The sequence below is a fragment of the Loxodonta africana genome, chromosome 7 (genome assembly GCF_030014295.1).
Source record: "Loxodonta africana isolate mLoxAfr1 chromosome 7, mLoxAfr1.hap2, whole genome shotgun sequence".
Classification (NCBI taxonomy): Eukaryota; Metazoa; Chordata; class Mammalia; order Proboscidea; family Elephantidae; genus Loxodonta; species Loxodonta africana.
In genome coordinates this window covers 84,671,960-84,744,048 of record NC_087348.1, presented here as the reverse complement: position 1 = coordinate 84,744,048, position 72,089 = coordinate 84,671,960, and the positions used below count along the sequence as shown (strand labels likewise).

General features: G+C 37.5%; 2 protein-coding genes and 4 pseudogenes across 2 annotated transcripts; 3 read left to right on the top strand and 3 right to left on the bottom strand.

The window, feature by feature from the left end:
* Window positions 1-3,871: 3,871 nt before the first annotated feature.
* On the top strand, window positions 3,872-4,852 carry LOC135232006 (olfactory receptor 52D1-like). The gene has a single exon (XM_064289263.1). It carries the CDS (start codon window positions 3,872-3,874, stop codon window positions 4,850-4,852), a length of 981 nt encoding a protein of 326 aa, XP_064145333.1.
* A 13,706-nt stretch (window positions 4,853-18,558) lies between these two features.
* On the bottom strand, window positions 18,559-19,481 carry LOC135232178 (olfactory receptor 52E1-like; annotated as a pseudogene).
* An 8,108-nt stretch (window positions 19,482-27,589) lies between these two features.
* LOC100676558 (olfactory receptor 52A1-like) lies at window positions 27,590-28,594 on the bottom strand (annotated as a pseudogene).
* A 13,174-nt stretch (window positions 28,595-41,768) lies between these two features.
* Window positions 41,769-42,644, top strand: LOC100676840 (olfactory receptor 52D1-like; annotated as a pseudogene).
* An 11,975-nt stretch (window positions 42,645-54,619) lies between these two features.
* Window positions 54,620-56,386, top strand: LOC100677119 (olfactory receptor 52K2-like). Its single transcript, XM_023540573.2, has one exon. The coding sequence runs from the start codon at window positions 54,693-54,695 to the stop codon at window positions 55,641-55,643; it is 951 nt and encodes a 316-aa protein (XP_023396341.2). The 5' UTR covers window positions 54,620-54,692; the 3' UTR covers window positions 55,644-56,386.
* A 4,000-nt stretch (window positions 56,387-60,386) lies between these two features.
* LOC100677403 (olfactory receptor 52A1-like) lies at window positions 60,387-61,547 on the bottom strand (annotated as a pseudogene).
* Window positions 61,548-72,089: the final 10,542 nt, after the last annotated feature.

Genomic DNA, 72,089 nt, shown 5'->3' with positions numbered 1-72,089 from the left:
GGAACCGTTTTACTTCTTTGTTACCAATGTGGATGACCTTTATTTCTTTTTCTTGCTTTATTGCTGTGGTTAGGACTTCCAATCTTCCATCTTCTTGTCATACTTCCTGTGTTGTTCAATTGTTTGCCCATGGAATCCTTCAATATTGCAACTCAAAGATTGAATTTTTTCTTCAGTTCTTTCATCTTGAGAATTTTTGAGAATGTTCTTCCCTTTTGACTTTTTCACTCCAGGTCACTGCACTTTTCATTCTAATAGTTTTCTTTTTCTTCTTGAGGCATACTTTGCAATTTTTCATTCACCTGTTTTATGTCATAATTTCTTCCATTCACTTTAGCTACTCTGCCTTTAAGAGCAACTTTCAGAGTCTCTTCTAGTCATATATTTTGATATTTTCTTTCTTTTTAATGACCTTTGTTTTCTTCATCTAATTATATCCTTCATGTCACTCCACACTCATCCAGTCCTCATTCATTAGTGTTAAATGCAGCAAATCTGTTTTTGTGATGGTCTCTAAATTCATGTAGGATATTCTCAAGGGCATGCTTTGATTCCCATGGACTTCTTTTAATTTTCTTCAGCTCAAAATTGAGCAACTGATCGTTCTGTAGTCAGTCCCTGGGCTTGTCCTGCTGACAATATTGATGTATATATAGGAACAAAAGAAATTAAGACTATAGCTTATAATCATATTGTTACAGTTCTTGATTGCTAAGCTCAGAGCACACAGAGTCTATAGCCAGCAGAGAGTCCTTAACAGTGCACTGAGGTGTTTGTGTCTAGCCACAAAGGTATCAGGCTCCACTTATCTCTTGCCATCTTCCTGAATTCACCTCCTTCTGATAATTCCACACAATCTACTTATTCTCACAAATTTTGATGTAATCCTATCACACCATATCTGTAATCTGGCCTGGCCCAAAAGTATTATGACTCAAATCTGAAAAATTAGAATTCTAGTCTCTATACTCCTTTTATACTCCTTATAAGTGAGAATGGTGAGACTTCATCTCTCATGCTTTGGTCATGTTATCAGGTGGGACTGGTCCCAGGACAAAGACATCATGCATGGTAAAATAGACGGTCAGTGGAAAATAGGTAGACCCTCAATGTGTCAATGGATTATAACAATGATTCTGAGAATGGCACAGGGCTGGTGTTTCATCGTGTTGTATATAGGGTTGCTATGAGTTGGAACTAACTCAACAGCACCTATCAACAGCCGTAATATCTAACTCTACATTTTGTTAAGATTGCACTGTTTCTTACTTAGTACTCCAAACCCAAAGAAGAGACCTAGTGGTCTATTTCTAAAAAAATTGGCTAGTGAAAACCTTATGAATAGCAGTGGAGCATTGTATGATATGATGCCAGAAGATGAGCCCCTTGGAAGGCACTCAAAATACAACTGGGGAAGAGCTCCCTCCTCAAAGTAGAGTTGACCTTAATGGTGTAAATGGAGTGAAGCTTTCGGGACCTGCATTTGCTGGTGTTGCATGACTCAAAATGAAAAGAAATAGCTGTAAACATACATGAATAATCAGAATGTGGAAAATGCAAAGTATGAACCTAGGAAAATTGGAATTCATCAAAAATGAAATAGAACACATAAACATCAATATCATAGACATTAGTGAGCTGAAATGGAGTGGTGTTGGTCATTTGATTCAGACACTAGTATGGTCTACTATGGCAGGAATGACAAGTTGAAAAGGAATGGAGACATGTTCAGTGTCAAAAAGAACACTTCAAGATCTATCCTGAAGTACAACACTGTCAGAGATAGGATGATATCCTTACACCTACAAGGATGACCAGTAATATAACTATTATTCAAATTTACACAACAAACTCTAAGGCCAAAAATGAATAAATTGAAGATTTTTATCAACTTCTGCATTCTGAAATTGATCAAACATGAAATCAAGATGCAATGATAATTACTGGTGACTGGAATGTAAAAGCCGGAAACAAAGAAGAAGGACTGTAGTTGAAAATATGGCCTTGGTGATAGAACTGATGCTGGAGATCACATGATAGAATTTTGCAAGACCAATGACTTCTTCATTGCAAATACCTTTTTTCAACAACATAAATGGTGTGTATACACAGGGAGCTGGCTGGTTAGGATACATGAGAATCAAATCAACTACAGCTCTGGAAAAAGATGATGGAAAATCTCAATATCATCAGTCAGAAAAAGGCCAGGGGCCGATGGTGGAAAATATCATCAACTGCACTTATGCCAGCTGAAGTGGAGGTGGAAGAAAATTAGAATAAGTCCACAAGAGCCAAAGTACAGCCATGAGTATATATATCCCCCTTGAATTTAGAAACCGTCTCAAGAATAGATTTGATGCATCGAACACTAATGACTGAAGACCAGTTGAGCTGTGGAATGATATCATGGATATCATACATGAAGAAAGCCAGAGGTCATTAAAAAGGCAGGAAAGAAAGAAATGACCAAAATTGATGTCAGAAGAAACTCTGCAAGTTGCTTTTGAATGTCCAGTAGCAAAAACAAAAGGAAGAAATGGTGAAGTGAAAGAGCTGAACAGGAGATTGCAAAGGGTGGCTTGAGAAGACAAAGTATTATAATGAAATGTGCAAAGACTTGGGAGTTAGAAAACCAAAAGGGAAGAACATGCTTGACATTTTTCAAGCTGAAAGAATGAAAAAAAAAATTTAAGCCTCGAGTTGCAATTGTGAAGGATTCTATGAGAAAATATTAAACAACACAGGAAGCATCAAAAGAAGATGGAAGGAATGCACAGAATCACTGTACAAAAAGAATTGATTGAAGTTCAACCATTTCAGGAGGTAGCATATTATCAAGAATACATTGTACTGAAGGCTCTTTTTAATGTGTTAAAAAGCCAAGATGTCACATTAAAGACTAAGGTGCACCTGACCCAAGCCATGGTGTTTTCAATCATTTCTATACATGTGAAAGCTGGGGAATGAACACGAAAGACAGAAGTATTGTTTCCTTTGAATTACCATGTTGGGGAGAAATATTGAGTATGCCACAGGAATTCCAGAAAATGAACAAATCCGTCTTGGAAGCAGTACAGCCAGAATAGTCCTTAGAAGCAAGAATAGAGAGACTTCTTCTCCCATACTTTGGACATGTTATCAGAAGGGGCCAGTCCCAGGAGAAGGACATCATGCTTGCTAAAATAGAGGGTCAGAGAAAAAGAGGAAGACCTTCAACAAGAAAGATTGACACAGTGGCTACAATAATGGGCTCAAACATAGCAACAATTATAAGGATGGTGCAGAACTGGGCAGTGTTTTGTTCTGTTGTACATAGAGTTGATATGAGTCAGAATCAACTCGATGGCATCTAGCAATAACGCCAAACCCATCACTGTTACATAATCTTAAACTTACAACTGACATCATTCCTTTTGAGAAGAATTTGAGATTTTCAGCTGTTTAATTTTAAGTGTTGGTACTTAGCTATTTCACCTATTTAATTTCTATAGATCAATACATTGCAAATTACAAATATAGATGAATGAAATAATATCTATGGAAATAGATGAATAAAATTTACTAAACCTACTCTGTCCACAGATTAGGAAATTCACAGAACTCGGTAGATCTATTTAAAGAGAACAAAATATTCCTTGTAGTTCTCACTGAAGATGCCCTCAGCATACTGATTTAGCTGGTGCCCTATTGGAGACAGTAAAGCTGAAATAATAGCTGGCACCCTGTCAGATAATGACATAATTTTCATCTAAATTTTTGCAAGCATTGTCATTATTTACTTGTCTGTAATTCCCTGCATTTTGGATTATTTAACTGATAAGAGATTTCAAAATTTAGAAATGATTATTTTGCTTATTTTACAGGAAATTAAATGAAGAGAAAGCTAACACTGGCACCTGATATGCCAGCATATAATAAGACTGATGCCCATCCATCAACTTTCCTTCTCATTGGCATTCCTGGTTTGGAGGCTTCCCACATCTGGATCTCCATTCCCTTCTGTATAATCTACCTTTTGGCCCTACTGGGAAACTTCTCCATTTTGTTCGTCATTAAGACAGACCACACTCTTTATGAGCCAATGTACCTCCTCCTTTGCATGCTGGCTGTGGCTCACCTTATTGTGTGCACTACAGCCATTCCAAAACTTCTCAGTGTCTTCTGGTTCGATGATGGAGAGATTCGTTTTGAAGCCTGTCTCACTCAAGTGTTCCTGATTCACTCTTGCTCCACCATGGAATCTGGGTTCTTTCTGGCCATGGCTTTTGACCGCTATGTAGCCATCTGTCACCCATTAAGACATTCAATGATTCTGACACACACAGTGATACGGAAGATAGGTCTAGCCATTGTACTCCGGGGCACAGTGCTTCTCAGTCCTCACCCTTTCCTGCTGCGGTGGCTTCCTTATTGCAAAACCAATATCATTTCTCACACCTACTGTGAGTTCATGGCCCTCATCAAAATTGCCTGTGCTGAGACAAAAATCCACAGAGCCTACAGCTTAATTGTTGCCTTCCTTACTGGAGGGGTGGACTTCATATTGATCATTTGTTCTTATATACTCATACTCCACACAGTCTTTCACCTCCCATCCAAGGATGCCCGACTCAAGACCTTGGGCACCTGTGGCTCCCATGTCCTTGTCATCATGGTGTCCTATACTCCAGCTTTCTTTTCCTTTCTCACCCACAGGTTTGGGCACCATGTGGCTCCCCATGTGCACATATTTGTAGCCAACATCTATCTTCTGATCCCACCCATGGTGAATCCCATTATCTATGGGGTAAGGACCAAGAAGATACGGGACAGGTTCCTTAAAGTTTTCAGTTTTTCAAAACCTCTGAACTAAATCTTCTTTGTTGGTGAGTAATATCTAAAGAAAAACTTTTTTTCTTATCCTTCTTAGAGTGTGTGGTTTTCCACCAAGCCCCTCCTTTAATATCCGGATTTTTTCTATGGGAAGTAACTTATGCAAGGACATATTATATATGTAAATAGATATAACTATACATTATCTGGAAACCCTGGTGGCATAGTGGTTAAGTGCTACAGCTGCTAACCAAAAGGTCAGCAGTTCGAGTGAAACTAGTCACATAAAAAAAAAAAAAATTTTTTTTTTTTTACAAAAGGACAAATATTGTATAAGACCGTTATTATAAGATCTTGAGAAATAGTTTAAACTGAGAAGAAAACATTCTTTTGTGGTTAAGAGAGGGGGGAGGGTTATTTACTGATTAGATAGTACATAAGAACTACTTTAGGTGAAGGGAAGGGCAACACTCAGTACAGGGAAGGTCAGCACAACTAGACTGGGCCAAAAAAGCAAAGAAGTTTCCTGAATAAACTGAATGCTTCGAGCGTCAGCGGAGCAAGGGTAAGGGTTTAGGGACTATGGCTTCAGGGGAAATCTAAGTCAGTTCGCAAAATAAATTCTATTAAGAAAATATTCTGCATCCCACTTTGAAGTGTGGCTTCTGGGGTCTTAAATGCTAACAAGCGGCCATCTAAGATGCATCAATTGGTCTCAACATACCTGAATCAAAGGAGAATAAAGAACACCAAGGTCACAAGGTAATTATGAGCCCAAGAGACAGAAAGGGCCACATGAACTAGAGACTTACATCATCCTGAGACCAGAAGAACTAGATGGTGCCTGGCCACAACCGATGACTGCCCTGACAGGAAGCACAACAAAGAACCCCTGAGGGAGCAGGAGATCAGTGGGATGCAGACCCCAAATTCTCTTAAAAAGACCATACTTAATGGTCTGACTGAGACTAGAGGAATCCTGGCGGTCATGGTCTCCAAACCTTCTGTTGGCCCAGGACAGGAACCATTCCAGAAGACAACTCATCAGACATGGATTGGACTGGACAATGGGTTGGAGAGAGATGTTGATGAAGAGTGAGCTACTTGTATCAGGTGGACACTTGAGACCATGTTAGCATCTCCTGGCTAGAGAGGAGATGGGAGGGTAGAGAGGGTTAGAAACTGGCAAAATGGTCACTAAAGGAGTGACTGGAATGAGGGAGTGGGCTGACTCATTAGGGGGAGAGTAAGTGGGAGTATGTAGTAAGGTGTATATAAGTTTATATGTGAGAGACTGACTTGATTTGTAAACTTTCACTTAAAGCTCAATAAAAATTATTTAAAAAAAAAGGAACTGATAATCAAATGTAGAACAAGCTCTGATTTTTTAAAAATGTACTACTGTATATGTGAATATGCAGATATGGTTGTATAAACATAGGAAAAAAGAGTAAAGAATAAGTAGGATAGTATTTTAAATAACCTCTGAATGAATATGGTTCCAAAACAGTGACTTGGATTATGGATATGCTTTATTTTGGCGGGGGGGGGGGGGTGGGGGGAGGGTTACTTCCTTCTGTGTGTGTGTGTTTTCCTTTACTGTCAATTAAAAAAAAAAGGGTATGTGTGAGTACTGAGGGGACTTCAGGCCAGTTTCAAACTTCTGTGCAACACACAATGCCAGAACACAAGAGAAAATGTACAGAGTCCTCAATAAAATGTTTTCTCGAAAAAAAAAAAAAAAAAAAAGGTCAGCAGTTCAAATCTGCCTGGTGCTCCTTGGAAACTCTATGGGGCAGTTCCATTCTGCCCTATAGGGTCTCTATGAGTTGGAATCGACTTGACAGCAGTGGGTTTTTATAGATTATCTATGTGAAGCAGAAATATTCCCCAATGCATGGTGAAATTAGTCTTTTAGACTGCTCAGAAACAATCATTTGAATGTAATTACTGTGACTATCATGCAGTGTATTTAAAAATTCCAATTTACCTAAATACCAGAATCTATCATTACTGAAAACATTAGCCCGAACATAGCCTACCTGGACATCAGGGTTGTAGAAGAGCAGGAAGCTTGAAGAAATTGTGTCTGCACCTTTCTTTTCCTGGACCATATTAATGACACTCAGAAATTCTTCTTAATTTCCTTTTTATTCATCTATTACTACCCTCTCTTTTTTTGAGGAAATTCTACTTTATCACCCACCCATTCTGTTATGTAATGTGGGGACTAGTTAACAGGTGTCATATTTATTTTTCATGTTTCAAGGAAAATGTCTTAGTTTTTTTAGCTTGACAATACAATTTCGTTATCCCTTTCTAGAGTCCTTAGCTTTAAGAACATTCAGATTCTGTGCTCTCTCCTTAATTGAGTGTTTAGTCTGCTCTTCTGTAGCATTTTCTATGACATTTAGATAATTGAATTGTTCTGACTGTATATTTCTATTATTATTGCATTTTTTTCAATATCTAAAATAAGAAATGTACACAGTATTATTAATACAGACATGTCAAAAGGACACACAAACATAATTTTATCTATTTCTTATTATCCTTCTGGATAAATGTTCTGAGAGTTGTTGCTCAATTAAATTCCATCAGCCTCTTCAAATAAGGTATACAATGGGATGACAATCACTACTCTGAGGCAATGTGATTATCAAGAATTATACATCGAGTACATGAATTGCAGAAAAAGAAGGAGAGGTGAGTGGGAATCATCTTAGGTTAAAAAAAGGAAAAATTAAAAAGCCAACATCATGTATAATCACAGGCCTTTGGTTGACAATTTAAGATTTATCAGCAGATTCAGAAATTTCCTTCTTTTGGACTCAGTTATTCTTTCTTAAATAAATATCTTTCTTTCCCAAGTATGTATTTCAGCAATTTCTTTAGTGAGAGTCTCCTAGTGCTAAAATCTCTGCAATTTGTTCATTTAAAAGTTTTGTTTATTTCACCTTCATTATTTATAAATCATTTTCTTGCTACACAATTCAGTTGTCAGGTCAATAGGTTTTCTTAGTATATAGTCTTCTGGAATCTATTATTGGTTTAAAGAAGTCTATTGTTGATCAAATATCATTAATTTGTAGGTAACACCTTTTCTCTGATTGTCTTTAAAATCTGCTATTTTTCTTTCATGTTGTGCAGTTTCACATGGGTAAATTTTAAAGGTGTTATGTTAAGTGTTAAAAGTTAGACAGGAAAGACTATGCTTTAATGTATCCTTGGTGTTTCTTATATGCAGCTAAAATTGAGCACCATTGGTAAAATATTTTAGCCAATTACCTTACTTATTAAGGTACATAAGTGAAATGAATCAACACTTATTGATAATCTATCAGGTTCCAAGCTGTTTACTGATGTACATAACTTAATCTTCACAATACATGCTGACATTATTTATCACAGATGCTCAGATGACAAAATAGAATTAATAAACATACTCGATGAGCTAGTGAGTAGAGGAGCTAGGATTTGAGTCTACTTCTAAAACCATACTCTTTTTATAATTCCCAGTGCTTGCATACAGACCTTTTGTTGTGTGGTATTGAGTGGATTCCCATTCATAACAATTCTATAGGACAGAGTACAACTGTCACAATGGGTTTCCTAGTTTATAATGTTTATGGGAACAGATAGCAAGGTCTCTTCTTACACAGAGCTGCTGGTATGTTCAAACTGCTGATCTTTCAATTAGCAGCCGAGGGCTTAACCATTGTGCATCCAGGGATCCTTGACATAGGCCTAAATCTCACTTAATAGGGATATAAGAAACACAGCATCTCACAGGCTAAGTGCCAAAGTAGTTGAGAGTGCTTATTTCATCCTCCAGAAGTGGAACACAGACAGCACAGAGAGTGACCATATCTGAGGCACAAAGAGAAGACATAAAGATGCTATTGAGGTACACACTGAGAAAAACCTTTTGACTAAACAATCTTCGCTCTAAACACAAGTTAAGACTAGAGGAATATGAAGCTTGTGATGCAATCACTAACGGTATTCATAGCAACAATAAGAAATAGGTGACCTGAATAGTCCTTTACCTATTAAAGAAATTTAATCTGTAGTTAGCAACTTTCTATCCAGAAGAAAAAAGAACAAAACCGAACACAAACAAGTAAACAAAAAAATAAAACAAAGCTTCAGGTTCAGATAACTGTACTGGTGAATTCTACCAAATGTTTAAGGAATAATACCTACCCAAATTATCCAAAATTTAGAGGCAGAGTGAACACTTCCCAACTCATTGAAGATACAACGGGGGTAATATAAAATAGGAGACATTTCATAAGTGGTATAAATGGATTTTTTGGTGGTTTTTATAAATGGATAGAAAAAGAATGAGTACAATCTCACCATAGGGGCTCAAGAGAGGACATTTGTGCCCATAATTACTGAATTTTGGGGGGGGGAGGGGAAGGAAATTGCAATTTCAGGATGTGATTTTAATTAGTGTAAACTTCCTCTTCAAATTTATGGCATCATATTTTCTATTTCAATAACAATAAGTATTTTTTAAGTTTATACTACACCATCTAAATGCCATGGGAAGGTTTAAAAAGAGTATTCTGAAGCCAAGGGTTTCTTAAAGTTCACGTGAATATTTGTTAACTAAGAGCTCTTGTCAGAGGCTGAGCCAAGATAGTGGAATAGACAGATGCTTCCGGCGAGCCCTCTTTACAGCAAAGACCAAAAAAAAAAGTGAAACAAGTCTATTTATGACAAGCTAGGAGCCCTGAGCATCAAAGGTAAGCTTAGAAAATGAACTGATGGGCAAAGAGAGGAAGAGACAGTTCAGAAGCAGAGAAGAGTTACTGGACCTGAATCCTGGGGAGCCCTCAGGTACCATTCCCGGGAGCGGTGGTGGTGGGCTGGTATTAGAGTTCAGCCACAGTTTCCTCAGGGTGAAGCACACAGCCGCACAGTCTGCTCACACCCCCTGACCAGAGAAAAACAGCACTCTTGGCAAAAGCTAAGTACTGCTTCCAAGCTGGCTTCAGGGACTGATTTCCTTGGGCTTGAGATAGGCCCTGTTGAGTGCCTAGAGCCATCCTCCTGGCCTTGGAGAAGGAATAAATTTGAAACTGGGGGAAAAGAAAATTTGCCAGCTATACTCACCGGGGGAGCTCAGGACAGAAGCGGCCCTTGTTGGCGGACTGCAACCATTTCAGCTGTGCAGCAGAGAGGTGGGTGTTGGACATTTGACATTGCTTTGCCTATTAAACAGGGTCCTCACCTACCCGCATTAGCCACCTAAGGACTGGTAGCTCCATTCAGATCGCCCACCCACCTGAGACAGGAGTCCAAAGATAACCGGTACCTCCCAGTCCTTACAACCAAAAACATTGCGTGCCCATGGTCTGTCTGTGGAACCAACCCACCTGTACGCTTTAGGGAACAGGGACACACTTTCCTCAGAGACACTTGGGGAACGATTCTCAGTCTCCTGCCTTGTTGAGAGTGTGATGCCCTGCTGCAACCAGATACAGGTACCTATACCAATCACCTCTGCCCGTCTAAGACTGTAGAGCAGAGCCTCTACCACACACTTGATGATCAGCTACCTGGACACCTGAGCTTAATTCATACAAGAAAAGTGAATGGACTCCTAGACTGATATATCTGATAACAGCTCTAGCCATCTGGGGACAGGACGTCAGAGCTCCAAAGGTGAAAATAATCAAACTAGCTCACTCAAACAACCCATGTGGGCATATCAAAACAAAACAATGCAAGTAGCTATGACACAGTAAGCAAACATAAAATAAGCTAATGCAATATCTTATAGATGGCTCAGAAACAACAGTCAATATCAAGTCACACAAAGAAACAGGCCATGATCGCCTCAATAAGCTCTCAAAACAAAGAATCAAGGGATCTTCTAGATGAAAGTGCATTCCTGGAATTACCAGAGGCAGAATACAGAAGATTAATATACAGAACCCTTCAAGACATCAGGAAGGAAATGAGGCAATACGCAGAACAAGCCAAGGAACACACAGATAAACCAATTGAAGAAATTAAAAAGATTATTCAGAAACATGATGAAAAATTTAAAAAGCTGGAAAAATCCATAGACAGCGATCAGAAATTCAGAACATTAACAATAAAATTACAGAAGTAGACATCTCAATAGAAAGTCAGAGGAAAAGAATTGAGCAAGTGGAAGGCAGAATTTCAGAACTTGAAGATAAAGCACTTGGCACTAATATATTTGAAGGAAACTCAGATAAAGGACTTAAAAAAAATGAAGAAACCTCAAGAATCATGTGGGACTGTATCAAGAGAAATAACCTACGAATGACTGCAGTACCAGAACAGGAGGGAAAATAGAAAATACAGACAGAATTGTTGAAGATTTGTTGGAAGAAAACTTCCCTGATATAATGAAAGATGAAAAGATATCTATCCAAGATGCTCATCAAACTCCATATAAGGTAGATGTTAAAAAAAAGTCACCAAGACATATTACAATCAAACTTGCCAAAACCAAAGATTAAGAGAGAATTAAACAAAAAGTTACCTACAAAGGAGAGCCAATAAGAATAAGCTCAGAGTACTCGGTAAAAACCATGCAGGCAAGAAGGCAGTGTGATGACTTAGATAAAAAATTGAAGGAAAAAAAAATTGCCTGCCAAGAATCATATATCCAGCCAAACTGTTTCTCAAACATGTAGGTGAAATTAGGACATTTCCAGATAAACAGAAGTTTAGGGAATTTGTAAAAACCAAATCAAAACTACAAGAAATACTAAAGGGAGTTCTTCGGTTAGAAGATCAATAATATCAGGTATCAACCCCAAGACTAGAACACTGGGCAGAGCAATCAGAAGTCAACCTAGACTGGTATATCAAAAAAATAAATCAAGATAAAAAAACACTTAAAACAGGGTAACGGAGTGTTATTATGTAAAAAAAAAACATATTATGTTATTATGTAAAAGAAGACAAAATTAAAACAATAAAGAGGGACTAAGAAATGTAGTCATAGACCTTTCATATGGAGAGGAAGATAAGGCGATACAAAGAAATAAAAGTTAGTTTAAATATAGAAAAATAGGGGTAAATAATAAGGTAACCACAAAGGAGACAAACTATCCTACATATCAAAATAAAATACAAGAAAAAAATAGAGACTCAGCAGAAACAAAATCAACAACAATGAATATGAGGAAAAGACAATATGTAAAGATAATCTACTCAGCACATAAAATTAGGTGGGAAAAAGAAAATGTCAACAACACACACACACACATGCACACACACAAACATCAAAGTGATAGCACTAAATTCATACCTATGTATAATTACGCTGAATATAAATGGACTAAATGCACCAATAAAGACACAGAGAATAGCAGAATGGATTAAAAAACATGGTCCCTCTATATGCTGCCTAAAAGAGACAGACTTTACACTTAGAGATACAAAAAAACTAAAACTCAAAGGATGGAAAAAAAATATACCAAGCAAACAACAATCAAAAAGAAAGAGCAGGAGTGGCAATATTAATTTCTGACAAAATAGACTTTAAATTTAAATCCATCATAAAGGATAAGGAAGTTCACTATGTAATGATTAAAGGGACAATACACCAAGAAGATATAACCATATTAAATATTTATGCACCCAATGACAGGGCTGCAAGATACATAAAACAAACTATCAGCATTGAAAAGTGAGATAGCTCCACGGTAATAGTAGGAGACTTCAACACACCGCTTTAGGTAAAGAACAGGACATTCAGAAAGAAGCTCAATAAAGACACGAAAGATCTAAACGCCACAATAAACCAACTCGACCTCTTAGACATATACAGAACACTCCACTCAACAGCAATCACGTATGTTTTCTTTTCTAGTGCACATGGAACATTCTCTAGAATAGAGCACATATTGGGTCATCAAGCAAGCCTTAGCAGAATCCAAAACAGTGAAATATTACAAAGCATCTTCTCTGACCATGAGGGCATAAAAGTGAAAATCGGTAACTGAAACGGCAGAGAAAAGAAATCAAACACATGGAAGCTGAACAATACCCTGCTCAAAAAATACTGGATTATAGAAGACATTAAAGATGGAATAAAGAAATTCATAGAATCCGATGAGAATGAAAACACCTCCTATCAGAACCTTTGGAATACAGTGAAAGCAGTGCTCAGAAGTCAATTTATATCAATAAATGCACACATCTGAAAAGAAGAAAGGGCCAAAATCAAAGAATTATCCCCACAACTTGAACAAATAGAAAGAGAGCAACAAAAGAAACCCTCAGGCCCCAGAAGAAAACAAATAATAAAAATTAGAGCAGGACTAAATGATACAGAAAATGGAAAACCAGTTGAAAGAATAGACAAGGACAAAAAGCTGCTTCTTTGAAAAAATCAACAAAATTGATAAACCATTAGCCAAACTGACAGAAGAAAAACCGGAGAGGAAGCAAATGACCCAAATAAGAAATAAGATGGGTGATATTAAAACAGACCCAAGTGAAATTAAAAAAGTCATATCAGATTACTATGAAAAAATGTATTCTAACAAATTTGAAAACCTAGAAGAAATGGATGAATTCCTAGAAACACAATATGTACCTAAACTAACACAAACAGAGGTAGAACAACTAAATAGACCCATAACAAAAGAAGAGATTGAAAAGGTAATCTAAAAATTACCACCTCCCCCCCGCAAAAAAAAAAAAAAAAAAAAAAAAGCCCTGTCCTGGACAGCTTCACTGCAAAGTTCTTCCAGACTTTCAGAGATGAGTTAACACCACTGCTACTAAAGGTATTTCAGAGCATAGAAATGGACAGAATACTCCCAAACTCATTCTATGAAGCCACCATATCCCTGATACCAAAACCAGGTAAAGACAACACACACACACACACACAAAATTACAGACCTATACCCATCAGTTCTGCTCTGTCCTATAGCGTCGCTATGAGTCGGAATCCACTCGAGGGCAGTGGGTTAGGTTTTAATTTTTGGATTCCTTATGAGGACCCCTGGTGGCGTAGTGGTTAAGTGCTACCGCTGCTAACCAAGAGGTCGGCAGTTCGAATCTGCCAGGTGCTCCTTGGAAACTCTATCGGGGCAGTTCTACTCTGTCCTATAGGGTCGCTATGAGTTTTTTAATCCGTTATGAACTTAGAAGCAAAAATCCTCAACAAAATTCTAGCCAACAGAATTCAACAACAGATCAAAAAAATACTTTCCCATGACCAAGTGGGATTCATACCAGGTATGCAGGGATGGTTCAACATTAGAAAAATAGTTAATGTAATCCATCATATAAATAAAACAGAAGACAAGAATCACATGATTTTATCAATTGATGCAGAAAAGGCATTTCACAAAGTTCAACACCCATTCATGATAGAAACTCTCAGCAAAATAAGGAATAGAAGGAAAATTCCTCAACATAATAAAGGACATTTATACAAAGTCAAAAGCCAACATCATCCTAAATGGAGAGAGCCTGAAAGCATTCCCCTTGAAATCGGGAACCAGACAAGGATGCCCTTTATCACTGCTCTTATTCAACACTGTGCTGGAGGTCCTAGCCAGAGCAATTAGGCTAGATAAAGAAATATAAAGGACACTCAGACTGGCAAGGAAGAAGTAAAATTATCTCTATTTGCAGATGACATAATCTTATACACAGAAAACCCTAAGGAATCCTCAAGAAAACTATTGAAACTAATAGTTCAGCAGATTATCGGAATACAAGATAAAAAAATAAACACATAAAAATCAGTTGGATTCCTCTAACCAACAAAAAGAACATCGAAGAGGAAACCACCAAGTCAATACTATTTACAGTAACCTCCAAGAAGATAAAATACTTAGGAATAAATCTTGCCAGAGATGTCAAAGACTTATACAAAGAAACCTACAAAACACTTCTGCAAGAAACCAAAAAAGACCTACATAAGGGGAAAAACATACCTTGCTCATGGATTGGAAGATATAACATTATAAAAATGTCTATCCTACCAAAAGCGATCTATAGATGTAATGCATTTCCAATCCAAATTCCAATGACATTCTTTAATGAGATGGAGAAAAAAATCACCAACTTCATATGGGAGGGCAAGAGGCCCTGGAAAAGTAAAGCATTACTGAAAAAGAACAAGAAAGTGGGAGGCCTCACTCTACCTGATTTTAGAATCTATTATACCGCCACAGTAGTCGAAACAGCCTGGTACTGGTACAACAACAGATACATAGACCAATGGAACAGAATTGAGAATCCAGACATAAATCCATCCACATATGATAATTGAAAATGTTCCCAAAATAGTTGAATGGGGAAAAGAGAGTCTTTTTAACAAATCCTGCTGACATAACTGGATATCCATCTGCAAAAAAAAGAAACAAGACCCATACCTCACTCCATGCACAAAAATGAGCTCAAAATGAATCAAAGACCTAAATATAAAATCTAAAATGATAAAGATAATGGAAGAAAAGATAAGGACAATGTTAGGAGCCCTAAAACATGGCATAAACAGTATACAAAACATTATTAAGAATGCAGAAGAAAAATTAGATAACTGGGAGCTCCTAAAAATCAAATACCTATGCTCATCCAAAGACTTCACCAAAAGAGTAAAAAGATTACCTACAGACTGGGAAAAGTTTTTAGCTATGACATTTCCAGTCAGCACCTGATCTCTAAAATCTACATGATACTGCAAAAACTCAACTACAAAAAGACAAATAACCCAATTAAAAAAATGGGCAAAAGATATGAACAGACACTTCACTAAAGAAGACATTCAGGTAGCTAACAGATATATGAGGAAATGCTCACGATCATTAGCCATTAGAGAAATGCAAATCAAAACTACAATGAGATTTCATCTCACTCCAACAGGGCTGGCATTAATCCAAAAAACACAAAACGATAAATGTTGGAGAGGCTGTAGAGTGATTGGAACACTTATACACTGCTTGTGGGAATGTAAAATGGTACAACCACTTTGGAAATGGATTTGATGCTTCCTTAAAAAGCTAGAAATAGAACTATCATATGATTCGGCAATCCCAATCCTTGGAATATATCCTAGAGAAATAAGAACCTTTACACAAACAGATATATGCACACCCATGTTCATTGCAGCACCGTTTACAATAGCAAAAAGATGGAAGCAACCAAGGTGCCCGTCAACGGATGAATGGATAATTTATGGTATATTCACACAATGGAATATTACACATTGATAAAGAACAGTGATGAATATGTGAAACATTTCATAACATGGAGGAATCTGGAAGGCATTATACTAGGTGAAATTCTTCAGTTGCAAGAGGACAAATATTGTATAAGACCTCTATTATAAGAACTCGAGAAATAGTTTAAACAGAGAAGAAAATGTTCTTCGATGGTTACAAGAACGGGGAAGGGGGGAGGGTTTAGAGGGTATTCACTAATTAGATAGTAGATAAGAACTACTTTAGCTGACGGGAAAGACAACACACAATACAGGTGAGGTCAGCACAAATGGGCTAAACCAAAGGAAAGAAGTTTTCTAAATAAACTGAATGCTTCGAAAGCCAACGTAACAGGCACGGGGCTTTGGAGACCATGGTTTCAGGGGACATCTAAGTCAGTTGGCATAATATAATCTATTAAGAAAACATTCTGCATCCCACCTTGATGAGTGGCATCTGGGGTCTTACATGCAAGCAAGTGGCCATCTAAGATACTTCAATTAGTCTCTACCCACATGGATCAAAGGAGAATGAAGAACACCGAGGACACAAGGTAATAATGAGTCCAAGAGACAGAAAGGGTCACACAAGTCAGAGACTGCATCAGCTTGAGTCCAGAAAAACTAGATGGTGCCTGGCTACAACCTATGACTGCCCTGACAGGGAACACAACAGAGAACCCCTGAGGGAGCAAGAGAGCAGTGGGATGCAGGCCCCAAATTCTCATAAAAAGATCAGACTTAATGGTCTGACTGAGACTAGAATGACCCCTGTAGTCTTGGCCCCCAGACCTTCTGCTGGCCCAGGGTAGGAACCATTCCCCAAGCCAACTCTTCAGACAGGGATTGGACTAGAGAATGGGTTGGAGAGGGTTGCTGGTGAGGAGTGAGCTCCTTGGGTCCAGTGGACACTTGAGACTATGTTGGCATCTCCTGCCTGGAGGAGAGATGAGATGGTAGAGGGGCTTAGAAGCTGGTGAAATGGACGAAAAGAGAGAGTGGAGGGAGGTAGTGGGCTGTCTCATTAGGGGGAGAGCAATTGGGAGTATGTAGCAAGGTGTGTGGGAAGTTGGTAGCAAGGTGTATATAATAAGGTTTTGTGTAAGAGGCTTACTTGATTTGTAAACTTTCATTTAAAGCACAACAAAAATTTAAATAAAAAGCTCTTGTTATTGTTACCATCAAGACAACTCTAACTCATGGTAACCTTATGTATGACACAATGAAACATTGCCCAATCCTGCGCCATCTTCATGATCATTGGTATGTTTGAGTCCATTGTTGTGACTATTAAAATTTCCTAGAAGTCGGATAATAAATACATAGCTAAAATTTTAGTTTCTTTTTTCCTCCCCAGTATTTCACATTTTTTTTTTTTTTTTATTTAGTCCTTTCTATACTTAATGTCAGAAACCCTGGTGGCATAGTGGCTAAGTACTATGGCTGCTAACCAAAGGGTTAGCAGTTCGAATCCGCCAGGCACTCCTTGGAAACTCTATGGGGCAGTTCTACTCTGTCCTCATAGGGTCGCTATAAGTCGGAATTGACTCAACAGCAGTGGGTTTTATACTTAATGTCAATAATGTCACATAGAGCTTGAAAACAGTGAGTGATGTCACCTGGAACTAGAGGCCCATTGACCTCCTCTCCACCACATCCCACATACAACAACATCAAAAACAAGCAAAAACACTTGGGTAATGCTGGAATTGGGACACTATTGGTAATTCCAACATTTCGTAACAGTGAATTCCCTCCACGGGGTTCGAAAAAATAAAAAAAAAAAAAAAGGCAGACAAAACCTTGAGAAAAGAATGGTTAATTTGCAACCGAACACACCTTTAAAGTAACAAAGACTATACGTTTACTAAGATTACAAAGTTCATATGATTCTGTTCAGAGGAAAAATCTTACCTTTTTCACATAATTATATTCACAGCAGCACACCATATCTTTAGACATTAACATGGCAAAGTCAAGAATAAAGTTTCATGCTAGGAGTATGAAAAATGGTTCAGTCACTATTATATTCAGGTCCAGCACTAGTCAGGGTGACCAACTTTTTTTTGTTGTTGTTAAACTGAGCATATGGAGTGCTTTGTAGTCTTTTTGTTTGTTTCACTTGGTTATGGTTTAAACTGACTGTGACTGTGGAATGTAATGTGCTTCGTCATAATGAAGGCACAAAAAGTGTTGAATTTTTCCACACAAGGGACTTGTATTATTTCCAAAGTAAGAAAAAAAAAATTTTTTTTCTTACTTTTATTTCCAAACAATGAGAAAATACGAAACTCTTTTATTCATATATTTAGTATGCACTTGGCTTTCCATTTATGGTTTTGAGAAAGAGGCTTCAGAGATCAAAGGTTTGTCATTGACAGGCCTTCTCCAAACAGTCTGTGATGTCTTCCAAATATTTTCCTCCCCTTTTGAACATAGAGACTCAGTGCCACTCTTTTATTAAATTTGATTCTTTATGAATACAAGAATTATTATTTTTTTTTCTTAGAAAATGTTTTCAGCACTCACTGTCTAATCTGTTTAGCTCTGACATCATCAATTACAGGATTGAGAGCAAGTGGAATGACCACAAAGAAATTAGCAAGATGGATATGAATGTAAAGTGGTATATTCTGGCCAAAGCTCTCTGTCATCAATGAAAAAAATGCAGGTGTGTAGAAAGCCAATATGACACATGCGTGAGAGCCACAGGTGCTGATTGCTTTGAGCCAGACATCACAGAGTCAAAAGATAGTACTAAGGACCAGGACAATGGCCATGATATCAAACACCTGAATAGAAATGGCACATAAGCCATACATGATGTAACCTTGATGCTGTCACAATACAGGTGGGACATGCCCATATATTCACAGTAGGTATGGGGGATGATATGGTATCCACAGAAGGGCAGTCTGGGGATGAGGAAAACAAAGGAAATTGCAGTGGCTAAGGGTCTCAAGGAAACCCTGGTGGCATAACAGTTAAGTGCTATGGCTGTTAAACAAAGGGTCGCCAGTTTGAATCCACCAGGCACTCCCTGGAAACTCTATGGGGCAGTTCTACTCTGTCCTATAGGGTCGTTACGGGTCAGAATCGACTCAATTGCACTGGGTTTAGTCTTTTTGGTTTAAGGGTTTCAAGAGGATGATCAATGGTATAATTGATACCACTTTGTTAGCGCCAATGTGTAGTGAAGAGTGTTACAGACAGCCACATATTGATCACAGGCAATGGACACGAGCATAGCTGACTCCATGCCAGTGCGTAGGTGTAGGAAGAACATCTGGATGAGGCAGCCCTCAAGGGAGATTACTCTTAGTTTGATCCAGAATATGCCAAGCATCTTGGGGATGGTGGATATAGATAGTCCCAGATCGATAGATGACAGAATGGTCAAGAAGTAGAACATGGGCTGGTAGAGGCTACTCTTAGTCTGAATCACAAAAAGTATGCAGAATCATTTACACATAAAATATCAGATTCATATACATTTTCTTGGCTTGAATACCTCTCTCTCTCTTTTTTTTTTATTACAGGTATTGGATATTAGAGGCAGATATCAAAATCAATATCTGCAAGACAAACTCCTGTTTATTGCTCTATAGTTTCTGGAAAATCCCCACAATGCAGATACATATCCCAGAATGCTGGTGTGTGTCTTCCTGGTCATGATGCAGTAGACAACTGAGTTGAGTGCAGGAGGCACCAACAAGTAGACGTAGCCCATGATAACATGAATTATAGGTGGCGTATACTTTCCAAAGCAGTGAATGGTGGACACCCTCAACAGAGGAACGTAGACCAGCAGTACAGCACAGATGTGGGAAACACAGGTACTGAGGGCCTTGACTTTACTTCTTCCTCCTGGGAGGCAATACTCGGCACTGTTGTCAGGATTTTCACATAGGAGAGCAGAATGAGCACAAAGTCAACCCCAAATGTGGTGATAATTACAATGAGACCTAAGTGGCTGTTAGTATGGTGTTCAGAGCAGGACTGCTTAATAATATCTAGGTGTCAAAACCAACAAACCCTGTGCCGTCGAGTCAATTCCGACTCATAGTGACCCTATAGGGAAACCCTGATGGTGTAGTGATTAAGTGCTATGGCTGCTAACCAAAGGGTTGGCAGTTCGAATCTGCCAGGCACTCCTTGGAAACTCTACAGGGTGTTGAGGGTGTCCACTATTCACTGCTTTGGAAAGTATACTCCACCTATAATTCATGTTATCATGGGCTATGTTTACTTGTTGGTGCCTCTACTCTGTCCCTACAGGGTCTCTATATTTAGGTTTAGCTGGTAGAAATGGGAAAATACATTGTACTCACATAATTTTAGTTGCTTTATGAGGACACAGGCTGGGATATGGACAAAAACTGCCCATAACACAAACACCAGAGAAATGTTTACAACATTAGCACTGTTCAGGATGGTAGTGTACCTGAGGACATTGAAAATGGCTACATAGCAGTCATAGACAGTGGGATATCTAAGTCCATCATGGAAAAAATGTGGACGAAGTACATCTGGCCAAGGCATGCATCAAAGTATATTTCGAGATCATTGAACAAGAAAATTTTAAGCATCGTAGGTAAGGTGGTGACACAGAGGCCCAAGTCACTGATGGCCAGTATGGAAAGAAAGAAGTACATGGGTTCATGCAGTGATTGTTCCACCCAGACCACTTTCAATATGATGCTGTTGCCCATAATGACAACTGTGTATAAGGCACAGAAGAGGATGGAGATCTGAGGCTGATAAACCTCCAAGCCAGAGAGAACAGAAAGCAGCAAAGGTAGGAAATTAGTGCTGTTGAAAAGCCTCATAATTAATATGCTCGAGTACTAAATCTTCGTCCTTAAAATGACAAAGAATAGTAGTTACATTATCATCACAATTATCATCAAAAACATTAGTATTCATTTTTTTCTCTATTTGTTCTGTCTACCTTATTTATCCTGATTACTTGATCAACTTATACCTATTGAATCTATAACCAGATAATGACTTATGGAGACAAACATTGGCTCTACAAACTTTGAGTATAAATACAAGCTGTCATTTTCAATTTTGGATATTTGGTACGTCTTAATAAACTTTTCATCTGGCATAATAGACATATATTGTACTATGGGTTTAAGATATTGGCAATCAATCGCTATTTGACATAATCTCCACATTTCCACTGAGTCATACATAATGAAAAAAAACTAATATAAAAGTCAATTAGCACAATCACATAAAAGAATATCTGTGAAGTTCATTAATAAATCATACTACAGCCATACTTTCAAATACGTATGTTTTTCTGATTAAAAATTTAAAACATTTTTTATAGAAGATGGAAGATAAATGAATGTAGAGAAATATTTTTAAAAGAAAAAAATAGATAACGAAACCACAATAATATTTTGTTGAACATATTTTACTTGTGTGTGTGTGTGTGTGTGTGTATTCTTATCCCTCTGACAACATGGGCACATTTGATGCTACCAAATATGTTTTAAATATTCTGTTATTTAGCATATGATTATACTATTACTAAATAATTCAAGGAATCCAATATTTTTATTTATGAACAAAAATATGTAAGGAAAGATATCTTTAGAAATATCTCTCTGAGAAAATAAAATACTTTTACTGAGAAAGATATATTTAAATTAATGGAGGAAACTCACAATTTTGGAATTTATCATTGAGAAATCATTTCTTTTTAAATAAAATTTTTATTTTGCTTGAGGATTACCTGTATGGACTGAAGCCTCTCTCTTTTTATTTTTTAAAATATTTTCTGGACTATAAATTATGTTGATGAGCTATTTAAAATTTATTTTTATTTATTAACTTTTATGTTTTTTTTGTTTGTTTTCTGGAGGTGTTGTGGGTGTCACACCTACCTGACAAATCTTCACCTTGTGTGAATCTAAATATTATCCAATTTCTTCAGGTGTACCTACATACCTGTGTACTATGGCAGGAAAATCATATGAACTGGCAGATTTGCCAAACTCAACTTTCAAAGCCAACATAATTTTTTTTTTATTGAGTATAGTGTTCTATTTAGTGAAATCACTAATATAAAATTCTTAACTATTCTCAAAATCTTAACCTTCTTCCTCTTCTTCACTCTTACTGATAACCTTTTTGCAAACTTCAAAGATATAACAGAGAAAAGTGAAGCAACTCCAACTTTGCTTCATCAGTTCTACTAAAAATTTACCTTAGTTTTTCCTTCCTCGAGGTGAATATATAGCTAAATGCACAACCAGAATGAAAATTAAAAATTAATAGCATGGCAAGGTAAATATGAAATTCTTCTATAATTATAAAAAATAGAATATAACTACATTATTCTGAAAATAAAGCATAATGTCAGGAAAAAAGCCCTGCCAATATTGTCATATTATATTCCTTAATTTGTAAAAACAATAGAATAGTGAACTAAAAATTAACAGGGTGACCAATAGAACAGATTAGTTATTCCCAAATTCGACTATATTTGGAAATTGTAAGGTAATACAAATACAGTTGGAAATTTTAGAGCAATTGTATGTATAACAAAAGGGAGATCAAAGCAAATGGTATAGCAGAAAACTTAACTAATATTTGAAAAAATGAATTTTTTTAGATTCTCAGTTTACACAGTTGGTCAGATAAATTTTAAATTAAGAACTAAATTAAACATAAATCTAAAAAGCAGTTTAATTTTTTTTAATATAACAGTAATGAGAAGCCATAAGAAATCATGCAGATGTAGCTATCAAAAAATAGACTCCTCTGAAAGAAATTTTAAGAAAGTGCTTCCAGACTAAGAAATTTGTCATGTCTTAATCAGCTTTAGCCAAGTTATACATTTAATACAATAAGGATAGAAAGGGAACCCCCAGCTCCTGCCGCAGAAGGAACTAAATGAACAGTCTATCAGGACACTTGAGAAATTTGCTTTATCACTGATAAAAAAAGAAGATAAACTTTTCCATTTTTGGCAATAATAATTATAAATATAACTTGAAGAAGTATATGTCAACAATAGAAATTAACATATAATCTGACATTAAGTTGTTTTGAATTCTGTAGTCCCAGCCAGTTTAAGAGGGTTCTTTTGAGAAAATTGAATATACCTCAAGCAGTATATATTTCATGTCTTTCTGAGGGGGACAAAAAAGACTGGAAGATCACTTCCAAAACATCTTTTTAAACAAGGTTGTAATGGAGCCTTGGTGACAGAATGGTTAAGAGCTTGGCTGTTAACCAGAAGGTCAGCAGCTGGAATACATCAGTCATTCCTTGGAAACCCTATGGGGCAGTCCTACTCTGTCCTGTAGGGTCGCTATGACTTGGAGTTGACTCAATGGCAACGGATTTGTTGTTTTTGGCTTTTAGTGACAAAGTGTATATGTGGTGAGTATATCTGTGTGAGTGGTGTGCATGCAGATGCAGGTGCACATGTACGTGTGTGTGTCTACATGTGAGAGTTTATGAATAATGCAGTCAACAAAATTTCTAAAACACACCTACCAGAGTCTCTTATAACCTGGGAGTCACAAAGGAATCTTGACAAATGAGTCATGTTTTGTATGATTGAGATTCCCCAATCTTAGGCTTCAAATAACTATTTAGACTATATTTTTCCAGTGGGAAAATTTACACTTGTTCATTTGAAATGAGAGCTGCTCTTTTTCTAATTAACAAAATTTATAAGCAATTAAATAGATGTATATATTAACATCATTGATCTCTAAAACAGAGTGCTTATATAAGATACTTAACATAACTTTTCTGTTAAAATACAAGCATATAAGAAAACAATATACAATTCACAAAACACTAACAGACAAAATATTAATTGCATCACAATTATTTCCTTATAAATATAATGCCACACAATTCATCTTCAAACCAATACACTTTGAGAGTGAAAAGAGAAATTGGTAAAAAGCAATAAAGATTCAGACAACCTGAAGTTGTAGGGTTGCTCTATCTACAGGGAAAAAGAAGGGAGCAGGACATAGAGATACAAGGAAATACAAAAATAAATAATATACAAGAAGGACCTCACACAGATCAATGCTAGTATGCCAAAAAATGAGTTGTATGAATAAACCAACCTTTTAACCTGAGGTTGAAACAGTACTATTCTATGTATGCAATGATTCCTATAACTGGAGTCAAAATGTGTTGAAAAACATCTTCGCCATGTTTGGAGCATGAAATGGGCCTGCCGATAAATCCAGATGTATCTGGGCTGTTGTGAATGGTAATGCCAGTTGTCAGCTAATGGTTACAGGTCAAGCAAAGTCATGATACCTAACTGAAGAGGAGGATTTTATACCTGTAAGTCCATAGACCCACAGACCAACAGGCTTTGGCTTCTATCCATTCTGGTAATTATGTAAGTGTCCCCTCCATGAGATAGGGCAAATCAGATGTACAATTAGTTGCCAATGAAAAGGGCTAAACAGGGCTGTAGAAAATAAAGCTGAGCATTTAGTCCAGTAGCCACACCATGTTTGTAATGATTCAGGGTGCTAGAGCTGCTGGGTCAACTCTTACCCCACTAAAGCTCCAACGTAGGGAGAATCACCTAGGAAGTGAGTGCCCACTTGAAGGCTTGGAGTTCCTTTAGGACAGCTAAACTTCAAGGTCAGATGCAACAGTGACAGTAGAAGTTTGACTTGGGTGATATTTTATGGGCAACACGGGTGAAGCAGGTGGCAGCAACAGAAACAATATGGTAACATCTGTGCCCCTGCACATTAAAGCTTCTTTTGATGAGACTGTTGGACTAGTGTACTCTATACCAGAATCTAACAAACTCTGTCTGCTATTACCTAGTAAGAGACATTGGAGAATTTTGCAGACTTAAAATCTCCCTAAAATGTGGGACCCTGATTTGGTGTTTTTAAAGCTCAAGTCAGAAAAAAATATTAATAAATGTTGGTTATTCTGTGACTAGAAATATGATTATGCTTTAAAACTTGATGAAACCTCAACTTTAATAATGATGTAGGTACATTTGTCATTTTGATGTTATAAAAATGATATACTAATGTTTGATGCATTAATTATTTTGTGAATGCTATTTATTTATTGTAAGCTTATTTGTGATACCATGTATAAGTAATTAGTGTCACTGAACTGTACTTGTAAAAAAATGTTGAAATTAAAATATTTTCCTATATATATGTGTATATATATATTTACCACAATTAAAAAAAAGAGAAAATCTACAACAAACCACACAAATGCACACAACCAAAGATATGGCAGATCTAGACAAATTAAATGACCAAAGCAAAAATCTCACTGGTTATGTTATAGAAAGGATATCAATGACCTGTATGAAAGTGCCCTCTAAAACTGAGGTACTTGGCATAATTAAATGGCTGACACAAATCTGAATCGGACTCCATTTTGTCCTAGACCCCTGCTTCTGCTTTTTAGAATATGTGACCCATGACCACACTTTGACTAAAATAACTTGTTCTGCAACATTCTGAGGTGGCCCACCCAGAATGTTATAAGAAACAGAAGGAATCAGCTCCAGAATGCAGGAAACTGTGGCTAAGTTTGAGTACTCCAGCCAATAAAAATCCTTGGTAAATGAGCCTTAGGACAGCATGTTGAATGTCAACCAATCAAATGTATCTCCCTACTTTTTGCAACTCTGTACAAAATTCCTCAAAACTGTGTATAAAAGATGTGCTTCCTGATTTGCAAATCTTTGAATTTGAATAAAACTCTTATTTTAAAGAAACTCTCCTCCATTTTTAACACCTGTTAGATAATATAAATGCTTGTGATCATAGACATAGTTTTATTTAGGCTCTTTTTTAAGCTTAAAGTGTTAATCAAAGGTCACTCAGTGGAAGGAATAAAAATAAAGGATGATTAAAAAAAAAATCATTTGCTTCCAGAGACAAACTTGACCTTAGTGGAACTTTCTTGCCCTATTCCTCTGGACACTTAACTCTTTCAAGACACAATTATTTTCTCCTTTGATTTTTCTGTTTATACTACATGTTTTCACTAATAGAAGGCATGCTGATTAAAAGACCAAGTCAGAATTTTTGCTCTGAGTTATGGATTTTCAGACCCATTATGTGGGATCACGTATTTGCCAGCGGACCGTGGATGTAGTAAATACTGGAGATATGAGTTGAGGATAAAATCATTCTTTTTTAATTTTCTTAAATTTTATTTTTTGAGAATCAGCAAAACATGAGGGAAAACATGAAGGCACCTGGCAATGGCTACAAATACATTTTATTCTAGTCTCCTTCTTAGCTTTCATATTATTTTTCATGCAATTTTTCAAAACTTGGTAAATGCATTCTCCCTTAGCCAAAACAGTATTTACAGCCCATAGAAATAAACTTGAGGAATTTTTTTATCACAGGAAAATTACCACTACAATGCATTCTTCATTACTGCAAAAGCTGTACTAAACATGTCAAATAAATAAAACTGAAGGAATTTGAATCTAAGGAAAATAGGTTTTCTCTCTCCTGATTAAAAGCAGACTAATACACAGACAAATTTTGTAGCAAGAAAGGGCAGTAGATACTTTAATGAATCGTTAACTTTTGGAATCTTTACATAATGATGTTTACTGTATCAGCAAATATAATACAGGTTAAGTTAATGCTACTTGGTATTTGCTAATGAAGGAAACCCTTCAAACTTGTAAATTATTCTTGTGTGAACTGTCATACCAAATTGTATTTAACAGAGATGACTGGGACTAAAAAATGTGATTTTCTTTTTTAATATCAGTCATTCGTGGTTTCTTTTTTTATTTATTAATATTTTTATTTTGTCCTTAGTTTTGTGATCACTTGTATTACATTCCATTAATTTCTGGTCCTGTCTTTATTATTTACATCACTCTACTTATTTTTGTTTAATTTGCTCCCTTTTTCCTTATTTTTCATGGTAGAAATTTAGACCACTGATTTATTTTATTTAAGTAGAAAGCAATACAACCAGCCACTACATAATACACATTTTTCAAGGACACACAAAACAGACCCTATGCTGCACCATAAGACAATTCTTAATGTATTTTAAAGAATATGTTCTCCTACAACAATGTGATTAAACTAGAATTCAATTACAAAAGGTTATATAAAACCCTCAACAATTTGGATATTAAACAATACACATCTCATAATCCCATGAGTTACTGAAAAAATCACAATGGAAATTAAACACATTGCAAACAAAAGAGGAATAAAGTACTTAGTGCAACAAAAGTGCTATTTAAAGAGAAATCCATAACTTAAGTTCACATATTTCAAAAGAATAATGCTTGAAATCAATGATATAAGTGTATTATAAAGAAGTTAAAAAAAAAGAACTGCAAAAAATTTTAAAATATAAAAGGAAGAAAATGATAAATATAAAATTAGAAAGAAAAAGGAATGCCTATATTATAGGCATAGTATCCTACATAACCTGAACACATTTTATGTCCCACTAGATAGAGTTGTGAGATAAATGCCTCTTGGATTGAGCATAGTGATTGGGAGTCCCCGGTAATAAGCAAAGAGTCTAACTAATCTCCATCTTTAGGAAGTAAATATATCCTCTCCATGGCCATAAACACTTCATAGATAACTGTGACTTAAGATACAGAAGAAAAATCTGTGCCACCCACTTGAAGATTATTTTTTACACCATAGACAATAGGGTTGAGTGCAGGTGGCACAAGCAGGTAGATGGTAGACAGAAGAATGTGGGTAGAGGGGGCAACATGTCCAAAATGGTGGCTGAAAAATGAGAAGAAAGCAAGAATATAAAACTCAAGGAAGACAAAAATATGAGCTGTGCATGTGTTAAAGCTTTGAGTCATACCTCCTTTTGGTTTAGATGGACAACAGCCTGGAAAATCAGGATGTAGGATACGAGAATAAAAATCATGTCAAATCCCAGAATTGTAAAACCTACAAAGAGACCACATGTTTTATTGACTCGAATGTCTTCTGCAGCCAGCTCGACCACAGCCATGTGCTCATGGTAAGTATGACCAATAACAGTGGATTGGAAAAGATACAATGTTTTGATTAGAATTGGTAATAGGCCCACAAGCACTGTTGCCCTGATGGCCACCACCAACATCATCCAAACCAGGACGGAAAGTGTAAGGATAGTTGTGTGACTCAGAGGGTCACAGATGGCAGCATAGCAGTCAAAGGCCACGGCCAACAGGATGGCAGATTCCATGCACTGCAAGGTGTGGATGAAGAAGAGCTGGGCTAGGCAGACATCAAAGACCAAGGAACGAGAGCCGAACCAGAAGATGGCCAACATCTTGGGAGCAATGGCTAAATAGAGCCCTACATCAGCTGCAGCCAACACTGCCAGGAGGATGTACATGGGCTGATGCAGGCTGCATTCTGCAGGGATAACGATCAGAAAAATGATGTTTCCCAGAAGAGCTACCAGGCACACTGCAAAGAAGGAAAACCCAATCTAAAACTGCACATGCTCTGGGCCAGGGATGCCAATCAGAGTCACTGTTCTGGGGTCCAGATATGACAAGTTGAAGGATGCCATGGGGGGCTAGGGATATCTTATCTCACCAGTGATTTTGATACCTGCAAAAGGAAAGCTTGAAGGGGTGATAAAAAGACCATCGATCTCACTCTCATCCAGATATTTTGAACACTGAACAAATAACCTCAGTGCTTTGGACAGGTGATCCTGAAGGTCTAGACTACATGCTAGGGGAGTAGAAGCAGTTTTGCAAAACCTTCACTAGAGCCATTTTTGAAGGTAAATATCAGGAGAAAGATTGAGAATTTCTTACTTAGCTCTTGTGGAAATGAGAACCATGACTCTGAAAGCACTGGTTGTTTGTGTCTTCCATGATCTGTAGGTTGGGCTGCCTGAAGAGTCATCATTATCCTTTTCTTTTTTGTTTACCTCTAGATTCCAGCCCAATTTCATTGCATTTGGAAATGACCCTGCAGCCTTTGAGGTCCCAGAAGAGATTCTTTTTCTGTTGACCTGTAAGCATTAGTGCATAGTCCTATGAGATCTTTCCCTCTCAGAGGCACTGTCCCTGGTCCCAGGAAGGAGGTTATTTGTCCCTGTATCTTTGGAATTGGCTATCAAATAGGGTTTGGTAGTGGAGAGTTTAATTTTCTTGTATTTACTCACTCTTTTAGCAAAATAATCAAGTCAAAAAACAGATCAAAACACTGCCTGGTCCTGCGTCATCCCCACAATCATTGCTATGTTTGAGTCCATTGTTGCAGCCACTGTATCAATCCATCTTGTTGAGGGCCCTCCTCACTTTTGCTGACCCTCTACCTTACAAGCATGATGTCCTGCTCCAGTGGCTGGTCCCGTCTGATAACATGATCAAAGTATATGAGACAAAGTCTTACCGTCCTTGCTTCTAGGGAGCATTCTGCGTGTACTTCTTCCATGACCGATTTGTTCATTCTTTTGGCAGTCCACAGTATATTCAGTACTCTTCACCAACACCCTAAATCAAACGCATCAATTCTTCTTTGGTCTTCCTTATTCATTGCCCAGGTTTTACATGAATATGAGGCCATCATAAATATCATGGATTGGGTCAGGCATACCTTAGTCTTCAAAGTGATATCTTTGCTTTTCAACACTTACTTGTTAGGTGCCATAGAGTTGGCTCTGGTTCATAGCGACCATATGTACAACAGAAGTAAACCCTGACTGATCCTGTGCCATCCACATAATCATTATGCTTGATCCTATCCATCTTGTTGAGGGTCTTCCTCTTTTCACTGACCCTCTACCTTACCAAGCATGATGTTCTTCTCCAGGGACTGGCCCCTCCTGATAATCTGCCTAAAGTATATGAGGCAAAGTCTCTCCATACTTGCTTCTAAGGAGCATTCTGGCTGTACTTCTTCCAAGACAGATTTTTTTGTCCTTGCAGTCTATGGTATCTTCCAAACCCTTCACCAACATCATAATTCAAATGCATTAGTTGTTCTTTGGACTTCATTCATTGCCCAGCTTTCACATGCATAGGAGGCAATTGAAAACACCCTGGCTTGGGTCAGGCACACTTAGTCTTCAAGGTGACACCTTTGCTTTTTAACACTTTAAGGAGTTCTTTTGCAGCAGATTTGCTCAATGAAATGAGTCTTTGGATTTCTTACTGCTGCTTCCATGGGCGTTAATTGTGGATACAAGTAAAATGAAATCCTTGACAGCTTCAGTATTTCCCTTGTTTATCATTATGCTGCTTTTTGGTCCAGTTGTGAGGATTTTTGTTTTCTTTATGTTAAGGTATAATCCATACTGAAGGCTGTGGTCTTTGATCTTTGTCAGTAAGTGTGTCAAGTCCTCTCCACTGTCAGCAAGCAAGGTTGTGTCATCTGCGTATCACAGGTTGTTAATAAGACTTCCACCATTCCTGGTGATACATTTTTCTAATATAGTCCAGCTTCTTAGTTTATTTGCTCAGGATTCAGATTGAATAAATATAGTAAAAGAATACAACCCTAATGCACACATTTCCTGATTAAAAGCCACACTGTATCCGCTTCTTCTGTCCTAATGACCCCCACCTCTTGATCTATGTACAGGTTTCACATGAGCAGAATTAAGTGCTCTGGGATTCTCAGTTATCCAGAATTTATTATGATCCTCACAGTGAAATGCCTTTTCATAGTCAATATATACATATATACAGGTATATATAATATATATATATTATATATATATATATACACATATATATGTGTGTGTGCATGCATATATATATATATATATATACCAGAATATAATGGAAACCCTGGTGGCGTAGCGGTTAAGTGCTATGGCTGCTAACCAAGAGGCCGGCAGTTCAAATCCGCCAGGCGCTCCTTGGAAACTCTATGGGGGAGTTCTACTCTGTCCTATAGGTTTGCTATAAGTCATAATCGACTCAACAGGAGTGGGTTTGGTTTTTGTTTGGTTTAGTATATAGTACTATCTATAAAAAAAAAAAAAAATTTATTCTTCCAAGTAGTTATCAAATGACCATAGTCAAAACAAGACGGTGATATCCTAACTAGTTTTCAGATCTTCTTACAGTAAAAAACTGTCATGTGATTTTAAAAAATACTTTTGATAATTATTCTTTAATTGCTTAGTGAGTAGTAGGAATAACAAGGAGAATGCAATGCGTCTAAATTACATTGAATACAGTTCCTATGAGACAGAACAAGGACATGAGCTAGATGATCCTTAACTTTTTAAAATAATCTACCTTTAGTCAAATAAGGGATTGTGTTGTCCCTGGTTACTGAGTGAAAGGGGAAGAAATGGGGATGATAAATGATTTTGAACAGAGGCAATGGGGCAAAAACGGGATTTTGTGTTCCATTTTCAACCTGTAGAGGAATGAGCTATTAGGTTAAACGGAAGAGATACTACAGCTTTTCAGGACATATGACATATCTATCTTTCTCCTACTTTACATACCACTCAAACACTTCCACATTCTCACAGGTACAAATGGTAAGTCATCTCTAAATTATCTAGTTTCTTTTTCAGTAAATTAGGAAACAGAGTTAATGGACATCCAGACGACTAGAACATAGAAACCCTGGGAACCACCTTTCATAAGTTATTAATTATGTCAGGGCCAGAAATATAAGAAGGGACCAAGTTATTTGTAAAATCTTTGCAAGTCTAAATTACATTAGCCTATCTACTCTCTCCTTTGTTGATGAAAAAACTTAAAGGTAAAGAGATGGCATAAAAATAGAGAAATAAATTATTAAGACAATATTTAAAATTCATTCTATTCATTTTCTCCAAAATAAACACCCACCTCTGCCTCTTAAAAACCCACCCCAAATTCTTAAATCAGGCAAAATCTTCACAAGAAAGGAAAATTAATGACCGATATCTATTATGACCATCAACACAAAAGTCTTCAACAAAATGGTAGCAAACCAAATCCATAGCATATAAAAGGGATTGTACAGTATGACTAATTGAAATTTATCTCAGTAAGGGAAGATTGTTTTAACATATAAAAATTAATGTAATACTATATATTAATAGGATAAAATACCAAAAAATACATGGCCATCTCAATAGAATCAGAAAAGCGTTTGCCGTAGAGCAATATTCTTTCATTATTAAAAACAAAATAAAAAACTCGACAAACTGGAATAGAAGGAACTTCCTTGATCTGACAAAGGGAATATATGAACAACCAAGAGCTATTATAATAAGACTCAGTGGTAAAATACAGAAAACTCCCTCTCTAAGAAGAGGAAGAAGACAAAGATGCTGTTTCCCAGCTATTCAAGATTGCTCTGGTAGTTCTAGCCAGGGCAATAAGGCAAGAAAAAGAAATAAAAGATATCTAGATTGGAAAGAAGAAGTAAAACTGTATTATTCACAGATGAAAGACATAGAAAATATAGAACTATATAGAAAATACAAAATATTCCACATACACACACAGACACACAAAATCTACTAGACTGGCTGACTTCCAGAAAGATGGCAGCATGAGCAGATCTAAAATTCTGACCATCTTCACAAGAACAACAACAAAAGTAACTGGAATCCTGTATTCAGCCCTTTAAGAAGTCTGAAATGATTGACAATGAACAGCAGCAAGAAACTTAAAATGGAATAAAAACAAGGACAAATCACATGGTAAGAAAAGCCAGTGGTGCCACTAGGATTGGTGTAACCCAGTGTGGTAACACGGTGTCAGCCCTCCTCACCCTGTGAGCAAGCCTGGCCCCACCCTGTTCCCGGTGCAGAGCCAAGTGCTGCTTCCCTAGGCTTGCTGTAGCTCCTCTCCTCTCCCATTGGCCAAGGCAGAGGCCCTCCTCTCCATCCAATAGTAGGCACCATGGCTCACACATCAGCACCCTGACTGGTAGCAGGGGAAGGTAGGAGGTGATGAGTAACACAAACCATAGTGAAGCTACTGCCTTGGTGGCCCCTCCCCCTGTAGCACTGGCCTACCCGCTGCCACCTCCATTGCAGACCCTGGGATCATTTTGGTGTCACCCCATCTGACAGTGTCAGGGAGTGTGGCCCACGTCCCCTGTAACCCACCCCTAGTGATGCCACTGGGAAAAGCAGATCTTCCACTGTCCCACCCTTTGCCCTCCTGGCACAACAGAGGGACCCCAGGTAGTTGCCCACCAACTGCCCCATACCACTAGAGGACACATGGATCTTGGCAGCACAGGAAAGGACCTCATAATCTCCAGCTGCGAAACCACAAGCACATCTCCTGGAGGCTGTTTTGGGGTGCCCCTACCCCTCTCAGTCCCAGTGTGGCAGAGGGAAGTCCAAGACCTACCCAGCAGTAGCCCAGGCGCTGCCCTACGCCACATGTCAGTGCATGGCCACTAACCTCTGGCTCTGAAACCACAACAGGCAGCTGGTCAAGAAACTCCCTGTCTCACCCCTCCCACTGTGACAGAAGGACACCCTGGAGCCGCCCAAAGCCACTGGCCAGTGCATGGAGCTCTGGCACACAGGAAATGGCCTCCTAATCACTGACTCTAAAAACAAAAGCTCAGATCTCCTGAGAAGACTGTTCAGGATAATCTTGCTTCTCCCCTACCCAATACAACGGAGGGATGCCTAAGAAACACCTTGCAGCACTGGCTGGCAAGCTGATCTCTGGTGCACAGGGGATGACCCCTGAACTCTTGCTCCAATACTAAAAGCACAGTTTTCTGTGACGGACTGCTCAGGGTGGCCTTGTCCCAGCACAACAAATGGACAGCCCCAGTGGTCTGGCAGCACCCCAACACCATCAACCAGAGCAAGGATCACTTACATACTGAGAAGGACTTCAAGGTTTCGGCTTCAAAATTAAAAGCACAGGTGTACTGGACAAACTTTCCAGAGTACCCCATCTCTTCCCCTCCCAATGGCACTCTCACAGAACAGGGGAGAGAACGGTAACCTAAAGATTAAAGGTAGCACCCTCTTGAGGGCAAACTGATAAAAGTGTGTTATCAAATCTGTTCAAACCCGCAAGACAAAACAAAAAAAAAAACCCTGAAGTCTTGGTTTGACTTAAACTGGAGATACCTCAGGGAAGGAGAGGAAGTGACAATCAAAGGCAATCAAATTTTTGAAGGAATCTGTATGGTTAAAAGCACCATATAATTGGTGACATTAAGAAAGCAACACTTTACTGATGGGAAAATAGCATTGATTTAGGGTAGTGTTGTACAGTCGGTTATTGTAATTGCTGTCAGTAAGTTGTACATCTGTAAAAAGTTGAATTTTCAAAAGTAGTGTGATAGATATACTTACAACAATGACAAAAAAAAAAAAAGAGTAGCTGCTGAGGCTCCTTGTGTCAACCAAAAACCTCATGGGATTTGGTTCCTTGGTTTGGAGATTTAGGGTCATGGTTTCATGGGATTTCCCAGTTAACTGGCCTGATAATCTGTTCTACCTCCTGGTTTGTTTCATAGTGCCTGGGGTCTTGAATGCTTGCAAGAGGTCATCCAAGGCACAGCAATCTGTCTCTATGTGCCTGGAGCCACAAAGGAGGATATGGAATATGTGGCTAATTGCCTCCGTGAACAACTGCCTCCTTCACCATGAGACCAGAAGAACTGAATGGTGCCTGACTACCATTACTGAACTTTTTGATCAAAGATTCTATAGAAGAATCCTGATCAAAAGGGGGAAAATATAAAACAATTTTAGATTCTCGTGGACTTCAGACTTTCTGGAACCAAGGAGGCTAGATAAACACCTGAAACTATTGCCCTTAGATAATCTTTAAACCTTAAATCAAAAATATCCCCCGAAGTCTTCTTAAAACCAAACAATAGTTTATCTTTACTGTAAAAAATGTTTGCTTTAAGCATTGCCCTCTTTCAAGATCTACCTATGTGGGATCAAACTGACAACAGCAACACAAAATATTAGATAGGAAACTTAGAGAGCAGTGACTTTGTGTTAATGGGAGAGGAAGAACCTAGAAAAGGAGGGTAAGGATGTTTGCACAATCCAAAGAGTATAATCAATGTCATGCAGAAATTGTTGAATTGGTATATGTTTTGCTGTGTATATTCTCAGCAATTATAAGAAAATAAACAAAATCGTAAAAGAAAGAACGAAAGAAACCAACAGCTTGTGGTTTGTTGGAAAAAAAAAAAAAAACACACAAGGCACAAAAATAAGCCAGAAATGATGACCCATTGATGTGAACAAGAAGGGAGACAACTTGTAACAGGAATCCTAGAATTGACAGACAATATAACTGAAATAATAATAATAAAAAAATGAATGAAAGGACTTAAAAACATATTTGAGCTGGCAGAAGAAAAGAAGAAAGAATCAGTGATTCAGAGGACAAGGATTAGGGAAGCAAAGAAGCAGTATGATAAAAGACTCAAAATGCTGAGCATAGACTAATGGAATTTTGAGATAACACAAAGGGAATGAGAGAGAGATTGTCAGAAAGGATATCTGAAGAAATAATGACAAAAAGTAAATATAGAGCGGTCTGACATGGATTCCAGTTGTTATAAATGCAATTGCTTTAAAAGATATTATACACTGTCAAACAGCTCATTAAGGTAACAGTGGATGGATTAATCCTAAGTGAGTGAAGGTAACTTCTTCCATTATAACAAGAAGAAGAGGGGAATTAAGGAAATAGTGGTTGAAGATAGGGCCCACGTGTGAATTTGGTGACAAGAGATTAAGATTATAACCTGTTGAACTTTTTTTTTTTTCTGTATTGTAGAAAACCATGCCATATGATGAGAAGGAGGGATGAGATGGCATGTTTGAAAACGTGATACTTATTGGAAATGAGCAATGACTGCTAAAGGGAATGGAGTTAATTTCTGTAGTGATGAAAATTTCCTGAAATTAAATTTGGATGATGGTTGCGGTACTTTGTAAAAGGCATTAAATTGTTTTTCTTAAAAACAGATGAATTTTACAGTAAGTTATATCTCAATAAAGATTTTTAAAAGCTGTTTTAGAGGCTATGTTTGCTATCTTTACACCTGAATCTAGCACAGAGCAGATACTCAGCATATATTTATTGAATGAGCAAATGAAACCATATGCCTGTAGCTGACATCCTTTTGCCTCAACTGTATTTCACTCATCTGTCTCTGTCCCTGAATCTATGGCCCAACTTTATATTGTTTACTGACATTTACTATTTGTTTCAGATTGAATTAATTTAGATTAATGAAAGGAATAAATTGTTTTCTGTTTTTTTCAGTCTGCTTCATGACTGGCCTTGTTAAACCACAATCAAACCCAAACCCGTTGTTGTCAAGTCCGTTCTGACTCGTACTGACCCTGTAGGACAGAGTAGAACTGTCCCATAGAGCTTCCAAGGACCACCTGGTGGCTTTGAACTTTTGGTTAGCAGCTGTAGCACTTAACCGTTATGCAGCCGGAGCCTTGTTAAGTGGCTAAGCGCTGAAGAATATCTACATCTGCAGCTATAAACCTGAGGAAATGTACAGGCCAGTTATTAACTCTGAAATTATGAGGATTATCAATCATTACCAAGTATGCAAAACATTCTCCCTTCTGCCAATGATTCTGCAGGGACCTGTTCGTGTCAGATGTTTATCCCTTTAGATTATCATGTTGACGCTCATATGTAAAACAGCACATATTTGGGTTGCTTCTTGGCTCTCAATCAATTTCTTCTATGAGCTAATTACAGTTGTTATGACAGTAGTGAGGGATAGAGAGAAAAAGACTAACCTGAGTGATCCAAGTAAAACTTAGAAAACATGAGACAAATTGTCTTCTCCACACACCACCTTCTTATTTTCCAAATTACCTGGATTAAATGAAGGAGATAAAAACTTTTGAGGAGAGGGAATAAAAATTCCGCAGTCTTCATGGTTGGAATGGTGAAAAAACTAGATTTGAGGAGACAAAATTGTTTTGTAAGGATATCATAGAAGTGAGGGTTATCTCTTTTTGTGACCATGTTTCATATTGTATGAATTTATTGAAGAAACATAAAAACATGGATACCTCATGACTTCCAGACTCAATTACAGGTTAGTATTCTTGAGAGGATGATATCACAGAGATTCTATCATGTGTGTTGATTCAAAAACAATGTTTGGGAAATAAGTATATCTATGAGTATGTACATCTTTGAATTCTGTTTTTGCAATGCTCTGCGTTGCATTTATGTGTCAACATATATTTATTGAGCACCTAATTTGTGGCATCCATGGGTTTAGACACTGAGTTATAAAAATCTCTTGGATTATGTGATTACTTCTGTTATTGTGGGAACCCTTGTTTAATCATAGGACTTCATACTTTGAATCCCAATCACACTAGATTTTCATTCATTATGTCATGATTGTGCTTCCTGATGAAACTTAATTTACGTTATTTTCCTTTGGTGGTAGTGTTAGTTGCTGTTAAGCCGATTCCACTTACGTGTGCAGAGTAGAACTGCTCCATAGGGTTTTCAAGGCTGTGAATTTTCAGAAGCAGATAGCCAGGCCTGTCTTCCAAAGTACCTCTGGGTGGGTTTGTACTGTCAAATTTTTGGCTATGAGTTGGAATGTTCCTTGGGATTTTCAAGGTTGTGACCTTTTCGAAGCAGATCACCAGGCCTGGTGATCACCAGGGAAGCACGGTGTCTTTGTGTGGGTTGGATCCACCAACCTTTTGGCTAGTAGCCTAGCATTTAACTGTGCCACCCAGAGAATCCACTGTATGTTTATTTAATGGCGTATATTCTTTGCATACCAGTAAAAGTGCCCTTTACTGAAGGAAGCTTACCCTGACTCATTAAACATAATTTGGTCTCCTACTATCATTTCTGTAGAACCCACTCCCCCACTGCAGGGTAATTTTTTGCCTTATAAATTACTCATTTAAAGTCTGTTTTATAAGTAAAATCCTGGGAAACACCATATCTGCATTTTTCAAGGTTTTTTCTCTGAAACTCAAGGTCTAATAAATGTAATAGCCTAGAAAATATTTTCTCAGTTAATGATGTTTGTAGAACATAATATGTTGATATGATTCTGGCTCACATGTGTAAGGATAACTCTGTATAAGTTCTTATAAGCACACATTATTGATAAGGATATGTTTGACATATGGAAAGCAGATTCTCTTCGAGAACCATTGGTAGCACTACCCAATGCCACTGCCTTGATGGAAGATGTTTGAAAAGAGATCGTTTTTCTATAACCTAAGAATTTGTAGTGACTTAACTAAGACCTGGTAATCTGCTTCTGAAAGGTCACAGCCTTGAGAACCCTATGATGCAGTTCTACTCTGCACACATGGGGTTCCCATGAGTCTGGATCAATTCCATGGCAACTAACAACAACAACAAAAAGTCTTTTCTTTTTTAAGCCTTCCCCTCCCTTTCTCCGCATTCATCCACTTTATCCCAGGGCATCTCTGCCACGGAGGCTCAGCTCTGCATTGAACTGTGGGATAAGTATAAAGAAATCTCCATTTGTAACTGACATTGCAGACATCGCTAGTCAATTTTACAAGTCCAGTACATGAGCTGCTCGGCAAGTGCTAATGTGGGTTTCTGGATGCACGAATGAAGGAGAACCGTAAGGGTCTATCTCCACAGTGAAATGATCTCAATCTGAAATTTTGAGGTTGGAAATGTAGTGAGTGGGGTTAAGTTTAAGGAATGCATTATCCTTAACATTATGTATCTGTTGGTTTAAAGGACAGGTGTTGATGTTATCTTTTCCAGTCCAGCCAGTTCCAACTCATGGCAACCTCATGTGTTACAGAGTAGAACTGTTCCATAGGGTTTTCTTGGCTATAATCTTTATGGAAGCACATTACCAGGCTTTTTCTTTGACAGTGTTGCTGGTGGATTCGAACCTCAACTCTTTATTACCAGCAGAGCACAAACCATTTGCACCACTCAGGGACCTAAAAGAAACATAGTATGTACCTACTTAAAGGTACATGATAGAAAGAAAAAAAGAATAGGAAAAAAAAGGGACTTCATAAATTATCTTTCAGATTAGTCACATATGCCGAGTGGTAATGAGAACTGGGAGGTATAGAAAACAATCCCATTTCACAAACCACTCCAAGGACCTCAACATCATCCATATGCAAAGCCTTTCCAATATATATCACTCTCTTACTGCTTGCAAACAGATAAAATATTAGTTGTTCAAATTTCATATGTGACTTCTAAGGCTTGCTTGCCTAGATTTTTTTTTAATTAATTAACTTTTTTATTGTGCATTAAGTGAAAGTTTACGAATCAAGTCAATCTCTCATACAAAAATTTATATATAACTTGCTAAACCTAAAAAACCTAGTGCCGTTGAGTCAATTCCGACTCATAGCGACCCTACAGGACAGAGTAGGACTGCCCCATTGAGTTTCCAAGGAGTACCTGGCAGATTCGAACTGCGGACCCTTTGGTTAGCAGCCGTAGCACTTCACCACTATACCATGCAAAGTAGTGTCTGGTTATCACTAATGTGAAAACAACTCATTAAAAGAATTTCAAACCTTTGGGATGTACTTCTTTGCTTTGTGGAGTGATTTTCTGTATAACTAATCTTGGAGAACCTGAAGAACATATTCTCTTTAAGCTTCAGTTTATCAGAAGTCGTAAAACCATGGTGTCAGTATTTACTATGCAGGTATCATATTCAACATCCAATCAGGTACATGTGATATACCTTACTATATACTTCTAATTGCTCTCCCCCTAAGGAGATAGCACACTCCTTCCCTCCACTCTCTCTTTTTCTGTCGATTTGGCTGGTTTCTGATCCCCTCTGCCCTCTTATCTCCCCTCCAGACAGGAGATGACAACATAGTCTCAAGTGCCTACTTGATCCAAGCAGACCACTCTTCACCAGTATCATTTTCTATCCATTGTCCAGTCCAATCCCTGTTTGAAGACTTGACCTTGGGAATGGTTCCTATCTTGGGCTAACAGAAGACCTGGGGATCATGACCACCAGGGTCCTTCTAGTCTCAGCCAGACCATTAAGTCTGGCCTTTTTATGAGAATTTGGGGTCTGCAGCCCACTACTCTTTTGATTCCTCAAGGGGTTCTCTGTTGTGTTCCCTGTCAGGGCAGTCATCGGTTGTAGCTAGGCACCATCTAGTTCTTCTGGTCTCAGGCTGATGTAGTCTCTGATTTATGTGGCCCTTTGTCTACTCAGCTCATAATTACCTTGTGTCCTTGGTGTTCTTCATTCTCCTTTGGTCTAGGTGGGTTCAGACCAACTGATGCATCCTAGATGGTCACTTGCTAGCGTTTATTGCTTGCCTAGATTTTATCTTTCTTCCTTTTAAGTTAAGAAACAGAAAACTATTTCTAAGTCATTTAGAATGTAGACTATGCAATCTTCTACCTAAAGTCTGGGTCTTTTCTAAACCTCTGTGGAAGACTCACAAGGATTCTGCTCGATAAATTCCGGTAATGAAAAATTCACTCAAATACTGAAACATTGACTAAAAGTTCAAAGGAGAGGTACTCCAAAAGCCTTGTTCCATGCAAAGTAGTGTCTGGTTATCACTGATGTGAAAGCAACTCATTAAAAGAATTTCAAACCTTTGGGATGCACTTCTTTGCTTTGTGGAGTGATTTTCTGCATCACTAATCTTGGAGAACCTGAAGGACGTATTCTCTTTAAGCTTCAGTTTATCAGAAGTCATACAACCATGATGTCAGTATTTACTATGCAGGTATCACATTCAACATCCAATCAGGTACTTGTGATAAAACCGAGATTATGTTAGCTATACAACTAACATTTGGGAGAAGGAAAAAGGAAAAAAAAATACTATGCAATAAATGACAGTATGGAGGACTTACAATGTGATGTACATGAAAAATATGGAAAACTGTGAGAGTATTGTCTATAACAAATTTCACAACCTTATAATTGATGCAAAACTAGGTGTTTGTCAGAAAATTCAGATAGAAGAAAATGAATCAGGGAAGTATGTGAAATCCTCCAGAAAATTGTTGATGTAATGGACATTTCTGTCAATTGGGCAGAGGAAAAAGTGAAGACACAAAGAAACTGATAATTTGAAAAATTGACCTCATCTTTTACCATTCTCTTGCATAATAATTTCCAGAAACACGCACTTTCTGGTCTGTTGGTTACTAGTTGATAGAAATTTTTCTTGCTTTTTTTTTTCATTTCTAGGAACTATATCCCAGACTTTTAATATTTTAAGTCCCATTATTAAAGTGTCAGTTTAAATGTGACATTCTTATCACCCAATCTGATGTGTACAACTCCAATCATGATTAATCATATTGTGATGTTCTATTTTTTTTCTTGTTGAGGGCAAACTCCATGGGAAGACTATCTAATCTGTTCATTTATTTATTACCAGTACTTAAACTACTGTTACATAGTAACTGCTCAATAAATATTTGTTGAATAAGTACAAATGTGACTACTGAAAAGATCCTTTTATTGGCAATGAATGAGCAAGGTGACTGATATGGTCCCTATGATAATATGTAAGATACACACATGATCGTTTTGTACTTCTGAACACAGTAATTCGATATGCTACTGGTTTTAATAACTAGATTTCAGTGAATTTAAACATCCATATTATGTTTTTTTTTTTTTTCAGTAACAGAACATTAAAGAGTCCTCATGAACAAAATCTCTGTTTTTCAGAACCCAAATGCAACCATCTTGGCATACTAACTACCTTTGGAAGTACAGATAGAAAACAAAGGGGGAAAAAAACCTTAATGCTACCTCTGAACTCTTCTCTTCCCTCTCGTGTGACTTTTTTGGTGTTGGGAATCCCAGAACTAGAGCGCCCCCATGTCTGGATTGGAATTCCCTTCTGCTCCATGTATGTGGTGGCTGTGGTGGGGAATGTGACCATCTTGGCTGTGGTGAAGGCAGAGAAAAACCTCCACTAGCCGATGTCTCTCTGTGCATGCTGTCCGTCACTGACCTGGTCCTCTCCACATCTACGCTGCCCCGCATGCTCTCTTTTCTGGCTCAGAGCCCATGACATCACCTTTGATGCTTGCCTGGACCAAATGTTCTTCATCCACAGCTTTACTGCCATGGAATCGGGCTTCTTCCTGACCATGGCAATTGACTGTTATGTGGCCATCTGTGACCCGCTGCATCATGCCACCATTCTCACTCATACTCACATTGCCAAAATGGGAGCTGCTGTGGTCCTCTGGGGGGTGGCCTTCTTTTTTCCACACCTCATCCTGCTCAGGCAGTTGACCTATTGTAGGACGAAAATCATTGCCCATGCTTACTGTGAGTTCATGGTTGTGGTGAAGCTGGCATGTGTGGACACGGGAGCTACCAAGTGTTACAGCCTCAGTGTGGCCTCCATCATTGGTTCCTGTGATGGCTTTTTCATTGCTGTCTCTTATGTTCTAATCCTCCGTGCAGTCTTTCATCTCCCATCCTGGGAAGCCAGCTTTAAAGCCCTGGGCACATGTGGCTCTCATGTCTGTGTCATTCTTGTTTTCTACTCCACAGCTGTTTTTACCTTCCTCACCCACCGCTTTGGCCACAATGTGGCTCCCCAAATCCATATCTTCATTGCCAATATGTACCTTTTGGTACCCCCTTTTCTAAATCCTGTTGTTTAAAATTTGAGATCATGTACTGAGTTCTTTAAGGGTAAATGTCGCCTGATCATGGTGAAATTGTTTGCTCAGGTGATATCAGAAGAGCTGGTAACCTAGGAAGGGAAGAATGCAAATAATTGGTCATTTACTCATAATCTACATTAATATTTCTCCCACTGAAATCAGATATTTTGTAAGATTTTAATGGGTGTAGCATGACCCCACATAATAGAAATTCCAAAACTCTAATGAAACTAGCAGGTGTAGCACTTTTTGTGTATCATCTCTATAAACAATTTTACCATAATCAGACAACCTTTACACTTAGGTTTAGGGAACTTACTACTTGCTGAATAGAAAAGGGATTCCCTTCTACCCCTTGTAGTTAGTGATCTACTGTAGTGTAACTTGGGTGTAGAAGTATATTTTCACCTAAAAAATCATCTGAAAAGGGAACAAACCCATGAGAATCTCTAAAATTTTTCCCATGTGGTATCAGCAACTTAAAAATTAATAATTATTGTCAATATGCTACAGAAGAGCAACACAACATGATTAATGGTTAAGTGTTCAGCTGATAACCAAAAGGTCAGCTGTTCAAACCTACCAGCCATTCTGTGAGAGAAAAGACATGGCGATCTGCTCCCATAAAGTTTACAGCTTTGGATACACTATAAGGCAGTTCTCCTCTGTCCTATAGGGTTACTACGAGTTGGAATCCACTCTATGGCACAACAACAACGATGTCCTCTGAAGACATCAAATAAATACATGTTGCATTCACAAGACCTGACATACAGGATGAGTGTCAAACAGAATATGGAAAATTTCAACACTGTGATAATAAAAACCACAATTTCTTAAATACTATATTGTCCATAAAACGTTTTTTCTCCACAAAGAACTTGGTACTTGCTATTATCCTTCTCCCTGAACTAGCATAATCCCTCTTTAAACCACCATTACAAATTTAACTTTATATTGGAGGCTACATACTTGGAAGATTGATTCAAATATACTGGTCTTCAGTTTTTAAATGCCCTTGTTAAAGGTAGAAACCTATCATTACAAATAATTCAATTTAAATTATTTGTTAATTATGGTACTTGTAATATTGAGAATGAAATCGTTATAAAGAAGATATATATTTTTACTGGAAAATACAAAACTGAAAGCTATCTCCTTCAAAATTATAACTCCTTCTATCCTTAACTTGCACAAAATTACTCAGGAGAAACTTGATACATACGTGTTGAATTGCACTGAAGTTGTCTTTATTTGTGAAGCAATATTTTTGTTTTATGCCCTTTCACTATTTGCCCTCTGTCCATTCTAGGAGCTTCCCAAAGCTACATGTTAGGACTTCTTCTGTCCACTCCTGTTCGTTAAAAAAAAAAAAAAAAAAACTGTCCACTCCTGTTCATTAGACTCTATTTATCTCCCAAAAGTACTACCTCTACAATATTTTCGAGTTTCTCATGTGTTTCTTCTCCTTTTCTTACATTACTTCCTAGCTGACAACACACTATTGCCCCTGATTACAGATTCCACTGCAGTTTTCAAAGCATGAGCTTTTAACTACAACACCCAATGAATGCTCTACATTGAGATGATAGAAATCTTTCTAAAAATGGAAAAAAAAAAAAAAAAAGATTGTGTCAGGCTCACAAAAGCTCCAGATGGTGAAACAAGGCTTTATGAATCACCTTTTCTGCTTCTTCTCTTTCCTTTCTTATTTACACCTTGCATACTTTTTCCTATCCATTAACTCACACCTCTATGCCTACAATAAGACCTCTTCAAATCTTCCTGTCTTTGCTTAGGATGCCCTTCTCTGTCCTATTCGATTCTCTGTCTTAATTAATAACATTATTTAAGATACAGTTTATATTTAACCTCCCTTGCTTTCTCCGAAATATTTGATTATTTCCATGACTCTTACTAACAAAGCACTCTCCCTAACTCTATTGCAAAAAGAAATATCATGTAATCTTGTAGTTAACTCTTAGCAGTTGTATTTTTCCAATTAAATTTACTGTAATTAGAGATAAATGTGCCAGCTCCAGAGTCAGAATGCCTAGATTCATTATTCTTACCTGTCCTTTACTATCTGTGGGAATGTGAGCAAGTGTCTGAAATTCTCTGGGCTTTATTTTCAACATCAATAAAATCTGCATACTAGAATGTACCCCATAGAGTTATAATAATTAAACAAGTGAAAGCATGCAAATATGCAAGTCATTTAGAATAGAGCTTGCCATACTGTATGCCCTTAATAAACATTAATTAACAGTATGAATTATAACTAGAACAAGTTTTTTATTATATGCCAGATTCTATATAATTTGAATTATATAATTGTCATAATAATCACTGGAGTAGGTGTTATTCTGATTTTACAGATGAAGTACTTTGCCTCAGAGAGGTTAAATATTGATGAAGGGGTATAGACTAGATTCAAACCATCACCAATGTTCTGAATACCTGTTTAAGGACTCTCCCTTCTTTGCTTTTATCCATAGCATCTCTCAGAGCACCATCTGCATACATGTTTAATGAGTGCTTTCTGAAGGAATTAACAGAGCCATAGGTGGTTTGGTTCACTTGTCATATATAACCAAAGGTTCAGCAGTTCTAATACACCAGCTGCTCCTTGGAAACCCTACAGAGCAGTTCTATTCTGTCCTATAAGGTTGCTATGTGTTGGAATCAATTCAATGACAAGTTTGATATTTTGTCTTGATTCAGATGATGGATATCATTAAAGTTTTTGAATTAAAATCATAAGACTACTTTAAGGATCTTTGTTTAAAATAAAAGGAAACAAGGACAACGACAGTAAGGAGAGACTTCTCTCAGACTAAACAGAAAGGGATCCCTCAGGGAGATGTATAACTTTGAAACTATGGCCAATGTGATGGGTTTTCATAATTCTGGACTCTGAGAGGTTTTGTTTGTTTTACTTATTTGAAGCTACCATGAGCCATGGAATTTAATTGTAATATATTTTCTGACAAGTATCAGTTATTTACATGTTGAGAAATAAGGTCTAAGGAGTTAGAACTTATGAGTGATCTACCAGTGGATCTCAAATTGTTCAGTAACAACAGTTGAACTAAATCCTCAGAAACACTCCATTGAATTCTAGCTGAAAAAGAAAAGATATGCAGCTTATTCATATACAATATTTTATGCAAATAACTCACACCTTCTACATTTGTTTGCCAGCCACTCCCTTCCCTGACCAACACGTAAAAAAAAAAAAAAAAAAAAAATGACGTAGGAGTGCTTCTGAAAATACCTCATAGGGAGAGGGAGTGGTTGGCAAACAAACTCAGAAGGTGAACATTACCCATCTTGGGTAAAAATACTGTATTTATGCACAAATACTTATTAAATGAGTAAAATATGCCAGGCTGTTAGATTCTGAAAACAGGAGAACAAAAGAGACACAATCCTTACCTCAGGGAGCTTATATTATAGTGGAGGTGACAGAACTTAAGTCATGCTCAAATGCACAATTACACCTGATAGTAAGCATTATGAAGGAGAAGCATAGGTTTCTATAAAGGCTCATGGCAGGGGGTTTTGATCTGGTCTGGGGAATCAAGGAAGCTTCCTTACAAGTAGTATTTATTTGAGTGATGAATGAGAGTGAACTAGCTGAGGAAAGAATCAGTGGTCAGGAAATGAGTATTGTGAAATTATAGGGAAAGAGAGCAGAGTACATGAACATAGAGGGCCTTAAGACATGATGAGGTATAATACATTGAATGAACTGCAGGAAGTCCACACCATGGGCTGGAGCACAGAGAGTGGAGGTGGGTAGTTTGGAGTAAGCCTGGAAAAGAAGGCATGTATAGGTTGGTAGGTTCTCTTAAGGAGTCTCAATTTTATCCTAAGAGCAAGAAAAGACTGAAAATTTTAAACAGACCTCCAACAAACTTGAAAACCTAAAGGAAACGAACAAATTGCTAGAAACACATCACCTATCCAAATTAACACAAAATTAAGATGAAAATCTGAACAGACCCACAAGAGAAAAGATTGAAAAGGTAACAAACTCCCAACAACAACAAAAAAAAGTCCTGGCTCAGATGGCTTCACTGAAGAATTCTACCAAACATTCAAACAATAGCTTATACCAGTACTACTCAAATTATTTCAGAACATAGAAAAGAAAGGGATACTTTCAGATTAATTCTATGAAGCCAGCATAACCCTGATACCAAAACCAGGCAAAGACACCACAAAAAAAAAAAAAAAAGAAAATTACAGCCCAATATCTCTCCTGAATATAGATGAAAAAGTCTCAGCAAAAAACTAGCCAATAGAATTTAGCATCATATCAAAAAAATAATACAACACCACCAAGTAGCACTCATACCAGGTATGCAAGGATGGTTCAACATCAGAAAATCAATTAATGTAAAAATTTTTATTACATGAATAAAATAAAATAACCACATGATCATCTCAATCAACTCAGAAAAGGCATTCAACAAAATTCAACACCCATTCCTAATAAAAACTTTCCATAAAATAGGTATGGAAGAGAAATTCCTGAACATAATAAGGGGCATCCATGCAAAACCAACAGCCAACATCATCCTCAATGGAGACAGTCTAAAAACGTTCCTCTAGAGAACAGGAACAAGACAAGGATGCCCTTTATCACCACTCCTACTTAACATTGTTCTGGAAGCCCTAGCTAGAGCAATAAGACAAGGAAAAGAAATAAAGGGCACCCAATTTTGTAAGGAAGAAGTAAAACTGTCCCTATTTGTGGATATTATGATACTATACATAGAAAGCCCAAAAGACTCCATGAGAAAGCTGCTGGAACTAATAGAAAGATTCAGCAGAGTAGCACAATACAAGATAAACATACAAAAATCAGTACGATTCCTACACACCAATGAAGAGAATGATGAAAAAGAAATCAGGAAAACAATACCATTTATAACAACCTTTAAAAAAAATAAAATACTTAGGAATAAATCTAACCAGGGATGTAAAAGACCTGTGCAAAGAAGACTACAAAATACTACTACAAGAAATCTACATAAATGGAAAAACAGATCATGCTCACAGATAGGTAGACTGAACATTGTGAAAATGACAATTCTAACCAAAGCAATCTACAAATACAATGCAATCCCAACCCAAATAACACAATATTCTTTAAAGAGATGGAAAAACTAATCATTAACTTTATATGGAAAGGGAATGGGTTCCAGATAAGTAAAGCACTATTGAAGAAGAAGAATAAAGTAGGACTCACTCTCCCTGACCTCAGGGACTACTATACAGCTATAGTAGTCAAAACAGCCTGGTACTGGTACAATGACAGGTACATTGACCAATGGAACAGAATTGGGTATCCAGATGTAAACCCATCCACCTAAGATCACCTGATCTTTGATAAAGACCCAAAGTTCATTAAATGGGGAAAAGAGAGTTTTTTTTTTTTTTTTTTTTTAACAAGTGGTGCTGGCAAAACTGATATCCATCTGAAAAAAAAAAGAAACAAAAAAAAAATGAAACAGGACCCATGCCTCACAGCATACACAAAAACTAATTCAAAATAGATCAAATGCCTAAATATAAAACCTAAAACTATAAAGATCATAGAAGAAAAAATAAGATCAATGCTAGAGGCTCTAATACATAGCATCAACAGGATACAAACCATAACTAACAACACACAAACTCCAGAGGATAAGCTAGATAACTGGGGTCTTCTAAAAATTAAACACTTATACTCATCAAAAGACTTCACCAAAAGAGTAAAAAGAGAACCTACGGATTGGGAAATATTTTTGGCTATTACAAATCTGACAAAGTTCTAATCTCTAAAATCTACAGGAAAATCCAACAACTCTACAAGGAAAAGACAAATAATCAAAAAAAAAAAAAAAAACGGCCAAAGGAAATGAAAGACACTTCACAAAAGAAGACATTCAAGCGGCAAATAGACACATGAAAAAAGGCTCGAGATCACTAGCCATTAATGAAATGCAAATCAAAGCCACAATGAGATAAAATCTTACCCCAGCATTACTGGTACAAATCAAAAAAACAGAAAATAAAAAACGTTCTGAGATTGTGGAGAGATTGGAACACTTATGCACTGCTGGTGGGAATGGAAAATGATACAACCATTTTGGAAAATGATATGGTGCTTCCTTAGAAAGCTAGACATAGAAATACCATATGATTCAACAATCTGACTCCTAGGAATATATCCTAGAGAAATAAGAGTTGTCACAGGAATAGGCATATGTACACCCATATTCACTGCAGCATTGTTCACAATAGCAAACAGAAGGAAACAACCTAGATGCCCATCAACGGACGAATGGATAAACAAACTATGGTACATACACACAATGGAGTACGAAAAAAAAGTACTATGCAAAGACAAAGAACAATGATGAATCTGTGAAGCATCTCACAACATGGATGAACCGGGAAGGCAGCATGCTGGGTGAAATAGTCAATCAGAAAATGACAAATATTGTATGAGATCACTAGTATAAAAACTCAAGAAATGTTTACACAGAAAAAGAAACAATATTTGATGGTTAGGAGGGAAGGGAGGGGTGAGGGATGAAAAAACACTAAATAGACAATTTTTTTTTTTTTTATAAGTGGTAACTTTGGTAAGTGGTAACTTTGGTGAAGGGCTCATAAAACAAAAGGAGACCAAAGGGGCACATCAGCCCAGGGGCAAGGACTAGAAGGCAGGAGGGTACAGTAAAGCTGGTAATAGGGAATCCAAGTTTGAAAAGAGAGTGTTGACCTGTTGTGGGGTCGTTAACCAACGTCTTAAAACAATATGTGTACTAACTGTGTAATCAAAAGCTAGTTTGTTCTGTAAACCTTCATTTAAAGTACAAAAAAAAAAGAGAAGAAAAAAGAAAATTTTAAACCGAGGAGTAACATGATCAAGTTTGTGCTGTTTAAAAAAATACATACCTATATGTGTGCATATATATATATATGTAAACCAAACAAACCAAACCCACTGCCATCAAGTTATTCTGACTCATAGAGACCACATAGGGTTTCCAAGTCTATAAATCTTTACAGAAGCAGATTGCCAGAACTTTCTTCCACAGAGTCCCTGCTTGTTTCAAAAAGTTAGCCTTCTGGCTGGCAGTCAATTGTTTTACCCACTTGTGCAACCAGGACTCCTATATATGTGTTGGATCCCTGGCAGTGCAGTGGTTAAGAACTTGGCTGCTAACCAAAAAGCGAGGCATCAGCTTCTCCTTGGAAACCCTATGGCACAGCTCTACTCTGTCCTATAAGGTTGCTATGAGTCGGAATCAACTAGAGAGCAAAAGGTTTGGTTTACATATACCTGTTGCCTTCTAGTCAGCAACAGGTTTGGTATATATATATGTTTACGTATATGCATGTATGTACATATATACCCACCTACCTACATACATACATCTTGATAGTAACAGGTTTGGTTTGGTTTATACAGTTGCCTTCGAGTGGATTTTGACTCACAGTGACCCTATGGGACAAAGTAGAACGGCTTCACAGGGTTTCCAAAGAGCTGCTGGTGAATTGGAACTGCTGACCTTTTGGTTAGCAGTCGTAGCTCACCATAGCTCTTAACCACTGTGCCACCAGGGCTCTCTCTCTCTCTCTAGTATCTTTAATGGCAAAATGAAGCAAAGAATGAAAGGGAGAAATAGAACGGACTTACTAGGAGGCTATAAAAATTTTCCAGGAAAATTTGACAATAGTTTTACTCAGAATGACAGTGATCATTATGAAAAGTAGATAGATTCGAGCATCCTAAATATACTTTGGTCGCATGTCACATCTTAATCCAAACATTAACAGATTAATAGGTTGAATAGCTGTTGTTTACCCTTGGCTGTATGATTGTAGGCCTAGAGTCTAGAGTGGAGCCCTGGTGATGCAGTGGTTAAGAGCTACAGAGAGCTATAGCTGCTAACCATAATAAGGTTTGCAGTTGGAATACACCAGCTGCTCCTTGGAACCCTGTGGGGCATTTCTGCTTTGTTTCCTATAGGTTTGTCATGAGTTGGAATTGACTTGACAGCAAAGGGTTTGATTTGTTTTTTTGGTGGAGTCTAGAGTGGAAGATGGATGAAAACCGCATATGTGTACATGCATGTGCATTTAGCCATACAAAAACAATTGAGGGCTTACAATTTGCCATGTTTTGGAAAATAATAGTGAACAGAGCTCCAGCCACTGTCTTTGGAATATATACATACATTCTATTCCTTTCTCTAACAAAATAGTTTTCAACATTTCTTCTCTTTCTTTGAAATTTACTTGCAAGCTAGACTTCTGACATTCCAAAGCTCAGTTTCTACTGGATCTAAGCCTATTTTTGTACAATAAAATCTCCCCTCCCTCCAGCTTCTCCCTTGCTCTTATTTTAATCTTCCTTCTCTTTGTTTATTTCTCTGTAACTTCTTTACCAACGTTTTTCATTTAGTCAGTTAATTTGTGGATTCCAGTCTCATTTAGGAAATCAAGGGTCCTAATTTCAACTTTTGTTTTGCTTATGGAAACTCTAAGGTCACTGAAATTGGAAATGAAAATAATTTAAACTATTGGCGTTGAAGCAAGAGATAGCAATTTGTATGTAGTTATCGATATAGGCAAGAATATTCAGAAATTCAGCCTCCACTATTTGTCCAGGGCCCAAGATCCCACTTTATGCCTTATATTCCTTTGTCACCTCAGATATACCACTGCCCTCCAGTTTCCTTACCATTATGTGCGAACAAATATTGATCGCTTATATCAATGTTGCTCCAAACTCTTTTCTTAAATGATTTTCTAGAACCTTGCTCTTCCATCCTCGGTGCCCCAAGTTCCCTGAAGTAAAAACCTTCTATTGCCCCAGCCCTTCTTTAATTTCCATTGTAAATGAGTTATCTAGCATTTCCATACCATGCCCTCTCTCCTCATATAGCATACCAAAGATTATTTTTACAGTATTCCTAAACTTTTGATCTAACTCACGTATGCTAACCTCAATGATTGGCTCTAAAATTCTTCTCAAAAATATCCAAGCTAAGAAAAGCACTTTGGCTAATTAGGTCCCAAGAGGGCAGAATTTACCAACATAAATCTTCCTCAAGCTCAAACTCTTCATTTTATTCAGAACATTGACAGATCTCCTATATCTCAAGTGGACAGTTGTTTTGCTGGTCCTAGTCATGTTGTGACAGGACGAACAACCATCTGCAGGTATTACTACAGGAAAAAGGTAAAAAGAGGTATGGAAGAGATTAAAAAAAAAAAATCCTGGAATGCAAAGAGACATGTGAGATAAAGTGGTTCTCAAATATTTTCATCCAAATACAACAATCACTAACTTTTCTTAAGGTCATCGTTGGGATCTTTAATTTTTTCACTCTCAGTGACATTCTTTAAAAAGTGGTGAATACCTCTCTAGATTTTATGCCCGGGTGGGTGGTATCTTTACTTATAGGTAATGTTGATACAGTTGTTGCTAGCAATTGTTCCAGATATCTCAGACAAAACCCTGTCTTGGTGCTTAAAGCTCCTGTAACAAACAAACAAATCAAACTCACTGCCATGGAGGCGATCTGGTCTCACAGCAACCATATAGGACAGAGTAGAACTGCTCCATAGGGTTTTCAAGGCTGCAATCTTTATGGAAGCAGGTTGCCATACCTTTCTCCTGCAGAGCAGCTGCTGGTTCCCACCCACTGACTTTTTGGTTAGCTGCCAAGTGCCTAACCACTGCACCACCAAGGCTTCTATGGTATCCTTCTAATGCTGCCACCCACATGGAAGATGTCCAACTGCAGTGTTCCTGATAGATGATCATTTAGTTTGTACCTGGAAAATCTCCACTGACAGTAAGCTTCTGGTTTTACAGGACTGACTGTCTTTTTGTTTGGGGACATCTTTGTGTGACAGAAGTCTTTCCCATATTGAATCAAAATGTACCTTTTAAATTTTGAGCATCCTCTGGTTGGTCAGGTATCTATCTCTGATGATACTAAATGAATCTAATTTTCTTTTTTTCCCATCAGTGCATAATTAATCTAAAAATATTTGAATATAAAATAACCAGGGCCATCAAATATTACATCTATGGTACAAATCGAAGACTATTCATTATTCACCACAGTCCTTTGCAAACAAACAAAAATCCAGAAGAACATTATGTTTTACATGCCTCACTTGAATTTCGATATTTATAGAAAATGAAGAAAATTTGCACTCCAGAGCACAAATCCATTCAAAGGAAGATGCTAGAAACATTGTATGCATTGTACAATGTTGGAATTTAATGGCACGTTCAATCATCACTACAACTTATGCAAGGTATGTCTTATGCCACTTTGTCAGGTCAGGAAACTGAAGATCAAAGCTTGAAATGACTTGCTCAAGTAACGTGTCACAGGTGTCAGGGCTGAGACTCTATCTCAGATACCCCTTACCTAAAACGGCTTGCTATTTTCACTGTGGCAAGTTACCTGGCAAACCCCCATTGTTCAGCTGTAACATTACTTATACCGAATGCAGTAGAAATATGAAATATCTAGATCAGAATAACTCCATTCATGATATATAAATGCTACAACAGTATTTTAGCAGATAAGCTACTCTATTTTGGGAACTTAAATATTTATAGAAAAATAATTAACAAAATCTCTTTATAGTCTGTATTTTGTTTTAAAGATTTGTTTTTAGAGGCTGGGGTATAGGTTAAGATAAAAAAACACAATTTCTTAGAAGAAACTTAAAAACGATGCGTTGGAATTAAAAACAAAATTGCGAGCATATTAGACTGGAATATGGGATTAATACATACATAAGTAAAAAGACTAATAATCCAAATACATCAAGTAAAGCAAAAGGTGGTTGTTTTTGCTGTTTTTGTTATATGCCATTGAGTCTATTCTGACTCATAGCAACCCTATAGGACAGTGTAGAACTGCCCTATAGGGTTTCCTAGGAAAGAGATTTGAATCCATCAGCTACTTTGCAGGAGAAAGATGTGGCAGTCTATTTCTATAAAGATTACAGCCTTGGAAACTATGGGGAAGTTCTAGTCTGTCCTATATGGTTGCTACACATTGAAAAAGAATTGACTTAATCCTTGAAGGCAATAGGTTGTATTTATCTTAATCTTTATGGGAGCAGATTGCCAGGTCTTTTCTCCCTCAGAGTCGCTGGTGGGCTCCAACTGCTGACCTTTCGGTTGGAAGCCTAGTGCTTAACCATTTTGCCACCAGGGCTCCTTAAAAGAATATTCTAAAACATAAATATTAGTATACTGTACTTTGATTTTTTAAAATAATTTTATGACATATTTTCCATCCCGTTATTTCCACCTTCTATTGAAATTTCTTTTGTGTGTGTGATTGCCTTTATTAGGCATTATTGGATTCCAGTTCTGTCAACTGATACATCTGTTATTGTTTTGTTTTGTTTTTACTGTCATACTTTCCTGTTATAAGATCAGCAGTTATTTTCTAGGTCCTTTGTCAAACTTATTAATATGTAGCTAAACACCGCTGGGAAGAATACAAAGGACCAAGGCCAATCTCACTATCTGAGGACCTTGGGGCGATTAAATTCAGTTTCTTTGTCTTGAGTGAAAGCCATGCTTTCTGACTTGTTTATGATGGCCCTGTAATATTGAGAATATTGGAGCTCCTACCAGATCCCGCTGTCTAAAAAAATAAATAAAAAGCTATATAATTGCCATAATTGCATAAATTGAATATTAACCAGGATCACAGCCACAAGAGAGTCTAAATTATAAAGGTGATATATCTTTAGTGATAATTTATCCACGAGAAATCTTCTCTCTTTTGCAAAGGTAGTAGTATAAGAATATCTCCCTCCCCACCCCAAATTATTGAATCATTCACTTAATCATTAATTTATATAATATAAACACAATTATCACCATAAATTCCTGTAGCTCAACTTTTTGTAGGTGCAAATGATGCACTGATTTCAAAGTGTCCCCTGTTCGTTTCTCCCTAGGAATCAGACTTTGAGAAGCTCAGGTTAGAGATGTCCGCTTGCAATAACTCCGTTCCTCAGCCTTTGGTATTTATCCTTGATGGAATCCCTGGTCTGGAATCTTCCCATGGCTGGATCTCTGTGCCTTTTTTCTTGGCATTTATTATTACAGTCATTGGTAATGTCACCATTTTATATATCATCCAGGAGGAGAAGAGCCTTCAAGAGCCCATGTTTCTCCTCCTGGCCATGCTGTCAGCAGTTGACCTATCCTTGGTCAGTGTCACTGTGCCCCGCATGCTGGCTATCTTCTGGATGAATGCCAAGGAAATCAGCTTCAATGCTTGCCTCACGCAGATGTTTTTTGTTTCTTCCTTTTATGTCATGGAGTCTGGAATCCTCCTGGCCATGGCTTTTGATAGATTTGTGGCTATCTGGAACCCTCTGAGATATACGACCATCCTCGATAAAAACATTCTTTTGAAGATGGCACTGGCTGTCGTGGCAAGGGCAGTGGCAGTGCTGACCCCAGCACCCATCCTTGCAAAAAGCCTGGAAAGCTTCCAAACCCACGTTATTGCTTACTCCTACTGTGCTTACATGGCTGTGGTAAAGATAGCCTGTGGAGACATTTCTAATCACATTGTCCATAGCCTCATGGTTATTGTAGCATCTGTGGGACTTGATCTGTTTTTTATCATTCTGTCTTATGGAATGATCCTTCATGCTGTCTTTCGGATACCGTCTTGGGAGGCACGGAGCAAAGCTCTCAGCACATGTGGCTCTCATCTCTGTATCATTGCTCTCTTTTATTCTCCTGTTGTCTTTTCAGTCCTGGCTCAGATTTTAGGCTACCATATGGCTCCCCACCTACAGACCATCTTTGACAACCTATATTTCCTGGTGCCTCCCATGATCAACCCCTTGATTTATGGGGCCCGAACCCAGCAGATATGGGAAAGGGTACTGCGGATCCTCCACTGTCATAGAGACAGAGGTTGATACCTTAGGTGGACAGGAGATCTGGGGATGTGGATCTAGAAATCATGTGAGTTTGGAGATAGAGGTGATTTTTGTCAGGTTTGTGGGTTCATGGGAAAAGGAATAACTAAGGCAATAGTACGACTCAACTAGTAACTGTGAAATGCTCTTTTGGTCAATACGTAGTTTTTATGAAACCCTCAAAATAAAAATTCCCCTCCCTAATACTTATATAAGTAGTAAAATAAGAGGGAATCTTATTGTTAATCAATACAATGATGGTCTAATTGCCGCACATCAATTAATTTAGAAACTCACTCTTAGATGACAGGAGGCGAAAATACAATTTGGTTATAAATACTTGAGACAGGAAAAATAATTTTCCAATGATTCTTGTTTATTGTTTTTCTTTCTTATTAAATACAGTTCTGGTATTTCACCAACAGAGAATTATGTATCATGAGTATATCAGTAAACTCTCTTTTGCTGTCTGAAGGGTTTTAATAGGAAAGGACCATCTTAGGATAATGTGGCACCAGCTATATAATAGACTGGACCTGAGATGTAGGTATTTTACAGATGAAAAACCTGGATACCTAAAAAAAACTATCTTTTCTGTAGCTTTACTTTTCATCCATCTGACATCATCTATTGCCACAAATTCAAGAACCCAAATCTGTGCCTTAGACCATTAATTATGTCTGTGCTTCAGGGAAAAAAATATATATATGTACGTATATGTATAACTACCTTGTGAATCACTGTTCATATGCCCCCTACTCTTAAGGTGCTCCAAACTAAACTTGTAATCTCCTTGCCAACTTAATTGTCCTTTGGCATTCCTCACCTTGGTTCATTTGACTTGAATTAGCAAATCTTGAAATGCCCTAATTATTTATTTTTTTCCTTCCATCCATTCATCTGGTCACCAAGATTTACCTGCAATGTCACATTAATGAATTCACTTCTCTGCCTTTCATTATCTTCACCCTACCTCAGGCTGTCATCATCTTTAATTTATGTACTACAAAACCATTCTAAATAGACTTCCTATCTCCAACCTGTCCTGAATTTAAAGAATATTCAAAGATATTCTTAACACTGCACTAGAGTTTTTTTCCCCAAACAGAGATAATATCTCATTCACATAAAATCTTCAGCAGCCTGTTCCTAAGGGTAAAGTTCTAACTCTATAGGATGACATTAACGTTATTTTATTACTTGACTCCAATTTGCCTTGGCAGGTTTTTCATTCTCACTAAACCACAGTGTAGACATCAATTAAGCCCAGCCTATTTTGCTTAAAACATTCCTTGCAACTTTGGCTGACTTTCCTTGCAGCATTGGCTTACTCTCCTAAGCAAATTTTCCCTCAACATTTCACAATCAAAATCCATCCCAACTCAGTAGACACTTTCTTCAATTTCTTCTTTTTTTTTTTTTTCTCTTACTGCTTACCCACTGAGCAGTATCAATCATCCCTTCTCCGTACTCCCAGGGCATTTTAGTTTTCCTTGAGTCAGTTGTATGTGTTTTGTCCTGTACCTTAGTTATTTGATGCATTGTCATTGCTCTTACACTGCCATTTCTTTAAGGACAAGGCCATGATTAGATATTAGATTTTACACAGAACATAAGCAGGCTCTAAACCCATATCTTAATTAAGGAAAAAAAAAAAAAACTATAAAACATCAACACACAAACTATGGGAGCTAGATATATAAAGCATACCCATTCTTCCATCCCTTAATACTCACAGTCTAGATATCCCCAGGTCTATCTGGCACAAACATATACACAAATAGATTGTATTTATCCACAAACTATCTTTCTCACATGTATATACATTTATACACATCACCTGAGATCTGCATGCATTCACAAGAATGTGTATACGTGCATATACCTGATAGATACATATATACAATTACATCAATACATGTGTAAAACAACTCTTAACCTCCTTATGGTTTGCCTGCACCAATTTTCAGTGGCATATGTTTGCTTAAGGAAATTAATGACCTATCTGAGACTCAGTGGCAACGGGTTTAACAGGTGTCCATGAATGTTGGCACTACATGCTCTTATGTAATTTTTACAGTGTGTCTTATGCAATATTTTCTCTGTAAGCCTCTCTGACCTCTCCAGTCTCTTATTTCTCCGCTCTGTATTGAATTTGATTTCATTGGTCTTCCATGTCACCCATTTTTTCCTTAATCATTGCATGTATCACTCAATATTATAATTGGCTCTTTATATGATCTTTCTCTACACTAAACTGAATGCTTTCTTTACTTTTGTTTTCATGCTACCTAGCATTTTCATGGCATATAATACAAGTTTAGTAAATTTTTTTTTTTAGGTAAGTCCCATTTTATGCTCAGGTGAAAAAAATTATAAAACAATGCATAGACTTACAATTCAGCCCATTAGACTAAAATTAATTAATGAATTACTCAATTGATTAAAAGGAGGAAAGAAAAAAGGGAAGGAGAAATGGAGGAGAGAAAAAATTGGAGCATTTTGTTTTCCCAGCCAACATTCCTCTTCATCTAAGATCCTGTCATAGTGATACCGCTTCAACTCTATTCCTGAATATTATTTAGGCCTAATTCTTTCACCTTCAGTAGACCAATGTGTTTGTTCAGGTATAAAGCCTCTTTTGACTTTTTTTTTTTAATTGTGGTAAGTGCATATATAACAAAACATTTGTCAATTCAGCTTTTTTTACACATACAATTCAGTGACATTAATTATGTTCATCATGTTGTACAACCATTACCACTGTCTGTTTCCAAAATTTTCCAGCGCCTTTTTAGGAGAAGCTTAGTGGCCCCTAAGCTATGAATTTCTCTTCTTCATGAACCTCTTATAACCTCTTGTGAACTTTCTTTTGCCCTGTAAGAACCCCAAAATTTAAGAATTAAAAATAAAAGTTATTATCTCTCACAGTTCTGTGGGTGGACTAGCTCAGCTTAATGTTTCTAACTTGAGGTCCCTCATGTGGCTGCACAAGAAAAATCAGCGTGGGGTGGAGTCATCTGAAGACTCAATAGGAGAGACATCCATAATGGTTTCTTTGCTGACAAATCCTGGTGCTTCAGTGATGTCTTCATCAGATTAGCCCACATTTCTTACGTGGTGTTTCATGTCTTCAAGAGGTAGAAAGCAGAAGCTACTGAGCCAGACTACCCAGAATTGGTACAGCATGATCTTCACATTATTCTATTTTTAAAACCCTCAGAGGATCTTCTAAATTCAAGGGATTGGGAAATAGACTCCATCTTCTGAGAATCATGTTGAAGAACATGTAGCATAAAAGAAAGGTATTTCTGTGGCCATCTTTAAAAATCCCATCTACCTTAATCCTTCCTATGGTTACACTTCACACCCCTCTAATCTGTAACATACATTCATGCTTCCCCCAAACTACTATAGTCTCTACTCATTACAGCATTGGTCCTGAAGTTCATCATTTAAATCATATCAAGATATAAATGAGGCTTATTGGGTGTGGTTCCTTGCATACAGTTCCTAGAATATGGTTCATCTGTTAACTAAATAGATAAGTTATCGTCCCCCCCTCCACCACACACACACTGCTAACATACGATGGTAATAAAGTGATAGAAAAACTTCAAAAATATTCCCACTCCAGGAAAGAGATAAAGAAGGAATCTGGCAGTCATTGGTGTACAGCACACGTTAACTTTTGGATTAGATACTATCCTGATCTATGAGGATGATGCTATGTTTCTCTGTGGTTCTTTGCTTTACCTTCTGGACTCTTGTCTCTGTACTCTGAAACATCCTTCATTTTCTATATGAAGTGGCCAAATTTTTCAGCTCACATTGCTCATCCTGCAGAAGGTCAGTGACCTCAAGAATCAGTGACCCCAAGTGGCAGATGATTGAACTATTAACACATATTCCCTTATTGCAGAATGAATTATATATTTTGATGACTGATAAAGGTAGAGATGAGTCTTATTTTTATGAATTGGGTGTTCAACGAAGTCAGGTTCATACACACATGACCTGAACAGATGAAACATCTGTGAAACTCTGAAAACAAAGTGGAATACTTCTACTGCATCAGTGGGCTGTGACTAAACCATTTCAAAGCAGATTTTTAACTTTAGTAACAGACATCTCCTGGTATTAGAAATCTCCTGGTATTCAACATCCTTTGGTTTTGGTTTTCAGGGGTTTTTCTTCCCTCCTGAATTTACGTAAAACATTTATTGCTGTTATTTTCTAGTTATAGAGAATTGTCTGAGAAAGATCATCTCCCTGAAGAAAAAGAAAGTTGATGTTGGGATGTCAACTTAAGCATCTCTCCACATGTATGTAAGTTCTGATCCTAGTTAGTACTTTATAAATATGAATTGAAATTAAGGTGAAAATATTTTATTCTCTGAAGTCAAATGAACTAATCAAATCTCACATTTTTCACAATTTCCTCTGAAAAGTATTTCACTATCTTTTTTCAAATCTATATTAGCATACCTCTTGTTTCTACTTCACCATACTCTAAATTACATTAAATTACATCTGCCCAGTATTTGGGTGTCGTCATTATACTGTGAGGCTTTTGAGATCATGGAATGTGTCTTTTTCATGTTTGGATATCCAAAGCATAAACTTCCTCTTGGTAATGTGGACAGACGCAATAGATATGTGAACAAAGAAGGCAGGAAAAAAAAATAGAAATGAGAGAAAAAAGAATAAAAGACTAGTGGAGGACGAAATAATGGAGGGATGGAGTCAGGATGGAAATTTATGAGATACATACATAATTCTTGTTCAAGTGTGTTTCTTGTTTGGAATGCTCTAATTTTAAGAATATAAAGTCTTTATGGGATATCATTATCATGTAAAAATTCAGCAAAATGGTCACACATTCATACATAGTCCAAGGAACCTCTGTTTAAAACAATTAAATCTATTTTTCCCTGTGACATTTTAAATGTTAGATCAGTGCTCGGTGTTAGGCTTCAGACTAAAAATCTGAGCTACCTGCCTGCGGATCACTTTGGTCTTTACACCGTAGACAATGGGGTTAAGGACAGGCGACACAAGCAGATAGGTGGTAGACAAGAGAGTGTGAACATAGGCTGACACATGACCAAAACAGTGGTTAAAGAAGGAAAAAAAAGGAAGGATATAAAACTCAAGAAATACAACAAGATGAGCAGTACAAGGGTTGAGTGCTTTGAGTCATACTTTCCTCTGGGGAAGATGAAAAACAGCTTAAAAAATCAGAATGTAGGAGACGAAGACAAACATCATATCAAAACCTAGAATTGCAAATGCCACAAATAGCCCACATGATTTGTTAACGTGGACATCTGCAGCCAGCTTGACTACAGCCATGTGTTCACAGTAAGAATGAAAAATAACCACAGAGCGGAAAATTTTCAGTCATTTGTGTAGAATGAGTAAAATGCCAAGAAGAGCTGTTGCTCGGATTGCCACCACCAGCACCATCTTAACCAGAATGAAACATGTGAAGATGGATGTGTACTTCAATGGATCACAGATGGCAACATGGCGATCAAAGGCCAAGGCCAACAGGTTGTCAGTTTCCATGCCCTGCAAGGCATGGATGAAGAAAAGCTGGGTGAGGCAGGCATCAAAAGCCATGGAATAAGAACCAAACCAGAAGATAGCCAACATCTTTGGAGCAATGGCTATACAGACGCCTAGATCAGTGGCTGCCAGTATAGTCAGGAAAACGTACATGGGTTGATGTAGGCTGCATTCTGCAGGGATGATGATTAGCAAGAAGATGTTCTTCATCAGAGCCAACAAACACACACCAAAGAAGGGAAACCCAATCCCAAACTGTACATGCTCTAGTTCAGGGATGCCAATCAGGGTCATTGTTCTGGGGTTTGAATATGACATGTTGGAGAATCCCATGGAGGCTGGTAAATTCTTTCCTCACCACTGATTCTGATACCTAGTCAGAGAAAGATCATGGATGGGAAAGGAGAAGGGCAAGTTCCTCATCATTTCTCAAAGAACATGAACAACAGGAATGAAAGTGACCAGGTGACCTTGAATATTTGGGCATTATTTCAGGGAAGTATGGGAATAGTCTCTTGTAATATATTTTTCCAAAGCCAATACAGCTGTTTGTGGAAGAGGAAGATGGTTAAGTGTTCATCACCTAGAAATTATAGAAATGGAAACCTTGACTCTAAGAGCACTGATCCTGCTATTTTTCAAGTGTCCTCAGGTGGTGTCATAGATGGCAGCATTAGCTTTTCTGTTCATCTCCATTTTCATACTCCAGACCCATTGCAGATTAAGTGGCATTTTTTGTGGCACTCGAGGCTATGGTAGAGATCCTGGATCCCTTACCAAAACAACCCAAACCCATTGCCTACAAATCGATTTTGACTCATAGCAACCCTATAGGACAGAGTAGAACTTTCCAAGAAGGTTTCCAAGTCTGTAATCTTTACAAAAGCAGACTACCACATCTTTCTCCCATGGACCAGCTAGTGGATTTGAACTGGCAACCTTTTGGTTAGCAGCCTAGCACTGTTAACCATTACCCTCTTATCTATCTTCTCAACTTTCTGTCTCCTGCAAGATTTGTGAGTACTTGCATCACCTACCACTTCATTCTACCTGCACATCCTCTTTGAAAGATCATCCCAGAATTAACACAATGTGTCACTCTTAGCTACAACTGATAAAAGAATAGCTCCTCCATATCGCCTTTAAGAATCTGAATAACTGGCTTGTACATGGGTAATTCAGCACATATTTATGCAAAACTGGGTCTCCTCACTATTATCTGAGAGTTAATGTCTAAATGTGAAGGGAGGTATTTTACTTCTGAATCTAAAGAGGATGGGAAGCCTGGGAGAGCTGTCACCATCTGAAGATTCTGAACTTTGAACTAATTGTGCGGGGCTTCACTCACCCCAACTTCTGATCTTTGTATAATTTGTTTACACTTTGCCTTTTAGTAAACTAATCACTAAACCTTAAGGCAATCTTTTATATATATATATATATATATAACTTTTTATCAATAATTTTACAAGCTTAAAATCATCCAAAAGTTTATCCTATTTCTTTTCCCACTAGTTCATTATGATTTTGCCCCAGAAAGACACATTGAGCAGGGAAACATCACTCCAAACATGATTTTACCTACTTTTATTTCCCTTTGAAAGGAAACTACAGAGGTCTACTTCCTTAAAAATATAGAAAAATAGACTGTTACCAGGAATACATATGCAGGTGTAACTAGAAAGATTCCAGTGTAGTACAATTTTAAATGTTTAATGATTGATGGATATAGGGGATCATATTATATGATCTTCTGTAGCCACACACACTAGTAGGCTGTGGCCAAAACAATAAAGGGGTATTGATTAAAGCAATTAGATATTTTGTGAGAAGAAATTTATATATGTAATCATGTTAGGTGAGGGAAGTAGTGGATTCTGTAGAAATGGTTATTGATAAATATGAATATGTGTTGTTAAAGATGGCATAAGCTGACAAAGCCAGAGTCTAAAGGTTAATAGTTAATATATCCTAATTGTTAATAGGAAGCCTAAATGTCTAAGGATAAAAGTAAAAGTTAGTTCCAGCTTCTCTATAATAGCTAACAATTTATAAATCAGGTTTATTTTTTCTATATACCTTACTAGGTAAAATCATGAATTTGGATTTAGAAATGTAAGATATAATCTAAAGCTGATTCTATTATTTACCTCACATGGAATCCTGCCCAAGTTCCTTAAATTTACTCGACTATAAACTGGGGCCAGTAATATCATCTTCCTCACTGGATTATTGGGAGAACTAAATAATTTTATACCTGATGGACGTGCCACAAAGTATGGAATAGAGTGAGCACCCGATATATGATAGCTAATATTTGCCAGAGCCTGTAGAGTATCTCTGTGAAGATAGAGGCACGCTACTGCCTTTTGAGGAGATGTAAGACAAAAGTACAGAAATCAGGAAACTTCCTGAAGAAAGAACTGATAAAAGAACTTTCTAAAGCTGAATGATGTTCGGCTCTCTGATCCATACGATTGAGCATCCATGTAAGCAGAAACAAATCTACCGCAGTAGAAGCGACTTCCCAATCCTGGGCACACCTTGTTGGATTTAGCAAGTACTACTTATTTAAATTAATTTTGCCACTTTAACTGGTAAATAATTATATCAGTTTTAAAAGCTTAATGAGCACATGAGAAAAGCATTAACAGGAATACCAATTTTTTTAAAAAAAGCTTAAGTTAAAAATAACTTCTGTGAGAACAATAGCACACATTTTGTGCAACTTTGCTTTGCATGGTACTCAGATAAGAAAGTGTTCATTCTCAGTCTCTAAGGGAAAGAGAAGAAGGAAATAGGAGTTTTTTTAATGGACAGAGAGTGAAGTATAGAACATGGAGACCAAAATAAAAGATTTACTGTCCCTGAAACAGAGAAGACTATATTTCAGGGGATGGAATATGAACTGCGATCTCTGTGCTTATCGACCATATGTCAAAGCTATTCAAGGCAGTAGGATGGTCCTATTGGATTTGCTCTCCACACCTTACAAGCTGTCCTAGTCAAGCTATACTCACGTGCACACACACACACACACATACACACATTCACATGCATACACGCACACACACACAAAGAATTTTACAAGCTCCAAACTATCTCTTCTTATTTTTACAAACCAAGCAATGTTAGAATCACTTTGTGGGTAAAAATGGGAAAAGGAGCCTGAATATTTTATTCTCATTTTGTCCTTGCCACTAATTAACTGAGGTGTTTTCTACTCAGTTTTCTTCACATGCAATTAAGTAGATGGTACTAGGTTACCCAGGCATCTCCAAATGACATGAATATACTCCATCTTTCATTTTGTTTATAAAGAAACCTGGGCCCAGAGAAGGTATGTGGCATGCCAAAGGACAGGCTGTTACTGAGACGCAAGATTAAGATCTGATTCTATTACACTTCTGATTCCTTTTAAACTTTGCTACAAGAAGAGACCCTTAATGATACACAGGTTCCAATACATGAGGAAGAAACTCACGCAGATAGACAGATGGCTAGCTGGAATATAAGGACAATAGGTGGTACAGCTCTTTTCTGCCAGGTTTTGGGTTTGGGGAAGGTATTAATAGCTAAATTTCTGTCATCATCCACCTCTAGCTGTTGCTTTTCTTGGCTTTTATTAGAATCTGATCCAATCCCAGGGCAATGCTATAGACCTGACCCCTAGAAAAGTCCTTACACTTCTGAGACTCAACCTCCTTTGCAGGAGAAAGGTAACCTCTGCCCACTGACACAGAGCCAGAGAGCATTAAGTTACCTATTGAGAAGTTGTCTCCAAGGAATGAGACAAGGGGGGCCTGAGGAAAGAGAGCCAGGAAATCTCAAAATATGGTTTACTTTTTGAGATTATTAGGAGTGTGGGGAAAGAAAAATGAGCCCTGATGGCATAGTGGTTAAAGAGTTCAGCTGGTAACTGAAAAGTTAATGGTCCAAAACCACCAGCTGCTCCATGGGAGAAAGCTGTGGCAGTGTGCTTCCATAAAGATTTACAGCCTTGGAAACCCTACGAGGCAGTTTTACTATGTTCTACAGCATCGCTACGAGTTAGAATCGACTCAATAGTAGTGGGTTTGTTTTTAATTTTTTGGTTTGGGAAAGAAAATCTGAGAAATGGAGAATTCTTAGAGTAGAAAGATGGAATACGGAATACAGTAATTTGGTCAAGTTTCCGGTATATGGCTAGGCTTTTAGTTTAACATGAAAATAGTTGATATTATATCCCTTCATAAATGTAATGTTACTACTGCTGCAACTTCTGTATCTACAATGATTACTATTATTACTACTACCACTATTACAACTACTATAATGAAACCATTATAGCACTTTTAGTGCCAAAAAAAAGTTAATATTTTTTACCTACTAGGAATAGAGAAGCATGATTTGATCAGTTGTCTGAGGACTTGCAGCTATATTATAGATGTGCAGCTACAAATTGTCAAGTTACCAGGTGTCAAGTTGGTGATTAAGACAATGAGCCAAACTGAAAGTAGCCAGCAAGACTTTATTCACATATTATGACAGTGCAAAAAGGAGACCAAAGGAGATGCCTATGGCCCACTGTTCAATTATTCCCCATGGAACAGCACTGGAAAGGCTCAGCTGAATGTAGCACAGATGACGGAATTGTCTCACTTATGCGGAGCCTATAACAAAAGGACTTGTGGACTTTTAGCCTTGGATAAGGGAGGGGGGAAGAGCTAGGAGTGGAAAGGTCCTGAAACACAGTAGAGAAAAGTGCCTCGGCAATGACCGCTGATAAGAAAGTCTCTGGGCTAGGAGTGCAGAGATATGGCTGGCCTGGGGTGCCTGAGTCCTGCAACTCTCTCCAGAAAACTGCAGTGCACTGGCTGTGCATCAAGTCTGGTTACGGGAAAGTGCTTCCCCCATTAGGCCTGCTGGAGAAAGTTTTGTAATTGCTTCTCGTCAGGTCTGAAAGATCACACAGAAGATTTTGGCCTGGATCCAGGCTCCTTACATATGATGCAAATATTCTATGGTGAGACTATATAATACCTGCTTAGATAAAAATATCCTAAGAGCATGACATAGATGTAGTCATGTGTTTCTTCTTCTTAGTTTATCTAACTCCCCTAGAATTTTCACCAGCATTCTCTGTGCAACCTCCATTTGAGAAGTTTAGAGAAGATATTATTTATAGACAAGATCATGAGAGAAACATTTATATGAGGTGAACTTGTCCCCCCAGCATTTTAGATATTCTGATTCTATTCAGTCTTCTGATACCCTTTAATGTCAAATAAATTGTATTTTACACAGATATTTAAAAACATGATAATGTTCTACAACACTTTGAGAACTGAGTGGAGTCACAGATTAATTAGCAATGTTATTGACTTAGTGGAAGTTATCAGGAGAACAGGTTCAGGATGAGAACATTCCAGGGTGACTAGAAGAGTGAGCACCCATACTCTGGAACTTGTAACAGAACAAGGAAAAGATATAATCAATGCGTTTGAAAAAACTATTGAGTGCAATAATATACGCAACATTTTTGTCCATGAATCAAGAACTTTGCCTTATTGCAAGAGAATAGGACACTGTACCATGGCAGAGACATAACTTCACATATGCAGCCAAAGCAATTGACTAAGTGAGTAAATTGGGAAACATGATGCAGGCACCATTCCCTTCACCGTGACTTAGATATTGCTGTTGTTGTTAAGTGCCATCAAGTCAATCCTGACTCCTAGAAACCCTATATGACAAAAAAGAACTGCCTCATAAGATTTTCTTGGCTGTAAACTTTACGGAAACATATCACCATGTCTTCCACCTGCAGAGCAGCTGGATGGGTGTCAAGTTCAGAGGAAGAATTTATGAAGGCTGAAATGAACCTAAATTTGGCCTGAGAGAAAGACTTAACTTCTTTACTTATGGACCATGAAATGGGCCTGCCCCAAAACCCAGACATATAAGTGAATGATAATGTCACTGAGTCAGTTAATGGTTATAGGCCAAACCAAGTCATGAAGCCTGAGAAAAAGGAAAGAGGTTGTCTTAGGCTAGGTTCTCTAGAGAAGCAAAACCAGTAAAGCAGTAAAGCGTATATATATATATATATATATATATATATATATATATATATATATATATATATATATATATATATATATAATATATATACAGATTTATATCAAGGAAATGGTTCCCGCAATTGTAGAGACTGGATTGTCCCAAGTCCTTGGGTCAGAATAGCGGCTTCTCCTGATTCATGGAGCAGCAGGGGCTGGCAAACTCAAGATTGGCTGGTTGGAGAGCAGGGTTCTTGCTCACAGGCTGTGAAGATCAATGAAATCTAAGATCTGAGGGCAAGACTGCAGGTAAGCTGCTAGCTCAAGTCCCAAGAACTGGAGGTCAGAAGAACAGGGCCTACTGCAGAATGCAGAACAGGCAAAAGTCAGAATGACTGCTTATATTCAGATATAGGCCACAAGCCCAAGGAAATTTCCTTTCAACTGAATGGCTACTCACAGGATAATCACATATAAACACTGAGACTCATGGTCCAGCCACATTGACACACAATCTTAACCATCACAGAGGTGTATCTGCAAGCCCATAGAACAACAGACCAACAGATTTGGGCTCCCATCCATACTATTAAGAACATAAAATTTCCCTCCATGGGATGGGACAAAGCAGATATACTAGTAAATCACTACCACAGGGCTAAGCAGGACTGAAAGCGATGAAGCCCAGTATTTAGTCTAACCACTGCCATCAAGTCAATTCCAACTCATAGTGACCCCAAGGCTCTATGGAAGCAGACTGCCACATCTTTCTCCCATGGAGTCATTGGTGATTTCAAACCGCCAACTTTTCAGTTAGTAGTTGATCACTTTAACCGCTGGGCCATCAAATCTCCATTTTCTTATTATACAGTAAGAAATATGAGAAATACAGACTCACAAAACTGCCCACCAGTTTTCTTAATTAATTCCTTTAGAAAATATATTTATTTTATTACATTGTTGATTTTATTTGCAATAATTTTATTGTTGTATTAACGCATGCAATGATATCTTCCATTCTCGCTTTATAACAATGAATTGTATTTTCTTTCTAGTTTTTTGCTTTGTCTTTGTAGTTTTTTAAAAAATCTATCGATTGTTTTACATTTTATTAATCCTTGTTCCTATCTTTATCAGTTCTTTTTACTGGAGCCCTGGTGATGCAGTGATTAAGAGCTCAGCTGCTAATCAAAAGGATATTTTTGTTTAATTTGTTCTCATTTTCCTCTCTTCCTATGCTATAAACCTACACCATTGATACACACACACACATATAAATATACATAAAACAATACAAACAACTACAGTTTTATCGCAAAGACAGACAAAATAAAACTTATACTGAGCCATATAGCAAGTTTTAATACATTTCAAATATTTGAAATTATAAAGAGTAGATTCTTTGACAAAACTAGAACTGGAATTAAACTAGAATTCAATAACAGTTATGTAAATATTCTCAATTGTTTGGAATTTAATCAACACACATCAATTAAAATAGCAATTAAAATTAAACGTATTTTGAATTTAATAAGAATGAAAATGCAGAATGTCAAATAAGGTGGAATGCAACAAAAGTAATTGTTAAAGAGAAATCCATAATTTAAAATGTACTATTTATTCCTAAAGAAGGGCGTTTTAAAAATCAATAGCATAAACTTCCTTACCATGAAGTAAAAATACTGCCAATTAACACAAAAGAATATAAAGAAAGGGAATGATACAGTTAAGATGAAAAAAAGCAAAAGAATTTAGTTCAGAAGACCCTAGAATTTGAATAGAAAGATAATGACTATCTTAATCTGAATAAATTTTAAGTCATCCTAGTTATAGTTTTTTTGAGGTGTACTGTAGTTTAGGAAACCCTGGTGGCGAACTGGTTAAGTGCTATTGCTGCTAATCAAAATGTTGGCAGTTCATATTCACCAGGTGCTCCTTGGAAACTCTATGGGACAGTTCTACTCCATCCTACAGGGTTGCTATGAGTTGGAATCAACTGGAAGGCAACTTTTTTTTTGCCGTAGTTTATGAAATAAATGCCTTTCAGATTAAGCATGATGATGTGAAGCCTTCAAAAATGAGCGGATGAAAGTATAAACCATTTCCATCTCTAGAAGGCAAATGGGAACATTTCCCAACTAATTCTATGAAGTTAGTTTTACTTTGTTTGTTCTTTTTTTTTAAAATATTTTTTATTGTGCTTTAAGTGAAAGTTTACAAATCAAGTCAGTCTGTCCCATATAAGCTTATATACACCTTACTCCATACTCCTATTTACTCTGCCCCTAATGAGTCAGCCCGCTCACTTCTTCCAGTCTCTCCTTTCGTGACCGTTTTGCCAGTTTCTAACCCTCTCTACCCTCGCATCTCCCCTCCAGACAGGAGATGCCAACACAGTCTCAAGTGTCCACCTGATACAAGTAGCTCACTCTTCATCAGCATCTCTCTCCAACCCATTGTCCAGTCCCTTCCATGTCTGAGGAGTAGTCTTCGGGAATGGTTCCTGTCCTGGGCCAACAGAAGGTTCGGGGACAACGACCGCCGGGATTCTTCTAGTCTCAGTCAGACCGTTAAGTCTGGTCTTTTTATGAGAATTTGGGGTCTGCATCCCACTGTTCTCCTGCTCCCTCAGGAGTTCTCTGATGTGCTCCCTGTCAGGGCAGTCGTCGGTTGTGGCCAAGCACCATCTAGTTCTTCTGGTCTCAGGATGATATAAGTCTCTGGATCATGTGGCCCTTTCTGTCTCGGGCTCATAGTTATCGTGTGACCTTGGTGTTCTTCATTCTCCTTTGATCCAGGTGGGTTGAGACCAACTGATGCATCTTAAATGGCCGCTTCTTAGCATTTAAGACCCCAGACGCCACAGTTCAAAGTGGGATGCAGAATGTTTTCATAACAGTTTATTATGCCAATTGACTTAGAAGTCCCCTTAAGCCATAGTCCCCAAACCCCCACCCCTGCTCTGCTGATCTTAGAAGCATTCAGTTTATCCCGGAAACTTCTTTGCTTTTGGTCCAGTCCAGTTGAGCTGACCTTCCCTGTATTGAGTATTGTTCTTCCCTTCAACTAAAGTAGTTCTTATCTACTAACTAATCAGTAAATAACCTTCTCCCACCCTCCCTCCCTCCCCCCTCTCGTAACCACAAAAGAATAAGTTCTTCTAAGTTTATACTATTTCTCAAGAACTTATAATAGGGGTCTTATACAGTATTTGTCCTTTTGCATCTGATTAATTTCACTCAGCATAATGCCTTCCAGGTTCCTCCATGTTATGAAATGTTTCACAGATTCGTCACTGTTCTTTATCGATGCGTAGTATTCCATTGTGTGAATGTACCATAATTTAACCATTCATCTATTAATGGACACCATGGTTGCTTCCAGCTTTTTGCTATTGTAAACAGTGCTGCAATAAACGTGGGTGTGCATATATCTGTTTGTGTAAAGGCTCTTATTTCTCTAGGGTATATTCTGAGGAGTGGGATTTCTGGGTTGTATGGTAGTTCTATTTCTAACTTTTTAAGAAAATGCCAGAAAGATTTCCAAAGTGGTTGTAACATTTTACATTCCCACCAGCAATGTATAAGAGTTCCAATCTCTCCGCAGCCCCTTCAACATTTATTATTTTGTGTTTTTTGGATTAATGCCAGCCTTGTTGGAGTGAGATGGAATCTCATCGTAGTTTTAATTTGCATTTCTCTAATGGCTAATGATCGAGAGCATTTTCTCATGCGTCTGTTAGCTGCCTGAATATTTTCTTTAGTGAAGTGCGTGTTCATATCCTTTGCCCACTTTTTGATTGGGTTGTTTGTTTTTTTGTGGTTGAGTTTTAACAGAATCATATAGATTTTAGAGATCAGGCACTGGTCAGAGATGTCATAGCTGAAATTTTTTCCCAATCTGTAGGTGGTCTTTTTACTCTTTTGGTGAAGTCTTTAGATGTGTTTGATTTTTAGGAGCTCCCAGTTATCTGGTTTCTCTTCGTCATTTTTAGTAACGTTTTGTATTCTGTTTATGCCTTGTATTAGGGCTCCTAACGTTGTCCCTATTTTTTTTTATTGTTTATTTATTTATTTTAATTAACTTTTACTGAGCTTCAAGTGAACATTTACAAATCAAGTCAGACTGTCACATATAAGTTTATACACATCTTACTCCGTACACCCACTTGCTCTCCCCCTAATGAGTCAGCCCTTCCAGTCTCTCCTTTCGTGACATTTTTGCCAGCTTCCAACTCTCTCTATCTTCCCAACCCCCCTCCAGACAGGAGATGCCAACACAGTCTCAAGTGTCCGCATGATATAATTAGCTCACTCTTCATCAGCATCTCTCTCCTACCCACTGTCCAGTCCCTTTCATGTCTGATGAGTTGTCTTCGGGGATGGTTCCTGTCCTGTGCCAACAGAAGGTTTGGGGACCATGACCCCCGGGATTCCTCTAGTCTCAGTCAGACCATTAAGTATGGTCTTTTTATGAGAATTTGGGGTCTGCATCCCACTGATTTCCTGCTCCCTCAGGGGTTCTCTGTTGTGCTCCCTGTCAGGGCAATCATCGATTGTGGCCGGGCACCAACTAGTTTTTCTGGTCTCAGGATGATGTAGGTCTCTGGTTCATGTGGCCCTTTCTGTCTCTTGGGCTCTTAGTTGTCATGTGACCTTGGTGATCTTCATTCTCCTTTGCTCCAGGTGGGTTGAGACCAATTGATGCCTCTTAGATGGCCACTTGTTAGCATTTAAGACCTCAGACTCCACATTTCAAAGTGGGATGCAGAATGTTTTCATAATAGAATTATTTTGCCAATTGACTTAGAGGTCCCCTTAAACCATGGTCCCCA

Bases quoted from the DNA above. Each gene is read 5' to 3' on its own strand.
- LOC100677119 (XM_023540573.2), top strand. From the start codon at position 54,693: ATGTCCGCTTGCAATAACTCCGTTCCTCAGCCTTTGGTATTTATCCTT.
- LOC135232006 (XM_064289263.1), top strand. From the start codon at position 3,872: ATGAAGAGAAAGCTAACACTGGCACCTGATATGCCAGCATATAATAAG.